Source organism: Equus przewalskii, chromosome 20, assembly GCF_037783145.1.
Source record: "Equus przewalskii isolate Varuska chromosome 20, EquPr2, whole genome shotgun sequence".
Classification (NCBI taxonomy): Eukaryota; Metazoa; Chordata; class Mammalia; order Perissodactyla; family Equidae; genus Equus; species Equus przewalskii.
Genome location: NC_091850.1, coordinates 53,749,827 through 53,821,915, shown reverse-complemented (window position 1 = coordinate 53,821,915; position 72,089 = coordinate 53,749,827).

Here is a 72,089-nt window from a genome sequence, read left to right as displayed (position 1 = left end):
ATCAGCCACATTGTCAATAAATTTCAATTACACTAATTGCCAAGAGTTCAATGAGTGCACTTTGAAAAGGGGGAGAAAGGAATATAAAAAAGGGAGCTTAGGCCTCGTAGGGCTAAAGAAAAGGAAGTAATAAATAGTCTGTGTTTTCTAATGGGGGCATTCAAGTATTTTTCAACATGGCTTAACCAGATTTTACAAGCTGTTCCAGCTTCAGGAATCCTGTTTTACATTTCTTTGTTCCGGTCTCCAAACAGCATATACAGAAACTCAATTATGTGGCTTTATATTTGGGGAGAGATTTCATTTCTAAGTTTTTTTTCTTTTTTTTTTTAACACGGCAGTCTTCTCTGCTGGGATGGATAACGCGCTGAATGAATTCGGGGAGGCCATTTTATGAAGGAATGGGACTGCTTTAAAAACTAACTCACAGGTGGCACACAGCAAGGATGGAGCGTCCCTGTTATGTACCCTCAAAGAATGTAAGAGATTGGAAAAGAAAGCCTTCAGGGCTCCAACAGTCACACGTTGATGCAGTTGGGACTGTGACCCGTCTTTGTAAGGTGGTGGGATCTCGACCAGTTTTTCACGTTTGGATAAATCGTCATTGTTATGCACTCGTTTTGGTCTTCACAAGAAAGGACAGAGCAAAAAACTGGTTTCACGGCATTTAGGAAGTTTGGAAGGCTCCCCAAAGCCTGCTCAGTACCACGGCAACAACTGGTCCAGCACGTCTGGTGTGGAAGGGTGTTCAGTCACCATGAGGTTGTCAGCCAAGGATGCAAATGCTGCATGTGTGTATGTGGTCAGTCCCGCTTGCTGAAACCTTTGCTGTCCAGGGCATAATGAGGCCAAGGAAGTTAACGAGACAACACAGCTGCTGGTTTTTCCTGTAACCAAGTTTAAAGGACTAACTTTAGGCTTCCTTCCACTGGAGAGGTCGTTTATCACAGCTTGTTACAGCAGAAAGAGTGTGACTGCTGAGTCATCTTCAGTGTGAACCACAACCGCTCACCTGCACCGGCCATCTCTTCATTTGTGACATGGCGACAATAGCAAACACTTTGCTTGGTGGACACTGCACCAGGCACTCTACTAAGGCCTTTATACGTATTAACTCATTTCATCCTCAAATTGGATCCTCAGGATCATTTTTTCTCATCTTCAGACACAAAACCTGCACACCAGAGAAATGCGGTGTTAGTAGATTATGCCTCCCTAATACTTTTAAGTCATTGTGTTGTCTCTTCCAAGGATATTTTCATTTTAAACAGTATCTCTGCTTATTGAATGAAAAGCTTTGTGCTGTGTAAATGGGCTTTAGGCATCAAGGAGCAGATGGAGGAAACTGTTATAGCTTGATCTTTGGAAACATGGTGCTAATTACACCCTGGGAGGATTAACAAAAACGAGTGAGGATCATGACAGCACTTCTGAACACAGCCGAGGGAGGCAGCCGCTGGGTTGCACTCAATGGACGATTGTGTCCTGGTGAACACAATATTCGGTAGTGTGGTACGTGATGTTGCGAATGCCTCATGTGAATGAGCTATCTCTACCAAGGAGGAAGGCGGGGTCCTTTTTAATATGGCTCACTGACTTGTCAGGCTCCGATGTGCCTTTAGTTAGCTGTTTGTTTGGGTACATGACCCATCTTCCCGATCGTCCCAGTTCCTTTCTGATAGAAAGTTCACCACTGAGGTTAAACAATTTAAAAAAAGAAAAAAAAGAATGGAATGGAAAAAGTGAGAAAGGGATGTTTAGGGCCACTGAACTCTTTGTTCCTCAGAGTGTATGGAACAAAGCTCAGAGGACATTCGTGTGTGTGTGCGCGTGCACTCTCATGAATCTCAGAGGTCTGAAATTCTCTTATCTTGTACATACTTACAAAAAATTGAGATAAATACAATTTGAAAAAAAATGAGGCAATTTGAAAAAAATTCAAATGAGATGTGCATTATCCCTCAAAAACTTGCTTATCTTAACCCTGGAGCTTCTGCCGCCATTGGGGTGGGGTGAGGAGAGGATGTCTTTGGCCTCAGCAGCAAGTTTCTTGGGGGAGGGGTCTGGTCCCTGAAATGCCATGGCTGCTGCTGTTATTGATGACCTCAGGAGGCCATACTTCTGGGGATCTGGTGTTAGCTGTCTAGAGAAGGAGTCTTAGGTACTATGAATAAAACATCTTGTCATTTATCTATAGATTTGAGATTAGCTCAAACTCATCTATCCATACAGTCTATCTTAAGAAAGAACACAGACAAGTGCTTTTGAAGGAACAGGGTGAAAATAATTAATGTTTGTATTTTAGCAACGGATAAAAGGACACAGAGATTGATTAATAGGAATCTGGCTTTGAGTGTATACTTCCAGGAGACTCCCAGTTATCTTTAAGGAAGTGATCAATGAGATAGGAGAGAAAATAACTTTTGCGTCCAGGGCACAAAAGCTCGAAGTTAGGTACTATAGAGAAGGATGTGTGTGCTGTCACCTTCAAGAGAGATTTTATACAGTTTAGGACTTAAGTGGGACCAATCCTGCTGGGCCCAAAGCAAATTAACCTACCAAGCTGACAAAAACAATAAAAATACGAACTAACATGAAAAAAGGAAGGTCAAGGGGAGAATTAGGACAAAGCAGAAAAGGTTTATTTTGATTTGAAATGTAACACATTTATATTTAAAGAGGTTAAAATTATTTTGTCTTTGGCATTTAGGATAATTATTTTTACAAGTTGAATTTTCTTAAATATTTTCTGCTACCATCGGTCTTGTTTGTTTAATTATTTATTTAGTGTAGCGTACATTAATGTCTTCAGCCATCAAGTATTATGGCATTCTGATCAATATTCTTAGAGAAATCCATGAGAGAGAATAAAAATGTATCGTCACAGCCCTTGAAGAGTTTACAATATTAATTCTACTCAAAAGGCCCCACGCTTTACTCAGGAAGTGGGATCAACCCTCAGGGAGCCTTTACCTGCTGGCATTAAGCGATGGCAGTTAATATTGCTGTCCTGGCCTTCAGGAAGGTTAAACGCAGCATGAGAACTGTTGTCTTGTGCCATTTCAAGGCAAAGAGCCGGGATGCGCTGTTACTTCCCAATCTTGACCTTGTCTCCTTTTTCAGAGAAAACCATCTCTCTGCTTCTCCCTGAGTCGCCAATGATAATATCACTAGCGTCATCATTTTACTATAACAATGTTGACAGTAATGATGACAGTCTTACTAGGCGATGCTTACTGAGACCTTCCTGTGCGCCAGGCTTTGGGCTAAGTATTTTTGCCCAAACCATCACATTCACTGCACTAGAATATCCTGTAAGATAGGTATTACTACTAATCCCATTTTACAGAAAGGAAGTGGAAACTCAGAGCAGATAGGTAACCTCCTCATAATAACACAGCTAGTAAATGGTGAAGCCGAGTTTGAACCCAGGTCACTGTCTGCCCACATCTGGGTCGTTAACCACTCAGTATTGAGCTTCTCCCATTTCTTATGATCACATTACCCACAGAGCCAGGCAAAGCAATCCTGTTGCTGGTGCAGGTTGAAGAAATACAAGCCTTGAGCAAGAGTCTGTCTGTATGTACAGGCTCATAATTAATTCCTGGAAGGTTGGTGGACTGATACCACCATGGCTTTTTAATGTAATAGCCCAGGTGGGATGAGGGAACCAGATCATGTCAGCTGAGTCCGGGCACACCTGTGCATGGCCAAGGAATGTGCCTTACCTGGCACACGGGCGCCCGGGCTCCTCTGAAAACCTTGGGAAAGTCCCTGCGGTTGAACTGGACTCCAGGCTCTGTGGACAACTTGAGGGTGACCTGAGTCACCCAATTAGCTTTGTCAACTTGTTAACTTTGTTTTGTTTTTCTATTGGAAAATCCCAAACGTGGCGACTAGAGGCAGGCACTGAGACATCATTGCTGATGGAGGCAGAATAGAAAGCTGGAATGACAGCAGTGGGTGACTCAACTAGAAGCTCATATGACACAGTTCACCTTCGGAATTCCAACACGCCTCTTTGACGTCCCCTTACCCTACCTCCAACCCCAAACAGCCACAGCTGTGGCTTCGAATGCTGGGATTAATGACTTTCTACAGTGCAAATTCTATTACTTCCATTTTCGAGGAAAAATTACCTGAAGTGTCAGCCTTATCCTGTGATCTAATCTCTTGTCCCATTCTAGCAATTTTCTCATTATAGCTCTTAAGATGCCTGTTAATCAAGCCGAATGTAACAGAAGATTCTCTGCTGGTTTCAGTCTCTCAGCCTGCGCAGGAGCTTGTCAGCAGTGGCTTCTATGCGATTCCTCAACAATTTTGTGCTTTTTTTCTCTTAAATGGGAAACAATAATCCTTTATATTTACCGCTTTTAAAACGAGGAACTGTTTAAAAACTTAAACCCTGCTGAATTGTGTTTTATTCCCTTTTCAGCTTGAGATTTTTTTTCTGAAACTTCCAGGAAATGCTCAAGGTGTTTTTAAACTCTGTGGAACAATGACTACAGCACACAGGCTAAGTAAACTCCAGAAATGTGATGTATGGCACCTGGCAGGAGCCGCTCATCCGTCTTGGAGGTAGAGCTGGAGCATCAGGAATTCCAAAAGGCATTGCGTGAAAATGAAAAGCCCCTGATGGCAATTGAAGGTGGTTTTTTGTTTCCTGTCATCATCCATTTGTATCTGCCAATAGCCTCTAGTTAAATCAATGCTTCTGATAAATATTACTTGACTGAAGAAATAGAGCAAATCGTCATTTCTTAGTAATGGATATTTATCTCTTTTGTGATAACATTTATTTTTCAGATGCGCAATGCACAACCTCTCCCAAGTTTATAAGCAGTTAACACAGTTTAAGAGGCTACTGAAAATTAAAACAAGTGAAGGTGCAATTCTTTGCTATCTTGTCTGTTCATTTTTTCTTGGATTACAATGAATTATAACTGATCAATATCGGATGCGTAGGAAAGAGCAGGGACAGAAGCCACTCTTACCCAGCCCCTTAACTCTGGGCGCCCCGATTTCTTTACTTTCACCACTCACTCCACACGTGTCCACTGGGCACCCAGGTCTACTCTGTGCCACGTACTGGTGCAGCTTGGGGAACGCAAACAACCTCAATACCAGCGTTCCTGGGGGAGAAAGAAGTAACCTAAAAATCACGGCAATAAATGGAAACTGTGGGTGTAATTAGTGCTGCAGAGGAAGGTCAGCATTTGAGATGTTACAGTGGGGAGCTGTGAGCATTTGAGGAACACTTTCCTGAGCACGCAGCTCTGCAGCTGAGGTTTGAACAATCTACATGGGTCACTCAGACAGGCCTTGGGAGCAAACACATTTGAGGTCCCTGAAAAATCGCAACCATGTAGAGTGCAAAGAAGTGCAATGGTGATGAAATGCAATGAACAAGAGGACTGTGGAGAGATGAGGAGGCAGGAGAGAGCCAGACCGTGGAGGCATCTGTAGGCTGCATCATCTTTTTCTCAGAGCAGTGGGAAGCTTCCGAAGGGCTAAAACGTGGGTAAGGGGGAAAAGATGTTTATGTCTATATTTATATGGGAAATGATAGCTCCAGCTGGATGGTGGAGACTGGACGGAGGAGGGATGGAGAAGGGTCGGAGAGGAGCGGTAGCCCACCTCTGAGGGGACTGCAGCACGCGGGGTAAGGAGTGGTGGTTGAGGTGGGGGGGTGGTTATGATGGTGGAGCAAAGTAGAGGACTGGAGAGATGCATAGAAGATAAAACCAACAGGATTTGATGTCAGGTTGGATACAAAATGAGAGCAGGGTACGAGTTAATGTTTTTCAAGATTCTAGTAAGCTAGTTAAGGTGGATACCGGGCCATTACTAAATGTGGTGATACTGAGAAAGGACCCTGTTTGAGAGAAGAACATGTCTGATTTCAACCAATACAAGGAAACTCTTTTTTTTTTTTTTTTGGTGAGGAAGATTGGCCCTGAGCTAATATCTGTTGCCCATCTTCCTACTTCTTTTTTCTCCCCAAAGCCCCAGTACATACTTGTATATACTCGTTGTAGCTCATTCTAGTTCTTCTATGTGGGACACCACCACAGCATGGCTTGATGAGCAAAGCTAGGGCTGCACCCAGGATCTGAACCAGAAAACCCTGGGATGCCGAAGCAGAGCACACAAACTTAATCGCTAGGCCACGGGACTGGCCCCTAGGAAACTCATTTTTAAGAGATTTTTTCTGTGCATAATACATTCATTTGTGTACCTACACAGCACTCACTCTATATTGAAATAATCATTTCTCATCACAAATCTATGAGGTGGCTGCTATTATTGTCCCTGTGGAGGTCAAGACAGTTTACCCCACTTGGATGAGAACTCACAAGTAGTAAGCTGTGGGCCTGGGCATCCAATGGGGCCAGAGCCTATGGCTTTCAGCTCTAGGCAGAGCTGCCTCCCTCTGTATTAAGATGGCCCAACTTGTTCAGGGTTCTAACAGAGGTGGTTATGGTTCTGCCATCTCTGGGTTTTTATGGAACCAGTACTCCTCTGTCCTGCAAGACAATACTTTCCTTGGCCAGATGCCATAATCTCCCAACACGGTGTGTAAATAGTACAGTCTCATTCAGCTGTTCAAGACTGTAGTCACATTCAATGTAAGACTCTTCTCAGGTCCTCCAATTTGAAGCTCTTCTCGCCTCGCCTTTGTGCAGACTAGAACCCTGACCTGAAATGTGTGTCTGATGTGGCCTGATTCTCAGATTCATCCTTCTCGCCCTCTCTTCTGGCATAATTACCCTGGGATTGATGTGGGAGGCAAGGAGAGGGAAAAAACAGCAGGTTCTGTATTTAAATGAGCAAAATAGTCATCTTCCGTTGGCCTTGGCGTCCCTCTTTTAAAGGGTCTTCCACATGAGAAACAGAAAAGAGTAGATAGTTAAGAGCATAGAGGACCTCTGTGCCTGGGATCCTGTGCTAAGCTCTGGCACAGCAGATCCATGTCCTTAAACGTCTGCTCTCCTGACTAACACCGCTCAGGCCCCAGGGAACACTCCTGTGTCTCTCTCACTCTATGCCATTGAAACAAACATCACGGTATCTGAAGGCTGTGAAGGTGGTACGTTGAATGCTGCCAATGTCAGAGATAGACACTCTTTTGGACTACAAGCAGGTTTTAAGTGGTATAACCAAATAAGTGAAAGAAAAGACAAATTAATGAACTTATCAATTCCTTTCAGAGAGGGCACGAATTCAAGAAATTATTATAGAACGCAGTATTGTCTCCCAGAGCGCTGAACATCCACTGCTTCCTCTTCTTGTGTTTCAATTCCTGGTTCTAGAAGGATTCCCAAGTTAGCACGGTTGTGTATGGTAACTGAAGACAAGCTTGCAAAATCAGCAAATTTGCATTACTCTTAAATTTGTACATAAACAGATTTATACCAAACATTTGTGTGATACGAGTTCTTCACATTGGCGGACATGCTCTCTTCATCTCCTCTCTCTCCTCTTCTCTCTCCTTTTATTTCAATTAAAATAAACTCAAATTTAGAAAAAGAAAGAAGGGAAGAAAATGATGTAAGAACCCCTGTCTTCTACCTGCAATCATATTAGCATCAAAGTGAATTTATTCTTATCCTAAAATCTTGTTAGAGATTAAAAGCATTAAATAATTTCTGGAATCAAACTAACTAGACAGAAATAATCTAAAATACTCAGCCCTCACCACTAGAAGCTTCTTTGAAAACAATACCCTCTTTTCAGGCTTTTGTGCTGATGCTAACAGAAAATATAAAAAGTATACATTTTATAATATTCATAGTTCCTTATAATTTCAAAGACAAATGAGCTGTTTAATTCATGAACAGAGATAACTTTTCCAACAGACAAAATCCACTTTTACCCACAAAGGAGAAAAAGAAAGTAATAAAAGAAAGTATTTTGACTTCTAAATAGAAATTGAAATTCTAACATGTGTCTAGTTTTCCCATGGAGTCCACAGTTTTCAGAAGCAGTGCTCTTCTAGGTGAGCCTGTCCTTGTGTGGACACACATTTACCCTCTGACTAATACACATAATGAGGAAGCAGCTATCTCATCCATGTACCTAGTTCTATGCCAAGGACAGAGTCATCAGTAAATAAGCAGGGACTACAAGTCCTAAAGTGGTTGCAGGTGGATGAACTAGACCATAGCTGTGCAAAACTCACAATACAGAAGACTGGCTCTAATCCTGGGATCTTGATGGGCCTCACTGAAACAAATTGCCCTGCTGACTCTGATATGTGTCATTTTTTAGAAGTGATTATGAAACTTCCTTTCCGTAGGCCATTCTCAACTAGTTCTCAGCATGCATTGACAGTGGCCAAAATGGATTCTTGCCAGCTTCTGTAGGCACTCCAGCCTCCTCCTTTGAGCTCATTCCTGTGATCCCCAGGGACCATCTCCCTTGTGCTGTAGATGAGGTAGTCATAGAGGGAGTGACATCCCATCACCTTTGCCAAGTCATATTGATGAAAAGAAAGTCACAGGCTCTTATCACTCTCAAGGGGAGAGGATTATAAAGTCCTGATTCATCAGGGTCGCTTTAGGGTGTGTCCATCACAGGAAGTGCCCCCTGAACAACATCCCAGGTCTGCTTGTCCTCCTTAGCATGAGTTGTTTTCCAGATAGTTATACCACATCTCATTTATGCAGAATCCTTAGGCCATGCCCCGTCCCCTGAGGAGCCCTCTAGTCATGCCAAGGTGCTCCCTGACAGCATCATGGACATGACCCAGGATCCAAGTGGGATTCCACTGCACTGAACAAAATATGTATAATAATGATACTATTGCATGCAACAAAGCAGTTCAGTTTTTCTATAAAGTTTACTAAGATGATAGATAAGTGCCGCTTTAAATCTATCATTTCTTTTAAAGCTTTTGCATAAGGATTTATAGAAAGGACTATAGCTCTTTATGTTAAAACTGTTAATCCTTATACATTTTAAGGTGATTTCAGTACATTGTAGTAAGGCACCCTGCATTTCCTTCCTTAGACTACATGCATCCTGAGCAGGGACTCCCTTCTTTACATGGAGAGCTTTGTTCAATCTATATATGTTTTATGACTTTGATGTGTGTTTGCTATAATTTAATCTCAGAAATAAATTTATTTTGCCTTCTGATTTTACTGTGGCGATCTCACTGAAGTTCATTCACACATCATTTTCATCTTGTTCTTTCTACTTGTCAGGATGGATGAGGAGGCTCCAAAAATGACAGATATGGTCCTTGCCCTTGCAGAGTTTTATTGGACCCAAGTACCAAGTTTCTCATTGAACACTGGGCTTCTCAGCCTGTGATATGACCCTGTACTGCAGAAAGTCCATGAGGAGCTCTCTGGCTGGGCAGACAACATGGTGTTGAGCTCAGACTCTCCAAAGGCAGTGCCCTTTATGACTGGTTCACACTGGGCAAATGGGTACCTGGACTTTCACTTCTTCTGAGTTTTCTGACCCCAACTCTCTGCCCTTTGGTCTTGGATATTTCTTCATGGTTCCTAACTCTCCACTTAGCCCTCCCTGCTGAGTTCTCAAGAGTATGTCTCTTATGCATTCACAGACGCCCAGGGATTCTCCAGCTTCTTGTCTGCCTTGTATAAGCTGCAGCATTTACTGGAATGTCCTCTGGCTCTGTCTTCACCTTCAGTTTCTCAAGCATCCTTGGGTCTCTCTTCCGCATTCATGCCTCTGATTCTTCATGCCCAGCCTTGCCTTGGCTCCCAGCCCCATATCCATGCCTCCTCGTGTACAACTTCTGCCAGGCAGTCTGGTGTTAGACATCTAAAGAGCCGTTTGTCATCACTTAGGTCCAAGGAAGCTCTTAAAGTCTTCCTCTCAACATATGACTCAGTAATTGCTGGTTCATAATCACTAATTGCTGTCAAAAAACTCTTTAAGGATTGTGAAATATCACTTCCAAGTGCAAATGACAATGAGAAATAAAATGAAAGGGATATTTTACCTTATTTTAAATTTATCCTTTAAATAATCCATATAGACATTGGTAAATATCAAGTATTCATCAGTGGTAAAGAATGCTACTTTATGAGACCAAGGCAAAGCCACATTGGTCACAATGTGAAAGTCCATAGAATTTGGGTGACACTGGAAACTGGGATAATTAATCTCACCATGCCTCGGTTTTCAGATCTGCATAAAATTTTTACATAGTTTACGTAAGTGGTTCTCAATTGGGGTGATTTTGACACCAGGGGACATTTGGCAAAGTCTAATGACAGTTTTGGGTGTCACAGTTGTGGAGGGGTGATGCTACTGGCATCTAGTGAGCAGAAACCAGGAATGTTCCTCAACATCCAACAATGCAAAAGATAGCATACCCACAACAAAGAATTACCTGGTCCAAAATCTCAGTAGCACTGAACTTGAAAAACGCTGTCTTACACAAAACAGAAATAGTAGCTCTATTAAAAAGATAGCTGAGAGTCACCTTGAAATATTTGGAAGAATAATAATCTTGTAAATAAAGTATCTAGTTCAAAGCAATGTGCAAAATTTGTGTTCAGTGCCAGATATAGAAGACAAATATGCAAAGACACATAAGACTAGACCTGTCTTCGAGATCTCTAGCAGGTGTCATACACAGTAGATATGAGTGCCAGCTCATATAACAAGTGGGGGCAGGCAGAGGAGAGACAAGGCGCATGGTGCAGCCATTGTCCTCACTTCCCTAACTGCCTATGGACGCCGGCAACCAACCAAGGGATGAAGACAACCACCCTTAAAGTCCAATAGCTTAGGAAATGTAGTTTTCATGATCCACTCCTCATGTTGATGATTGCTATGACTTACAATAAACAGTAATCCTAAAATCTGCACTTTATCAGTGCATTTATTAAATATTTATGAAAAGAAAAAAACCATAGATTATCTAAAAGTAATTGAAGGAACTCAACAAGAGTCTAAGAATGATGTCACTCTCTTTCTGGGGTGTAAAAGAAGTATTTGACACTTAGAGAAGAAGAAAAACTGGTTGTGACACTTGTCAACAGCAGCAGCGCGCAAATACAGGCACTTAAACTGCCTACATGCTAAATGCACAGCTACCACATAAATACTACCCTTGCTGCCACCAAGAGTGACCTTCTCTTGGTCAGATGCCAAAACACTATTGACGGTTCCTGTAAAGAGCCCTCTGAACTCCATTCTTCATTCCCTTGTTCCAGACTGATTTTTCACTTGGGCCATCGGAGGCGCTGCCCACCCGTCTGGCCCTCAACATTTGCAGATGCCTTAGGAGTGTGACTCAATCCGTCTGGTCGAAATCTTAAGGCAAGAGTACAGAAGACCTGGAAGAAAGCTTCGTGCACACATCAAAGCCAGCGCTGCAGCCTCACCCTGTCCTCCTTTCTCTCTTCTCTAAGACTAAGACAATGGTCTTTAAATCAATTTAACCAGAGTTTCAACAAAAGTGCACCTTTCCTGGTGGCAACATGTCCCAGGACATGATCCTGGCCACTGACGTGGCCTGGGTTGCCAAGCAAACACCAGGACAATGAGGGAACGTGTGCATCAGCGGAATGTCGCTGGCCTGGAATGCAGCCGCCTTATAGAAACTCGACTCGTGTATTAACATGATTTAGTCCAACTATCTGATTAGTGCAGCTGGATAAAGGGCATGTGAAAAGAACAGGAGCTTTTTTCTTCTTACCGTTTCTTTTTGTTGTTGTTATTATATCAGTTTTTCTGGTTTATACTAAAAAGTGTTAATTAATAAGGAAAAAAGTTTAATTGATTTTAGTAATTCTAGAATTAATTTAGCATATCAGAAGAAGATAGTGAAAGAATACACAGAAATAGCTGCAGAAAGTTAGAATGAAGTCAAAAAGCACTGAGGTTGCAATCACTCAGGTGTAGGAGACAAAATTGTCAGTTACTGGCCTTCCTCTTTATGAAAATGCTCTGCTTTAACTTGTTAGTATCTGCACAGAGTTGGTCAAGGAGGAGGAATAAAAGGGGAATTAAGTAAACATATAATACTTAATGATGTAGTGAAATATAATACTTGATATAAATAATCAGATTCGTAAACTTGCTAGGCTCTGTGCTCTTGGAAAGGTAATGGGCCAGTTTAGGTAAAAATCAGTTTTCCTCATTCACAAAATTCTGGAGTTAAAGAATCAGAGCTCAAACTTATTGATTTGTCCATTTACATATTTATTCAACTAGTGTGCAATTAGTGTCTACTATCCATAAAAAGGAGGGCTGGAGAAGAAATGAGGGCCCTAGCCATAGAAAGCTCACTGTCCACCAGGATGGGCTCTAAATTCAAGGTTAACAACAAAATAATCACAGTAGTGATGCTTTCTGGCATGCGTTACAAGAGAACCCGTGCTGACCACAGAGCTGAGGCCTCCTCTGCCTCTGAGAGAAGAGGAGACTTATGAAACGCACCCATTCAAGAGGCTGCTCCCTTCATGGAGTGATGGGCCAGGCCTATTAGAAGCAGTGGTGCTACAGAAGGGAGCTAAGGAGGGTGGGAGCTACCAGCTCCTCTCGGGACCAACATCAGAAGGAGCTTCCAGAAGAGTGGGAAGTTTGCCTGAGTCTCCAGGGAACTCTGTCAGGGGGGTGTAGAGTGAGGAGCAGCCATTCTGGCTTATAGAAGAGCATGTGCAGATGCATGGAGGCAAAGAGGGCACCTGGCACCTAGGGACCCGCTGGAAGTCTGGTTTGGCCACACATGGGGGTGCAGGCGAGAAAAATGGGCAGTGTCTTTGGGTCCCACATACTGTCAACCCCTGCGTTGCATCCTGACACTGCTGTGGGTGTGCTGCTACAGCCCTCAGCCTCAACCTCTCTGGACCCAGGTTTCTTCATCTATAGTTTGGGAAGGTTGAATCTGAGGGTTCCTTAGGGATTCCCAAGAGGTATGGAATATCTTCTATGACCTTCTTTAAGTCCCACAGCAAATCGACTCCATAATCAGAAAAAGAACAAGTTTCAGCACAAACCCAGAATTACCTAACTTGTTATTATTGTTTAATACTCTGCTTATTGGCTCTTAAAGCTTAATCATACATTGAATTAAACCTGAATTAAACCCGATGTCCCAGCTGGTACTGGCAGTATCACTTTGGCTCTAGTGGTGATTAGATGACTGGGACGAGCCTATCTTTACCAAAAATCACTTCCTCTCATGTTCATTAATGAAATGATGTTAAGCTCTCAGATATAAGGGATTCACCTTTTGATTCATTTATTAAAATTATCTTAAAGTCTTTAGGAGAGGACAGAAAGACACAATTGACAATTTCCATTTTATCACATTGAAAGAGAATTCACATGCTAAATAAATAATTTTATTCCCTCATGTAAATTCCTTTGCAGAATTATAGCTGAAAAGTATGTATTTCTCATAAACCATCGGTCAGTACATGAAACTGCCTTGTGTATAACATCCACCATTTTCACATAATGTGTACAAAATATGTTATCCCTGTGTTATTCTCTATCAACTAGGCAGTGAGAAAATTTTCCTCAGAATTAAGAACTAGAACAGGTTTGTCTTTCTTAGTATCATATTCCTTTATCTAAATGATGAGAGCCAAAATGCTGAAGCTCATCACCCTTTTTTCTATAGTAGGGAAGTTATAATGTTGCCATACATCAATACCAATGAACCATACTTGCCAAAGCACATTTAATCTAAAATGGATCAAACTCTAGACCCAAATTCTAGTTTGCATGATATAGAAGGATAGAAAAAGCAAGAAAAGCAAAACCAGGAAGAAATAATCATACAAATCCAAAATGCTGTATATTCATCAAGACAATTGACTCAGAAGCTTAAAAGTCAGGAAGCGAAAAACAAGAGTTGAGGACTCTTTAGACTGAAAAAGAGCTAAAGAGATACAGCAACCATGCACACCTGACTTAAAACAAAACAGACTCTCCACCACTAGAGCAAGGGGGCAAGTGGGGAAATTTTAACATGATTGGGATATTAGATAGATACTAAGTGCTATTAATGACTTATTCTTAATGATTTTAGGTGGGACAATGCCATTTTGGTTATGCAATATAGTACACTTGTTCTCAGGGAAAGGGAGCTAGAGTCCTTAGAGTAAAGGATCAGTATGTTTTGCACTTATTTGAATTTGTTCCAACTGGTTCAGCAAATATGTGTGTGTGTGTGTGTTTCTGGAGGGAAAGAAAACAAAAACACAAAGATTAACAATCATGGACTCTAGGAAGAGACTGAATTACTGGAATAACAGCTAATGATATGAAAATTACTTTTCCTGACAAGATTCTATCTCTTTGTAACATTAGAATTCCAGCAAGTTGAGCCAAGTTAGAAATAAAGGATAGGGGCACAAATTGTAAGTGATTCTAAATCCTTGAAGGGTACAAAGCAGAGCATGAGTGCTCAGGGCTAGCACTCTGGGAAGTCCCCTGTGCCTCGGAATCTCCTCTTCTTCAGTTACATATGGGACTAGAAATACATATAAAGTGAAGCTCACACTTAGAATATGTAGACCCACATTTAAATGAATGTAATCTCTGTCTCTCAGACACCCTCCCTCACTGCTGACCTTGCCGGGGCTGACCTACAGTGGCGGGACCTAGGAAGGGTGCACCACCAATCAGAAATCAGAAGATATATGGAGTTTGGTAGAGGCCGGAAGACCAAGACTAAAGAAGGACTAGAGAGATGAGCCCTCAGTGTCAGGTCACCTAAGTCTGAGAGCTAACAGTGGGAGAAATATAGGCATGGCACATGAGAACCGAGAGTTGAGATCATGTCAGTTAGGGCAAAGTCAGAAAGAAAAGCCCCTTTCTTATAATATTGTTTAACATTCAGGGTTGACACGTCCATTGGGAGACATGGGAGAGCAAAGTTCAGGAAATCCATCTCAACGCTTAGGGAAGATGATGTTTAGAGGCCAAGCTTGAAGCACCGAAGATGATGGCTCTCAAGAAAATGATGGAAGCTGTTGTAGTTTTAAAGAGTTTCTTGGAAGCTCCCAGTGACTCTATCCATCTGTTGCATTGACACTGATAGTCAACAATGCTCTGGAGAGGCACTGTGAATCGCGTGTCTATTCACACAATGGGCTGACACTGCCAACAGACAATAAGGGCATATCTTTCTCTCTTATCTTCCAAATCCCATTGGAAGGGGATGTTGAGAAATATTGTCCCTGCACTGCACAGGAGCCCTTAGAAGGGAGGCTAATGATGCTCAATAGAAAACAGATGATCAAATATAATCTACCATTTTTTCAAGTCAGAATATATACACCTACTTTGTTCTTATTAATTTCCAAATAAAAACAATAACAGCCTGCAACTAATACATGTGCAGTTGAAGACGTACTCTCTCCCCAAAAGGGAGACACCTGTCCCAAGTGCTAATTTATCCACCTCCAAAAGATGTCCATTCTTGTTTGTTTCAGTCACCACCCCCCTTTGAATTATACAGTGAGCACTTAACTAGCATAAGATAAAATGGGATGGAATGGGGAAAAATTGGTTAATATAAACACTGATACACATATAAACAAAAGAGAATGTGGAGGTATTTTCCCCTTAGGATTATTGACCTGTTTATTCATGTACTTATTTGCTTGTTCACTGATCTGCTTTTTCCTAAGGGGTATCCTCCAATCACCTGCCTGGGAAGGCATACACCTGCATTTTAGGAGCCTGATGGAGATGCACATTGTTGCTTTTTCTCTCCCACACTTCACCCTCAATATCCACTACCTACTATCACTTTCCACAAGCCTGAAGCCCATCTGTTCCATTTCTCTCTGGAATAAACCCTTGACCTAGAAGAGCAGCATGAGCTCAGTTGATGGGTTGAACCGAGTGGGCATCGAATACTATAAAGACTTCCAAGTGCTCTCTCCTTCTTCTGAGCCCCAGTGCCAGGCCCTGGTCGCCGTCGGACGTTCTGAGCACTGCAGTTCACAGACTGTGGCCGTTCACATACAGCCATTCCGATTCCCATTGTTCTTAAGGGGCTCACACATTTTTATTCCTTTCCTGTAGTTTTAACTCAGTTTCATGGAGGAAATTACACAATCAACTCATAGACACCTAAGCACTACCAGATATTTGAAAGAAACTTTCACCATGAGAGAGACCAAAATGAGACAAAATTGGAAATGGAAGGAAACCTGAATAGTATAAAAGAACTGAGAAAACTTAAGAATAAAGTGAACGATAATGACAAAATAATAATAATATTATATTCATGAAACAGAAAGTACCAACATGAGAAAAGGGAACAATTCATAAAAGTTAAAGATACAATCATTAGCCCAATGCATGTTTATATATATTTTTTATGAAAAATAATTTTATTTTTAAAAAAGGCAGTGAGATGATTGGCATTGTTTTTAACATCTTGCAAATTTATTTGATGCTAAGCTATAAGACTCCTAGAAGATAGTTGGGTCCTCACACCTGCTTCATTTCATCTTTTATGATGAGCTGTTTTGGTTCAAGTGTATAAGAAAATCTGTCCTCCCAGACATTTGTGGCTGGAAAAGAAAGAAATATTTTAATAACCTTTTTGTGTGATTATGCATATTCTTCTGTGTTACTGCTAAAATGAGAGAAGAAGTAGTTTCTTGCAATGCGGAATATGAAAAACATAAACTGATTTTTCGTGATCTGTTACATTAAAATCCACTGGTCCTTTCTGCCGTTTGAATGGACGGCTCTTTTACCCATTTGTGATATTGTAACATCCCCCATTGATATTTGGAAAACACTAGTTCACTGAGTTTTTGAGGTCTTCCAAATTTTGATACATTTCATTTTAAAATATCAGAAATTTACGTTTATTAATAACACCATGAGTCTCATCGGAAAAGTTGTTAACGATTGAGAAGCTGTCAAGCCCCTGGTTGAAAATTCAAATTTTTCCTTAGCAACAAATGCTGTCAGTTGTTTTCCTTGCAGTGTCAGTCTCACTTGATTTGTTTTTGAGAAAATGTCTACAAAATGTCTACCAAAGTCTGAATAATTATAGTTTGTCTGTCAATTAAATTTCCGTTTCAAGTAAATATGTTGTTCAAGGAAGAACATGACTAGTTCAGCTCCCAGGCCGATCACAGAAATGCTTTTTTTTTTTTTTGAATCATTTGCCATGCTTCAGTGTGCAGCAAAAATGCTTTAAAGAGACTCACACGGCATCCCACAGGGTCCTGAGAAGCCAGGACCTCCCAGGTAGACTAACCCAGAACAGTGGAGGCGAGGGCCTCCCCGGAAAACTGGCTGCCATGCCTCCAATGGCAGTAGGCTGGAGCCAAAAGGACCACAGTCCCGCAACACTCTGGGATTTCTCTTTAGAGGTTCCTGCTTAAGAGCTTCAGCGTACACTTTTACTGAAAGCATTAAGAGACTTTTAGTATGTTTTTAGATAGTATTAACATATTTATAAGAGCTTGATATATGATCATGAGTTTAATTTTTAAGATTTATAAGATCTTCCTGTTTGGGATTGCTTTTTTCTTGAGGTTGTATGTTTGCCTTGTCAGGAATCTGAAGTGCTCAAAGAGTTAATCTAATATAGTACATTCAAAATAAAATCTGATTGGATTGGTGGTTACCAGAGGAGAAGGGTGGAGGGAGGAGAGTGAAAGGGGTGATTAGGCACATGTGTGTGGTGATGGGTGGTAATTAGTCCTTGGGGTGGTGAACATGATGTAATCTACACAGGAATCGAAATATAATGATGTACACCTGAAATTTAAATAATGTTATAAACCAATGTTACCACAGTAAAAAATAAATAAATAAAATAAAATCTGAATATTTAAGATAATTTATTCTGGGACATAATTCAATGGCCCTGACTGTTTTAAGGTGAATTTTATCTGCCCATTTGGTTAATTAAATATTCATTTAAAAAAACCCAAAAATTTCTAGATTAATAACTCAAGAGTAAAATATATACGTTGAATTTATCTACTTAAATGAAGCTAAGGTTATGGAGTTTTAATATTAACAAATTGTACATCACTGTAAAATCCAAATAACTATTCATTTCTGGCCTTCCATTGGACTTCACACACACACACACACACACACACACAAATGTACACTTCTCCTAGCTTAGAATCACAAGTATTCAAAAGAATAAAATAATCTGGTAGAGCCTTTAAATAATTAAGAATTTAAGAAATCAAATAAAGGAACCAGAAACTACCATGAAAATTTAAAAACATATGAAAGTAATAAAAATAATGTAGGGTTTAGAAGTGAAAATACAATAAGAGAAATGTATAAGCCAATAGATCAGTTAGCAACCAATAGTTTGTTTAAGGAAGAGAGAATTAGTAAAGTGGAATACAGACTTGAGGAAATTACCAGGCTAGAGCAAAGAGATGAAAAGATGGAAAAGATGAATGAGACTATGGAGATCAGGGACGATAATATTAAAGGTGCAACTCAGATCTAAACGGAGAAGACAGAGAAAACAGAGAGAGGCACCTTTCAAAAAACTAATGGTGAAACCCTTTACAGAACTGATGAACAATAAGAAAAATCTGTCAGAAGCAGAATAGATCGAATGAAATCCACATCTAGACATATTTAAGTGAAACAGTTGAATTCTATAAATAAATGAAGCCTAAAAGTATACAAATTAAAAAGTGAGTTTATCTATAAAAGAACTATAGTTAGAATTATCATCTGGAAGCAATTACACCATCCAGAAATAAACGAATAAATTCATTTCATATAGAAGTACATAAATAAAGGAAATATAGGACAAAAATTAAAGTAAAAAGTTAAAGAATTAATCAAACTCAACACTGTTTTTTTAATGTTAAATAAACAGCCTCTGCCAGTGTATCGAAAAATAAGAAAAGCAAAAATAAAAGAATATTGGATCTGAAAATTGTGACATCAAATGATACAAACAACATGGAAAAATTGTGAGACACTCAACTATTTTACGCTGATAAATTTGAAAGCATAGATAAAAACATAATTCCTATAAAAATATAATTTATGAAAAAGTAAAAAAAAACAGAAAACCTGAATAAACCTGAAAATATTAAATAAATCATATCATTAGTAAATTTCTCTTCTTTTCCCTTCTCCAAAACAAAAGAGGTACAGACAGTTTTATAAATGGAATTTACCAAAATATCAAAGAATATACTATCTCTGTGTTATATATTCTTTCAGAGAACAAAATGAGGAGGTCTTCATAAGTCATTCATGAGGTCCGTATAGCCAAGAGTGTTGGGAAAATATTAAAAATAACAATTCTAGAACAATCTCACTTGTCACTATAGATGTGAGAGTAGTAAATGAAATAGTAGCAGGGCAAATTTCTCACTTTACTAAAACCATGCATCATTACTAAATAGTACTAGAGACATGAACAGGAATTAATGTAATTTATTGAATGAAGATTAAGTAAGAAAAAATGTATTATCTCAATCAATTCAGGAAAATTACTTGGTAAATTTCAATGAACTCTCAATCCTCATACAGAATTATGTGATGACTCAAATTTGGAATAGAAAGATTTTCCTTAACATCATAAAATATTTCTTTCATAAAACCACAGTATAAACCCATAATTGGTAATGAAATATCAAAAAAATTCTCCTTTATGTCAGGGAAAAAGCAAGGATGCCAATTATAACTGGTTCTATTCTACTTTCTGTTGGAGGTCCTAGCCAAGCAGAAAGTCAAGAAATAGCTTGTAAGGTTTATAAAGGAGGAAACACAGCTGTCTATGTATAAGACTATATACACATATATGCTCACAGACATAAAAACATATATGCACGGGTATACACAGATACATTATGGTACATATTATGAGATATGTGATATAATATTATATAACATAACATTATATATATATATAAATAGTATTGTTGTGTAACAGAAATAATTATGAAATGTAATAGAAAAAAACAAGGTCTCATTTACAGCAGAAATAAACACTATTGAGCTAGCTAGGTAAAGGGCTAACAAAATATGTCAATGAAAGACGTAAAAGAAGGCTCAAATGAGATAAGAACTCTACCATGCTCATTTACGGGAAGAAGAGTTGTTAATTCTTCTCTAATTGGTCTATAAATGCAGTAAATTGTAAATATATAAATTTTGTGCAATTCAATAACATAACAGGGAAATTGATGAGGTGATCATTATAGTGCTATGGAAAATAAAGCAACAACAAAGTGAGCCAAGAGAATTGAAGAAGCATTTCCACCTATTCAGGAATCAAGAGTAAAACTGTAGTAATTGAAGAGGGCATGTTTGTGTGTGGATACAGAAACAGAGTCTGTGACAAAGCAGAGGCGCTCAAAATCCATGTATATATGAACTTTTTGTATGTGAAAGAAAGGAAATAAAAATGGGTGAGAAGAGTGGAATATTAAAAAAACACAAACTCTTGACAATCAGCTGCATGTGGATAAAAGATCGTCAATCCTTAGATCACATCAAATAATAAATAAGTCCGAGATGGATTGATGACATAATTAAATTGAAAAAGTACAAAACTTTTAGAAGACAACATAGAAAATATCCAACATCAGTGAAGGGTGATATTTCTTAAGTAGATCTTAAAAGATCAACCCTGTCCCCTCAAATCAATTGTGCATTGTGGCTACATTAACATTAAAATGTCTTTGTTACAAAAGATCCCATTAATAATAATGATAATAAACATTTTCTCAAGAAATTAATAAGAAATATTAAAAAATTGAAACACTAGAGAAATGGGCAAAGGTATGGTTTTGTTGTCACACGATTGATGGAAATATCCATCGGAAACAGAGGTGTGATATCTCAATAGACGGAATAGAAACGTTTATTTGGAGTTGAATAAAAGTGGGGAAGGCAGCCTACTTCCAGCCTAGGAATGTGTTCTCAGGTCCACAGAAGCCAAAGGCTCCTCCTGGGACATACAACTACTGATGAGGATAACGTAACTGGGACCCTGTGATGATTCAGCCAGAGCTCAGGAACTGGACACTGCCACTCACGGCAAGTTTCACACTCTCCTGCTCATCAGCCTCTCCCCAGATGCTTTGGAGACTTTGGCTGTGTGTCTGCTGGTTCATAGGTTTAAGCAACTGGGGATAAAAACAACAAAACAACAAGGTATATTCTTAGGTGTTTACTGAAAACTGGGTAAATGATAAATTGTCCCTGTCATAATATCCCAGGACACACCAGCCTTTGGGTTTGCAAGGCCCCTTCCTGCAGACAAGGGCAGTCAGTTCACAAACGAAGAAACTTGAGTCTCCAGCCAACATACAGAAACATGCTCTACTGTATCTTAAATGGGAAATCTAAGTGAAAACTACAATGAGATGACATCAGCAAAAGATAAGGGCTGTGATACTGCCAAATGTAGGAGAAGGTTAGGGGAAATAGCAAATGGGAAATTCACATTGTTGGTGTGAATACCTATTGACCCAACCACTTTGAAAAACTACTGGGCAACACCTAGTAAACGCGAAGATGCTGGTGGTTGCCAGGGGCTGGGGGTGGGGAAAATGGGAAGATGTTGGTCAAAGAGTACAAACTTGTAGTTATAAGAGGAATAAGTTCTGGACATCTAATGCACAGCATCAGGATAGTAGATAACAACACTGTACAACACAGGTGAAAGCTGCTAAGAGAGTAGATCTTCGATGTTCTCACCACAAAAAAGAAATAGTAATTATGTGATATGATGGAGGTGTTAGCTAAAGGTATGGTGGTGACCATATTGTAATATGTAAATATATCAAATCCACACATGTGCATGTTAAACTTACACAATGTTATACGTCAATTATATCTCAATAAAGGTGAAAAAATTATCGCAAGTGTATATACGTTCTAGAATAAATACGCTCACAAGGCCACGTGGACAAGAATGTTTATCATAACATTGTTTGTAATAATAAACAAACTTAAAATCTTGTGACTTTCAGTTAGATAAAGATGTTTTAGATATGACCCCAAAAGTCCAATCCATAAAATTTAAAAATGACAAATTGAACTTCATAAAGATTAAAAACTTCTATTTTTCAAAAGACACTTTTTAAGGCAATGAAAACAAAACTACAGGCCGAATAAAATACTTGTAACTCATAAGTCTAATAAGAATTTTTATCAAGAATATGAACCCCAAACCTCAATAACAAGAAAATAGAAAGCCTACTTTAAAAATGAGCAAAAGATATGAGCAAACTCATTATCCAAGAAAATATACAGGTGGCCGATAAACACATTGAAAGATACTCAGCATCATTTGCCATTAACGAAATGCAAAACAAAACTGCAAGGAAATACCACTACACACCTATTAGAATGATTAAATGTGAAAAAAAGGCAAATCTGATAAACGTGCAGGGTGTTCATGAAGATTTAGAGGCTGCCATTGTATACTGCTGGTGGGAATGCAAAACGTTACAGTAACTTTGGAAAACAGTTTGCGTTTCTTTAAAAGTTAAACATGCTCTTTCCATCTGATCTGACCATCCCATTCCTAGATGTTTACTCTACAGGAGTTAAAGCAAATGTTCACCAAACACAGCCACACACATTAATGTTTACAACAGCTTTATTAGCATTAGCCAACAACTAAAAACAACTCAAATGTCCATTAATAGGCGAATGGCTAATTCAACTGGGGTATAACCCTATAATGGAATACTACTCAGCAATGAAAAAGAGTGAACTACTTATATGTGCTACTACATGGATGGTAATCAAAATAATTATTCTGAGCAAAAGGAGTCAGAGGAAAAAGTGTATGTATGATTCATATTACGAAAATTTCTGTATAATGCAAACTCATCTCTAGTAATAGAAAGGAGATCAGTGGTTGACTGAGAAAGAGGGTCAAGGAGTAGGAGGAGGGATTATGAAGAATCTTGGAGATGACCGATAAGTTCACTATCTTGGCTCTGGTGATGGATTCATGGGTAAGAAGTTATATGTCAAAACATAAAATTGAACACGTTAAATACGTGCAGTCAATTTTATATCACATATACCTCAATAGAGGTAATATTTCTTAACATCCTTTTAACACCATCACATCAATGAACTTGCTATCTATTTCAGCTTCCATATTTAAACTTTTTTTTCAATTCTCTCCAGGACACAATTTTGTAGGAGGCTGCTGAATTAGCGTTGTTTTGTTTAAAAGATTGACACCTGAGCTAACATCTGTTGCCAATCTTCTTTTTTTTCTTTTTCTTCTCCCCAAAGCACCTGCCCTGCCCCGCCACCCTCCCCTCCCCCCGCCACCTGGTATATAGTCAGATATTCTAGTTGTGAGTGCCTCTGGTTGTGCTATGGGGGATGCCGCCTCAGCATGGCCTGATGAGTGGTACCATGTCTGCGCCGAGGATCCCAACTGGTGAACACCTGGGCTGCCGAAACTGAACCCAGTCACTCGGCCACAGGACCAGCCCCTGAATTAGTAGTTTTTACTTGACCATATTCTTTCTTTTCTACTGGTAAAGTGAGGTCCACCACAGAGGAGTGTTTCCACAGGCACAGTGGACACTGTTGACAGCTCACACTTGACGTGAAGATGGAATCAGACTCCAGGGTACCTGCACATCACATGGGCAAATCTTGGAGTAACGTGCCAATTACTATCATCGAGTGTGTGTGTGCAGGTGTGTGTTCATCTGGGTAAGAAAGGGAAAGATGCTGACAATGGTACAGAGGTTTCAATCTCCAAAAGAAATCTAGGACACCCTTTCTCAGCGTGGACATGTGGTTGCAAAGCACACGCACTTTAGAAATAAGCAAAAAACACAGAAAATGCTGCTGTGGAGGGTATTTTTCCAGTCATTTGAGTGTCTTTTAAAAATCAAGTCACCTTTATATTTTTATGAAAGTTTCTGACTTGGGAAGAAACCCGGTGTCCCTTTTCTCAGTACTTGTGAGTCACCTGCTGCAGGATTCGACCTCTACCCCTCTGGAATCCTTCCTCTCTAGCCCAGCAGATCGCACTCAGCAACAGCCTCACACTACCTGGAACCTGCTTGTTTGTAATCGCCAGCTCCTTCTGTGTTCTGGGGACACCTTGTTTCACTACATCATGGTGCAATCTGAGCAATCATATTCTTGTTTAACCGTGCAGGTACTGAGATTAAGTAGGAAGGGAAGCGTTCCTATGTGTGAGTGTGTTTTGACCTCCCCTGCCCCCAGATCAAGACGTGGATCTGAGAGTTAAGACAGACTGCCCACGAGTGAGCTGCTTAAACTTTTCGAGTTCCAGGGTCCTCATGTGTCAGATTGTGGGTATTCATGCACAGTATTGCTGCGATGCTTAGGTGAGGTCTGTGTGTATGTGAAAATCCTCGGGACAGTGCTCAGGGAATTTCTGGCTCTCCAGAAGTGTTAGCTGCCCGCTCCATATCAGCCTTCCCATCTGACTGCTCGATCAGAAGGTATTCACTTAGCAGTAATTAAGAGGAAAAGCTGATTTTTTATCGGTTGCAATTGTTAAGGAAGATTTGATTCACACACAGGCAGCTGCCTCGCACATTACTGGTGCAAATGTTATCTTATACTGCCACCCACTGGCTGATTCTAGGAAGCAGGGTGCCGTGCGGCCACCTGAACACCAGCCACCTCAACCAGATTCACTCCCAGGACTTTCATTCTCCAGCAATGACTGTGAAATTCATGCTGCTCAAAGAGTGGGAGAAAATGATTTCTCTAAAAGACATAATGGTTCTTAAAGTCTTTGGCCAAGAGCCAAGTTAGATTTACAATGGTAAAGCAGACAAGAGAAGAAAATGAAATGTTCTCTGTGTTTATGTAACTATTATCAGATACATTTCACAAGATATGTTTTAATTAAACCCCTGAGCAGTGACCAGCTAACTAGTTTTTTTCTTCTTCTATGCATCAAAAAAAGTAAACGTAAATCAATGTGTTTCAAGGAAATAGTAAATCACAAGAATATTGGAGGGTTGGTTTTCTTCAATTACAACAGGGAAAATAAGCAGTAAAAGACCTGCGTTGGAAATTTTCATTTTATCATGTTAGTTCCACTTTCTCCACTGAAATATGGGAATATCATGCCACTCAAAGGAGAATTAAAAAAAGAAAAGATACACTAGGAAAAACTCTCCAAAATATTCTGAAACACCTAATAAAACCAAAGAAATTGGTCTTTAATAGGCCATGGAAAATGTTGCAATTATTACCCAGTGAACCACATAAATTCTTTCAAGTTACATTTTAACTGTAGAGTTTCATTTCCATTCCGTTGCAATACAGAAGGGAAACAGGCCCAGTCTAATGTTTGGTTTAAATTGAAGGGGAAAAAGGTTTTCTTGATTCAGTTGCCTCATAGAACTGCGCTGGTGAAAGATTCGAACTTAAACAAAACCTGTGTGTGCCTTGTCCTAAAATACGAGTTTGGAAAACCCTAAACTTTGTTTCCATATTTTGCATCTAAGAAAGTGGCAGCTCAGAGGAGGAAATGTGGCATCCAGTCAGATTATACAGTTGGTTGGTGATCGGACTGGAGAGAGAGACGGCTTCTCCTGATTCTCAGTCCAGTGGTCTTTTCCCCTTCACTACCCTCCTCCCAACTAAATATTAATATTTATGTGGCCATATGTATGAGCATATTATAATTTGTACTAAAAATAAAACATACACTTTATAAGGATTGTTGGACAAATTTGATCCTCTTAGACCTCTGCTGAAGTCAAAAGCAAATAAAATATTTTGGGTTGTAAAATTTACTTCTAGAATTATACTGGTCCTTCTATTTTCATCACTATGCAAAGGACATTTTTCTAATATTTTTGAAAATTCCACAGACTTCTTGTCTCTGTCTCGTAGATTTCAAAGTCCTGGCACTAGTGGTTTACACTTTTGTCCACAAAAAGAATTACAGGTAACCGCAGGATAACCAGAAAAATAGAATAATGTACACTAAGCTGAATCATCAGTTGATTCCTGCCCACATGATGATATCGATGTCAGTTTATTATAAGTGTTTTCAGTAGGCAAAAATAGTTAAAAGTCTACAAACTACAATAAAAGCAATCTATAATTCTGTTATTGAGCATATCCAAGCAAGCAGTAATTGCAATTTCAGAGTGCTTCCCTGAGCCTCTTTCTCTCTCTCTCTCCATGTTGTCCACATTATTTCTCTCATAGTAAATGAGTAAGTTCATCGTGGCTGCTCCTGAAAAACTTCTTTATTTCAGAGCTTTTCCTATCTTAATATATAAGCATCAAAAGTGAACAGACACAATTTCCAAACAAAAGGGCTGTGAACAGGAACAGTTCACACATTTCCTGGGCTGGCAGAGCCTGTCGATGCGAAGACCGTCCAATGCTCAGGGTCTCTTCACTTTGGATCAATAATCCCAAGAGCAAGAAAGATCTTCAGCTGGGAACCGGGGGTGTGTGTGTGCGTGTGTGCGGTGTGTGTGTGTCCTGGGGTGGGTCCACGCCCGCGTAGTCAATATTTACTGGAGTCTTCAACAATAGGCTCTTTGTATTTTATTTTTTAGTTTGCATAAATGTTATATAAATACTGAATTTGTTAATCTTTGATGTATTCTTTTCTGTGAATGTTGCAGACAGAAATACTGACTTTCTTTTTTGACTGTGGTGTCCTTTTTGAGGTTCAAAAATTAGAAATTGCAAGGACAAAGCTATCAGAATATTTCCACCCCTTTTTCTTTTGCTTTTAGGATTAGCAATTTCCTTCTGACACTGCTATTTGTGTCTGGCATCTGTGTATATTTATTCATCTGGTCTTTGTAGTTTATTAGTAGTTTCATTAACTATGTATTCTAGCTGAAATTTATTTTGGATTACCATAAAAAATCGTCTAAATTTGTTTTTTTCTAAGTAGTTAATCTGCTTTTTCAATGTAATTTGCTAGAAAACTATGAACAAACACAAAAATCAATTTAAAATGTTAAATTGGTAAGGAAGTATATTTTTTGTTTTGTTCCATTAATTTCTTCTGTTCCATCCTCTGTCATTTCTTATATCAGTTACATACTGTCTGATAACCACTATAATGTCAGGAGCTCTTACCTGTTATTTTTAAAATGTTTCCTCACGGTTTATTTTATAGACATTGTATAATCACATTTGAGTGGACACTAATAAAAAGGGATTTTGACTGAAATTACATTTTATGTTTAAAAATTAAAGAATTTTGTTTTATTTGTGTAACATTTTGAGGTATTTTTCAATATTTTAAACCATATCATGTTCATTTATTTAAGCCATACTTAGCCTTCAGAGAAGATTTGAAATTTTCTTCATTTGGCTCCTATGCATTTTGGGTTAAATGTATTTACAGATATTTTCTACTTTTGTGGCCACTATGAATTTGATTTTGGCTACCATTATATTTCTATAAATGGTAATATCCAGTATTAAAAAATGCTCTTAATTTGGTGTAATTATTTTGCATAGTAGATCATCTGACTGAATTTTACATTATTTTAAGTGATGTGTGGTCATTTTTCTGTGGTTTTTCAGTTGGAATCTCGGAGTCCCTGCAAGCACTGACATGCCATTTTCATCTTGATGGAAAGTTATACTTCATGTATTTTTCCTGTTTGATATACTTATCTAAACAATTAGAAAAATGGTACAAGATAAGGAGGATAGTTGGCATTTTCTTATTTTTTATTTTAATAGATTTATAACTTTGAATTCTTAAGTAAGATGTTGGTTCTTTGCATGGAGGGGATTTATAATGTTAAGGAACTTTCCATTTCCAGTTTCCTAAGCAAATTTCATTTGTCTGTTTGCTTGTTTTAATCATGCAGAAATACTGAATATAACCAAATACTTTTTTGAGCTCTATTGAGATGGTCAAATATGAATACGTGGGTCACATGAGGGGGTTGCGAATAGTCACTGATATTCTGGGCTATGACTGCATCTGCGTGGTCAGAAGACCCTTCCATATATATATATATATATATATATATATGTATATTGTATATATATATATATAAAATATTATATTTTACTTTACTTTTTCTACAGCTGGCGTCATTAAACCCATACTTTGATTTCTTTAGATGTGTCTTACAATTTGATACATTCTTTAGTAGAAATTCTTAGCACATTTTATTTAATTCTATTTCGTTCAATTATGAAACTAATAAAGACGTTAAATTTGCCTCTGAATCCTCTATTAAGCACATTTCACAAAGATATTTTGTAGATATCTTTTTTCTTGTCTTAAATGTAATCAGTAGATATTATATCCATTTCAGAAAATGCATAATTCAGGTAATTCTGACATTTGTTTTACAAAAGAGTCTCATAAATCATATTATTTGCATTTTGGTTCTCTGTTGCTGCATAAAAATTTAGTGGTTTACATACAATCTGATTATTCTGTGGGTTGATGGAACTCGGCTGGAAGGTTTCCTGCTCCATGTGAGGTTGACTGGAGGTGCAGTCATTTAGCACTACTTGGTATGTCTACATTCTCTACCTCACCACGCTATCACTTCTAATTTCTAGGGAAACCTTTCACATGAGGATCAGGAAATATGCACACAAATGTTCATGGCAGAATATATGTAGTAGCCACAAATAGAAACAACTTCAACAGCCAATTAAGGAGAATGGATAATAGTATATTCTCACAATGGGAAAGTAAGTAACAGTGCGGATGAATGAATTACGATCCCATGCAAAATATGCAGGAATCTTAATAATGTAATTGAAGTGGAAAGCAAGCCTCAGAGTATCATAGCTAATATATATTTCTATTAAGTCCAAAAATGAGGCATAGAGATTAGTACCGCTTTCTTACAAAGTAAGGGAATAATGAACACAATCATCAGGATAGAGGTTAAGTTGGTGCGGTGGGAGAGATTAGGAACACCTCAGCAGCTGCATATTATTGGTGATGTTCTAGTTGTTGAGTTGAGCAGTGGGCTCATTATATTATTAAATCAATTGATTGCTTAATCAAATTTAAAGAGAGTCATGAATCAAAGGCCAAGGATGGCACTGTGTCATCATATTGGACACCTGTCAGGTTCCCCTCACATACTCGCCATCAAACTTGTTACTGTGACTCTTCTTGCTGCACTCATCAATGCCGCCCTTTCCACAGGTGGCTCTGCTGCCCCTCCACTGGACTCCTATGCAACTCACTCAGCCATTCTGACCCATGCACAAAACTGCAACTTCAAGGGAGTGGGCACCTTATGGAGCATCCCTGGACCAAAAAGAATGGAAGCCAGAGACAAATACTCCCACATCTTCACTTCACATGGTTCCCGGTCCCCATGTTAGAGATGAGCTCGGCTTGCCACAGTGGTGCCAACTCAGTAACACACCCTTGGTTTAACTACGTTTGCTTCCCTGTTTCTTGCTTTTTGGTCCCCAGCACACAAACTCTTCTTTTAGGCTCTGCTTTTGGGAGAAAAATAGGCTAAGATAGTTAAAATTCAAAATCATTATTAACTCAATCATGTACACTTAAGGGACATTTTTCTACACCTTCTCAACTTACAGTATATTTTTCCAGTATATTTGACACACAATAAGCTGCACATAAAGTCCATAATTTGATAGGCTTTGGTGTATGAATACAATGCCAAAGCCATAATCACAACAAAGAATATCAGCCCTCCAATTTTCCTGCGCCCCTGTTTCAATCTACACCTTCCTTCCCCCCCCCTCCAGGAACCACTAATCTACTTTATCTCATTGTGCATAAATTAGTTTGCATTTTCTAAAAATTTCATACAAGTGGATTCATATAATATATACGTTTTAGGCAGGAGGGCTGGCTTCTTTCACTCAGCATAATTATTTGGAGATTCATCCACACTGTTCCGTGGATCAACAGTTGATTCTCTTGACTGCAGAGTAGTCTTCCATTGTGTATAACACAATTTGTCTGTTCACCTGATGATGAGCGTTCGAATTGTTTGCAGTTGGGCTAGAGCAAGCAAAGCTATCATAAATATCCATGCAGAAGCTTTGTGTGGACATATGCACATATTTCTCTTGGGTAAGATATCTAGGAGTTGAATGCCTATGTAATATGGTATGCATATGTTAACTCTTGAAGAAACTGCTACATTTTTTGAAAATAGTTTCAGTATTTTTCATTCCCAAAAGCAGCACGTGTGATCGCTTCAGTTGTTCCACATCCTCGCTAACACTTAGCATAGACAGTCTTTTTAATTTAAGCCATTTTAATAGACACGTAGTCATATCTCATCATGACTTTAAATTAAATTTTCCTGGGGACTAATGACATAGAGCATCCTTTCATGTGTTTGTTTGCCATCCACATGTCTTCTTTGTTCATGTGTCTGCTAAATTATTTTGCCCATTTTTTATTTAATTGGGTTACCTGTGTTTGTATGTTTGAGCTGTAAGAGTTCTTTATATATTCTGGTTGTAAGACTTTTGTCAGGTACATGTTATTCAAATATTTTCACTAAATCTGTGGCTTGCCTTTTGATTTTTATAACAATAACTTTTGAAAAGCAAAGATTTTTACTTTAGAAGGAATGCAATTTATAATATTTTAATGGGTTGAACTTTGAATACCATATCTAACAACTCTTTGCTTAACCCAAAGTCACAAACATTTTTTCTGTGCTTTCTTCTATAATTTTTATAGTTTTAAGTTTTGCATTTAAGTCTATGATCCATTTTGAGTAAATTTCTCTAAGATTTGGGTCAAGATTCACTTTCTGTCCACATAAATGCTCAATAATTCTAACACCATTTCTTCAAAAAATTTTTTCATTGAATTGCCTTTGCATCTTTGTTGAAAATTAATGGACTTTATTCATGTCCATTTATATATAGACTTTATATTCTTTTAAGTTGATCTTTTATTTTTATCTTTTTGTCAATACTGTACCATCTTCGTTACCATACCTTTACAATCCAGCTTGAAATCAAGTAATCAGTCATCCAACTTTGTTTTTCTTTTTCAAAATTATTTGGCTTTTCTAATCCTTCACATTTTTATATAAATTTTAGGATCAGCCTGTTGATTTCTACAAAGAGAAGCCTCCTGAGAGTTTCATTGGGATTTTATTGAACCTATAAATCAATTTGATAATAATTGAAATCTTAATGATAAGTTTTTCAATCTATGAATATAAAATGTCTCTCCATTTATTTATGTCTTTTTAATTTATTTCATCAATGTATTTTCATTTCCAACATAAAGATCTAGCACATATTTTGTTAGGTTTGCATTGAAATATTTTAGATTTTTGTAAATGCCACATTTTAATTTCACTTTCAAATTGATTTTTTTATGTTGACCTTGTGTTCTTTGATCATACTAAACCTGATCATTAATTCCATTAGCTTTTTGATATTCTTTGAGATTGTCTACATAGATGATCCTGCACCTGTTGATAGATTAGTGTTAATTACTTTCTTTAAAATACCTGTGCTTTTTTTTCTTACCTTCTTGCCCTGGTTTGGAGCTTTATGAGGACACTGAATAAGACCGGTGAGAATAGACACTCTTGTTTTTTCTCAGTCTTAGGGGAAACACATTTGATCTTTCACCATTAAGTAAGATTTCAATTGTAGGTTTTTTATAAATGCTTTTCATCACCTCGAGGAAATTCCTTTATATTCTCAGTTTTCTAAGAGATTTTACCATGAATGGATGTTTAATTTTGTCAAAAATTTTGTTTGCATTTATTGAGATGAGTATATGGTTTGAATTCTTTAGTTTGATGATATGGTGAACTACAGTGTCTGATTTTCAGTGTTGAGCAGTCCTTGCATTCTTAGGGTCAAGCAACATATTTGTGATGTATTATCCTTTTTATATATTGCTGGATTTGATTTGTCAACATTTTATTGAAGATTTTTGCATGTAAGTTCATGAGAGATATTGGTTTATAGTTTTCTTTTTTTCAATGTCTGGTTTGCATATTAAGATGATATTCTCCTCATAAATCACTTAGGAAATGTTCCTTCCTCTTCTATTTTTGTGGGAGAGCTTGTGTAGCATTGATTTTTTTTCTTTTTACTTGATGAAGATTGTCCCTGAGCTAACACCTGTTCCAATATTCCTCTATTTTGTATGTGGGATGCTGCCTCAGCATGGCTTGTTGAGTAGTTTGTAGGTCCATGCCCGGGATCCCAACCCATGAACCTGGGCTGCTGAAGTGGAGCATGCAAACTAAACACTACATCACTGGACCAGCCTCAATATTATTTCTTTATTAAATTATACAATGTTCCAATGAACCCATCTGGCCCAGGAGTTCTCTTGTTGGCAAATTTTAAATTGCAACTTCAATTTCACTAAAAGATTTGTAACTACAGTTTACTTATTCCTTCTTGAAGGAGCTTGGTAATTTATTTCTTAAAATAATTGTCCATTTACTCTAAGTTGGCAAAATCTTAGGCATAAAGTTGTTTGTAATATTTCTTAATTATCATCTTAATCTCTAAAGAGTCTGTAAGGCTTTTCTCTCCTCTATTTCCAGTATTGGTAATTTGTGGCTTTTCTCCTTCTTCCCTGATTAGTCTAGCTAGAGGGTTATCAAGGAACCAGGTTTTCATTTCATTGATTGTCTCTATTGCTTTTCTGTTTTCAATTTAATTGAGTTGAGCTCTCATCTTTATTATTTCCTTTCTTTTACTTGTTTTGGCCTTAATTTGCTCTTGTTGCTCTGGTTTCTTAGGATGGAGTAAGTGAGTGTGTTTGGTAAGACTAGAAAAGAGAGTATGTCACATGTCCATGAGGGGCTGACAAACAATTCTCCTGCCATCCATTTAAGTGAGGTTGAGGATTTAATGAGTTTAAGTTTTTGGAAGAGTGCTTAAGTAAAAGAGAGGACTACATTACTATTCCTCTTACTTTTTATTACTTTGTATTTAAATTCTCTTTTTATAAGTGAAATATTACAAATCATTTTACGCTGTTGCTTTTTTTCCCATCTCTCTGACTCCACAATATCAGATGAGCTTCCTCATTTCTCATGAATTTAACAATTTAATGGATGTCTTTCCTTTCCCATTCAGTAATAGATTTTCTGCCTGGTCTGTAATGTCAACTCAAAATATACTTCCAAGATAATTTCTTTATCCTTGAAATTAAATATAATAACATAAACTACCACTGCTCACATTACAAAAAGATATCCATGTACATCTGACTTTTTAAAATTCTTCCTTTTTTCCTGAGAATTCGATGAGAGCTTTTCATCTACAGTTCACATCTGTCTTAAAATGGAGAAACTATTGTGTATAACTTTGTGTTTTTAACTTTATTTGAATGTATTCCGTACAGAAACCAACTTCTCATGCATGAATCTGCATTCTCCATCTTCCAACTCCGAAACTCTCTTCTGTCATTATTTTCAATACTTTAGTATCTAAAGTGTGCATCATTGTTTCAGTGATCTGCAACACAGATTCGACTCTTCACTACACCTATTAAGTTATTGCAATTTCATTGGTGAATTTTAATCTGTTTTCAGGCTCTTCTCTCTTGTCCAGGTCTTCTGTGATCCTTACGTTCTTCTCAGCTTTACTCTTGGTTTGCTATTTTGTTATTCATTGAACCAATGTTGCCATGCATTTTCCAGTCCTTGCTGTTTCCAGTTGTGTCTTTTCTTCTTAAAAACAATCCTTCTTTTGAAATAATTAAATTGAAAAAGTAATGCACGTTTGTTGTACAGATAACAGATGTAAGTATAAAGGCAAAACTAATTTTATTTTCATCACCATTTAAGGTAAATCTGGTTAACAACCTGGTATGTTTGTTTGTAGCGGATTGTATTTCTCCCCAGTGACCACAGCAATGTAGCTGGTCCTAGATGCTCTTCCAGAATCTTGCTCACCTCCATAAGAGATGGCTTCTAATTTACCTGCTCCTTAAACTTAGTAGGTGTTTGTGATTGCTTCAACTAACAGAATGTGGCAGAAGTAATGCCACGTGCTCACTGAGGTTAGGGCATGGGGCAATGCAGTTTCCACATAGTTCTCTCTCCCTCTCTCTCTCTCTGCCTTTGGAACCCAGCCACATAGAGAAAAAGTAAAAAGTACGTCCCCAAACAAATAGCCAGAAGCCACCATGGATCTCCAGACATATGAACAAATGAGACTTCAGATTGTTCTAGACCCCAGCCTTCAAGTCTCCAGCAAGGAGTCTGATCGTCATGGACCAGGGATAAGCAGCTCAGCCCTGCCTTGTCTGAATTCCTCAGTCTGGGAATTTGTAAGTGTAATAAATGGTTATTTTATGTCACTATTTTGGGAATGAATTGAGAGAGAGATTTGTTTCTTTAGTTTACTCTTTTATTTGCTTTTAACTAAAGTCATACTGATCACATCACTCTGCAGTTTAACTTTTTTCCTGAACGAAATATCAAAGGGCAATAATCTAGATGCAATTCCATCTTCAAAGGCTCCCAGGGGATCCATTTTCATAACTCTTTACATAGCCATCAGGTGACTGGTGACCCCCAGGGCATAACCTGATATGTGACAATTAATCACTGAGGGCATTTCTTTCTTCCTTACTTTTTCCGTGTTCATATAATGCATGCAAATGTGCACATATTTATACTTATATAGATACGAAGAAAGGTGTTTTGTGCCACTGTCCATTTTAGAAACACAGGTTCAAGTTCATATTTTACATGTGGCTGTTTTCTTTTTCTTCTTTCTTTTCTTCTTTTTTTTTTTTTTTGTTTGCTGAGGAAGATTCACCCTGGCCTAACATCTGTGCCAATCTTCCTCTATTTTGTATGTGGGTCACTGCCACAGCATGGTCACTGACAAGTGGTGTAGGTCCACACCTGAGAACCAAACCTGGACCACCAAAACAGAATGGGCTGAACTTAACCACTAGGCCATGGGCCAATCCCTGTTTTATTTTTCATTGTACTTTCATTGGCTGGTACAGTGCTGGAACATGTTATATCTTTAATACATAATTTCATATTGAACTTAAAAGGTGCAAAAAGAAAAGGCATTACTGAAATACTGAAGGCATTATTAGAACAAATTTATTTGGAGAGAGAAATACAACTCTCATATTTGCAATCAAAGATATTTCTGAAATATCAAAGATAAACCCATAACAAGAACAGTAGAAATGTGGTTGATAGAATTCATGCCAGCGGGGTGAAAGATATTACGCAACCCCCAAAATGAACTCTGTATGACACAGATTGACCAAACCAAGGAGCAAGTGCCAGCCACATGCATAAGTCCATCTGATACAAGTTCATAGTTCCAGTGAGTGAAGGTGACCACCAGCTCCTACATCGGACAGAGAGCAGAAAAGCAGAATTGGTATAAGGAACCAGAATGAGAGCCACCAATTATTCCAGCCTCAGTCAGCACTGAATAAGTCATGATCATCATGTGCTTTTATTGGCGTGCTATTTGTCACCATGACTACAATTACATGATGTTAGACTGTGTCCAAGGAGTCAAGGAAAATATAATCATGGTTAAGAATCTTTTCACGTTATTTTCATTCTCCTTTATGATGGGGTGCAGAATTGGTGTCTCTATTGTGGCAATGTTCTTGCCCACAGAAGCATCAAACCAAGTTAGCTAACAAAGTAACCCATACCTATGCATCCTGCACAGCTACTGGATGGTTTGCATCGTTTCATGAGGAATAAAATCAGGTTGAAATTATTAACAGGTTACCAAAACCTAAATTTACTCTGTTCCCAAATCATTTTATGAAGTATCCTAAAAACCTGCTTTTTCTATAGCTAAACAACACAAACCGTACATATTAGAGAATTGTTTGTGTAGCCATGTGTTAGAGAAAAGTTAAACTTTTGTGTCTGAGAGCAAAGAAGGGAAATGTAGATATCGCAACGGTAGACCCTGCTCTGCTCCTGTCCCTTCCTATCCCTTCACTCAACTAAATTCTTCATTGCACTGTTCAGCATCACATCATATTAAGCTTGGTTTTCCATTCTTTCTTCCATCGTCAGAATTTATGTTCCATGAGGCTACTCAAAATGGGCATTTTTTTTCATCATTATATTCCCAGGATCTAGAACCTGTTAGACACTCACTCACCAAATATTTCTTAAACAAATAAATGAGTGGAGGAAGAAAACAGTTCCTCTCTCTAAAGATGAAATGAGCTCTGGTGTCACTGACATCTGAACCAATTCCCGGGGCAGGTCACGGAACAAATGACAGACATCTCATTTCCCTCCAGGTTATGACTGCGAGAAAAGACTGGTGCATTTAGTGGACCAACTCCCACTTTTCATTTGTTAAAGAAACTCGAGTGGCATCAAAGATAATTCTTATATTTTGAAAATGTCAAATGTCTTAATATCTTACAAAATAAGAAAAGTTCTTTTGCCAGGCAAAATATCCAGCTAATGAAAAGGCACACTGCTCAGAGCCTGGATGGAGAACAGAGGGTGTCCCATAACACGCACCTAGTTTTGTTGCTTTGACAAGGAACGATGCCTGGTATCTCACGGAAACTCTGTCGTCTGCATCCTCACGTGTTGTTGACAAGGACTCAGCCCCAAATCCCCAAAGCAGTGCTTTTAATGTTGTACAGACAGTTAGCTTCATCAAAGCGAGGACGTTAAATCACCACCTTTTGAAGACGTTTTACTGAAAAAATGAAACATCTCAGAGGACGTCTTCAAGGTTTGATTGAAATCTAAGCAATAAGAAAAACAGGAAAAACTGATTTTATGAACTATTGAACAGGCAAGAGGCTTCATGAGCTGATATACTTGCAGTATTTCTGGATGCGGAGGTAAGACAAGCTCTTTGATTCAGAGGCCCTGCAGGCTTATTATGTGCACACGTTGGGCCTAGGTGATGGTTTGGAAGAAGTTTGGAGGAAGATAACTGTGCAAACAGTTCAGGGCTCAGAGAAATCTTGCTGAAGGCTCTGCTTAAAAAAGAAACTGCTCATTTTTCTGGTGATGGAAATCTTAGCCTCTGAAACTTTGAAGAACTGTTTTCTAAATTTGTTTCCTTATAGAAGACTTTTTTTTCCATTGAAATGTTAATCTGCATTAAAGGCACAAACACCACCAAACGTAAACTCACTGAGTTGAGGACAAAGGAAATAATACAACTTCAACTCCAGGGTCTTGGAAAATTCAGATATTTCTTGAGTTAGCCTCCCCTTTTCCAGCCAAAAAACTTACAATGTTTATAATTTGTTAAAATATGACTTTAAGAATTGACCTGTTTTTTGCCATCAAAAAGAAAAATGGAAATTCTTTAGGTGACAAAGAGAATGCCCATAGCTCTTTTTCAAGCGTGTTCACAATTTCAATTTCTTATCTAATCCAAACATCAGTGTTAGTTCTATTTATTTAGATTTAACTTTATGCAGAAGTAAGTGTTATTTATTATTTTTGGTGAGAAATTTATATAAAGTTCTTTTATTTTATTCAGGAAGACTGCATCACCTTTTCTCATGAAAAGGTGAGACCTAATTTATATAGTTAAGTATTTTTTTTTCATGTAAGGACTCAAAATAATACAGCTCAAGTGAGTTGAGAATAGAAATATACTTTACGTTCCTATAGTTTACACATATATATAGTTTATATATTTTATATATATATAATAAGTTGAGCATAGCTTATTGCAAAACCTGAGCTCAGTTCTTGGTTAGGTCTTTGTTTTATTATTTCTACAAATATCTAAGTGCAAAGCTGCTTTTTAGATATTGGTAAGGAAAGGTACCTGATCCAGATGAACTCACTATTCAATTTAGTGATAATCCTGATGCCAAACGTTGCATGTGTTAGATACAGTGAAGAGAGATTCAGTGACAAACGTTATTCTGATTTCTATGTCCCATTCCACACACAGCAAAGCCTGGCACCACTGTGTAATGAGTCAGATGCACTTACTAAGTACTTGCTGTCTGGGGCATTCCTTTAAACCAAGTATTTAAGAACCCAGCTCTGAAGTTCCCATCTTGAGCTGAGCTGTCTCTCTGCATTCGGAACAGACAACGGACAGGCTATCATCATCCAGTCCCATGTTGAAAAAGGGCATACGAGTAACAGACAACACGCTATTGTGATTGTCTTCTTCCTCTCAGGCATTTTCACATTTCTTCATTCTTTTCCATTTAAAATCCATGCTGAGGACTGAAGGCACAGACAATCACTTTTCTTTGCACCATCAAAGATCAGTACAACTTCTGAGAGACACGAAGAAACAGTACTTAATGCATCTATGTTGAAAGTAGGTAAAAACACAGGTGATGAAAACGTGTTATAGAACAGAAGAGAGAGAATATGTGTTTATTTGGCACCTGGCGGGAAGTTCAGATGAGTCAGAAGGCTAGAAAGAAGCAGAAACTGCATCGCATTCATCACAAAAAAAAAAAGATGAGTTGTTTTAAAGGCTGAACTCAGCAGGGAAAACAAAAATTACACATTTAGGTCAGTCTTGAGGAACTTCCGAGATTGTTTCAGGCTTAATATTTCTGCCTCTAAGTCAACATTATACTCAATTAATCTGCCCTTGTCTAGAAGTAGAGAGAGATCTTAAACGCTCTTATTCTTTCTTGCCGTGAGGAACTTTCTCCTTGGAGAATGCGGCGCACAAATTGCAAGATCAAACCTTTTTTTTGGCTCTGAAACCTAAGTTACTATAGCAAGACCTGGCAGTGTCTTTCAGAGGAAAATGGGTGGCGTGAGATCAGGAAACATAAATTATTGTGACTGAAATGAGCATTCAGAGCGGATCCACAGGGCCGGGTGACATTTTTCACGTATAAGAGAACTTACCGAAAAGAGTGATGCCTGGTGAACTCTATGCTAATGTGGACTAGGAAAAGAATAACAAGCTTGAGGTTGGTAAAATATTGACAATTCCAAACAGTACTGGCCTTAGACGTCACTATCAGAACTCCCCAGTGTCCCCGACAACTTAATTTTCTCTGTACTTGGATCACTACGGGTAAGTGCTTCTGTTAAAGGACAGACGTGAGTCCAGGTGTTGACCTCTTAAAGTGGGAAACCGAAAGCAACATTTTTGCTAGGGTTTTGCAGCCATTATCTCCATCTAAGTTTTCCAAAAATTATGACCTTCGATGTCTCACATATATGGTTGCCACACGAAGTCAAATGTTCATGATTTTCAGGTTTTTGTAGGAGCAGGAGACGGAGAAGAATTCTGCAGAGCCTCTTGACTGTTTCATTCAAACTGATAAAAGGAAAATAAGTGAATTCTATCATTCCATGCTTCTACTCGTAAAGGTAGTTTTCCATTTTGCAAATGTACCAGTCCTTTAACAGGTCATTTTCTAAGTTTGTTTGTGGTGGATTTCCTCTAACCGTCAAAACTAGAGGTCTAGGCAATTGAAATGGTCCACTCTCCCTCTGCTTTCTAGGGCTCCGAATCCTCTTTACTTGACACACATTAGAAACTGAATAAATGTTAATTCCCATTCTTATTAGTAGCTGATAGTGAGGTCTCTAAGTGGGGGGAGCTGGAAATTACAGTCAAGTCCCTCCAGGGCAGATTGGAGACTGGGTGGGCTGTGCATTTGCGAAGTGATGTGAAAATCTCCGTGTTGAGGTTTGAACACCCACAGTAAGATCTGTAGCATCAAGACTATGATCTTTTATTCAAAAATTCAAAACCTGAATAAATATCAAATGTTTGCCAAATTGCTAGCATATTTCTGCAAATGTAACAAAAATAGGAATATGGCGAATAATATAATACCCGTGCTTGAAATCCACATTTCTCATGTAAAATACATACATAGAAAACTCATACTTGTGGTTGCCATGGAGAAAAATTTCATAAAGTTAAAATAGATTATTATTTAACAAGTTAGTAGGCTTGAAAACAAGAGAAGTCCGGTTTTTCTTCAATGAAACTGAGTAAAAACCAAGATCACACCATTGTGATTATATTATTAGTGGTAATAGGAGCAAATAAGTTGATCATACTAGTAAGTCACATTTGGAGCAAACAAGAGCAGTTCTCATAGCTGGAAAGTCTACCGAGAACTTCAATCTAAGCCTTTAAACAAAGATCTCATAACAGTACACATTACTATGGCCCCATCAGAAAAAAGTGAGAGTGCCACGAGGTTAGATAGTTGAGCTCTGTTTATAAAAAGGTGAGAAGAAAGTGTCTATGAGATCCTAACGCATGACTGGGCTTCCACAACCATCCTCACAAGACTGATGTGTGGAGATCATGCCCCCTTAACTACTTCCATTGTTTATTCGTATAGTCAAATCTAGGAAGGGACAGACATGGTTATTCTTAAGATGTTTCTAAATATGTATTTTAATTATGGTTAAACTGGGGGGAAAATACTTTATTTCTTTTTACAAGCCTTTTCGCTAACATGATCAAGCTTATTATGTGTGTTTGTTTCTGTTTCTTTATTTTTCTGTTTGATTATCCCAAATCTCATCTCAAACCAGAAGCTTGAAGACTGTTTATCTTTTCCCACAAGTTGTACATTTTCAGTTTGTTCTTACTTATTTTCAACAATCAATTGAAATGGTTTTTAAAAATTCTCTAATTTGCATCACGGAGTCCACTCTCTGAGCTCACAATAATTTACTACTGTGGAGGAACTCAGATATGGCTCTCTTGGGGGTTGAGAGGAAGGGAAAATGTTCTCTTTTGACAGAATACAAACACCTAGCCTATGGCTGTCTGAACGCTGTGAGCTTGATGGGAACAGGGTACCCATTTGACTGTTCCCTTCATGGCTCTCCTCTCTACACAGCAAAGCACATCACACACAATGAGTTTGTTTCTTTTGATTTTTTAATAGTTAGCAAAATATTCCAAGAGATTGTGGAGTACTTGAATTGAGGTACTTGAAAAAAGAGCCAAATATATTAACCTTATAAAATATAAATTAAAACATGCAAACTACACTAAACTGAAAACACCTTTGGCACAAGAGTAATTGTTGAGGCCAGAAGGCCTTCCAATAACATCTTGAAAGAGTTGATGTAAAATATCTCTCAATATAAAAGTGTGTGCTCAGTGAACCAGCAAAATAAAGACATGTTTAAATAAAGAACATATCCACATCATACGATATTTCTGAAGGAGTTACCAAAGGATGAATTTTGAGGAAATCAAACAAAAATAGAAGAATAAGAATATGAAAAAGAAAGGTAAAGAAACTAAGACATTTTTTGTAAATCTAAGTAAGTATTATATGGGGGAAAATACAATGATAAGTTATTTCACAAAATTTTTTAAAAGGTGAAAATAAAATATGGCACAAAAGACATGAAAAATAAGGAGGGTGTTCAGAGTTAGATCTTTCTATGTGCCTTTTATCAATTGTCAGTTAGGAAGAGATTTACTATCTTTATACATCATACTGATTATATTGATTAACATTAGACATAGTCACACACATGTTAAAAATGTAAGATTACCTAAAATATAAGTAATTTATAGTTTCAAACTTGTGGTTGGAAAAAAATAAATGAATAGATATAGACAGATAGACAGACTGATAGATAAGTAAATGGATTAAACAGATATGGAGAAGCAAAAAAATAGTAGAGTATACATAAGATGGTAGAAAGACGTATTAGTGTAACTGAAAATGTGGGTGTTCTGCCCACATCCTCACAGATCTCTTTATTATTTTCACACCTACAGCCTGCAACCTGGTCTCTCCATTTATGCCAATGTCCACTGCTCACTAAAAGGCAGTCCTTAAACTGTAAGGAAAAGGCACATGAATGTGAAATGAGTCGACTCCACGCTCCTGACAAGACAGCTCGGAGCTGTGTCTCCCCTCTCTCCTGATGTCCTCGAAAGGACTGAGCTAAACCCAGCTTCCTTCCAACCTAACGCCGTCTTGCTCCACCTCCTTCCCTTTCAGAGTCTGCTCCTGAGGACCCAATCAAAGACACTTAAGTATAGCAATAAATGGAATGGACTACATTTCCCATTAAAACATGAAGACTTTCCAGTTAAACCAAAAAATTAAAAACAGATCAAACCAAAATCCCTCCCAAAGCCCTGATCTTATATCAGGCAAGTACTAACCAAAAGGAAGTTGGTGAATTTACGCCAAGAGATGACAAAAATAGACTTTAAGCAACAAAGACGCCACGGTAGATAAAGAATATCATTCTATCACGATACAAGATTCATTTTACTTAAAAGATATGGTACTCCTCAATCTGTATGCACATAACAAGAATTATGAGGCAGAACTTTAAAAGAATTACAAGAAAAAATAGATAAATTCACAATCATAGTGTAGATTTTAACATAACTTTCTCAGAAATTGTTAGGCCAAATAGAACAAAAAAATAATATATATAGAAATTCTGAATAGCTCACTTAACATTCATGTCATAATGGAATATAGAGTGCCCTTAACTCAACATTTAGAGAATAAACGTATTATTAAGGCAAACTTTGAGAATTTACGAAAATTAAACACACTACAGCTTGCAAACAATTATCAAGATATCTGTATTCTACCTACCATATTCTCTGACTTTGGCCCTCTGAAAAACCTACAAATTAATACCGAAAAGATAACTAAAACATCCTATATTTTATTAACATAAAAAAGTACTTTTCTGCATTAGTAGTGTATCAAAGACAAACAAATAATGAAATATTGGAAGTTAGAAAAATGCAATTTTCACTGCAACTTAGTTGTTATACAGGTTATTATTCCATTTGGTAGCCAAGGAAGTTGAAAATTAGAGACATATTTCAGAGTTTTGCTCAAGGGTGAAATGCTACGTAAACCAGAAATTAAAGGCAAATCTTCTGATTTGAGAAACTGCTTTTTTAATGCTATTCTAAGTCTGCACATAAAATAATGAGTAAAGTCAATGATGCTAATGAATACTTCATCTTATCTGATGAAGTTATTTCTTGGAAAGTGAGTGTATCTGCGTGGACTATCCTGGGGTTTTCTTGGTTCATCATAGCAAATATATGCAGGCCTAAAATAACCTAACTCATCTTTCAGCTACTAGGAGTTTCTGTTAGTACTTACGGTGGAGAAGGGTGTGTAGCAAAGACTGGATATTGTGTTAATTTATGTTTATACTTGTGAAAAATAGCAATTCTCCATCCCAGATAAACCATATTGTTTGGTAAGATTATTTATTAAGTACAAATATGACTGATTCTGTGTAAATGTGGTTGATTTTAGATTTCAAAGGTATTTTGTAATGCCCACACACTTCTCTTTTACAGGTCCTTCCTCGGTGATCTTGCCCATCCTTTTGGCTTTAATGTACCTCTACACCAGGAATACCCCCTTCTCTCTCCTCAGGTCTCTCTCCTGAAGTCTAAAGATCCTGCAGCCTGCTCCTCACTCCTGCTCGTTTGGATGCCTTACAGATATTTCAAAAGGGGCACGTCCAATTCTGAACTCCCAAGTCTCTGCCCCCAGTCCCCCTGCCCAGGCCTACTTTGTGGTCCGTCTTTCAGCGGATGGCAATTCTGACTTTGAGGCTGCTGAGACCAGAAAGCTTGAGGGCATCCTCCACTCTTCTCTTTTTCTTGGATCCCACAACCAAGTGGTGAGAGTCTCATTGGCTCACCACCCATGATCTGCAGAGTCTGACCCCTTCTCACCACCCCAGAGCTCTCTCCCAAGCGTGAGCCACGATCACCTGCATCTGGGTGTCCGCAGTAGCTCTCCAACTGGCCTCCGAGCCTCTGTGCTTGACACTTAGCAGCCAAGCTCTCCATTTCACTCAGTGAACATCAAAGTCCTTAAAATGGATCTCATTGCACTTCAGAAACACCCTCAGCGCAGTCTACCACTCTGACTTCTCCTGCTTTCTCCTTCAGGCACTCAGTGACCCACAGCGGCCCCTTGATGACCTGGACCTCACTTCACATGCCCCCATCCCTGGTCTTTACCGTGGCCATCTTTTCCTGGAACTCTCTACTCGGTTATCTGCATAGCTGACTCTTTCACCTCCTTGAAGACTCGGCTCAAATCCCTCCCTCCCAAACGTTCCTGCCCCAATGACACTAAGTTCTGTAGCACCCTGCCCACCCCTCCCAGGCCCTCCTGAGCGCCCTGACCCAGCTCTATCTATTCTTCTTCCTGTCACTTATCACGTTCTGATGTGTGAGAAGATCTGTTTAGTCATCTTGCCTAATGTTTACTTTCGGTCTCCCTCTTCTGAAAGATGGAAGCCATTATTCAGTCTTAAAAAAAATACGTATCTGTATAAATACACACTTACAATACTGGCCTAGGCCCTACAGCAGCTTTTAGCCAGAACCAAATGACTCTCCACATATTAACTGCAATCTTTGTCGTCAATGTAATTGATATTGTCTTAGTGTCCCGAGTCTATGACAGAGCCTGCCTTACTCGTGTAAAAAACACATGATGAAACAGCCTTATATGGTTCCTGCTTTGATTCAGTAAAATGATTAATGTATCAGTTACCATTTTAATTTTATTAATGAAATATTTCATAGTAATATCCTTTTTAGACTAAATTAATAGAAACAGCGTTTTTTTAATCTAATTCCACAATGAGACTTTAATAGAACATATCCTACAAATATATTAATTTACACATCCTTTGTTTAAGCAAAGGAATATCTAGACAGGCTTTCTCACACAGCAATTATTAAATGTAGTAACTTAATTACTGAAGACTCTTGGAAAGAATGGCATTAATGGACTAAACGCCGTACCAGTAGATACAATGTGGGATGTGGCATACACAGATTGAATCGCAATAGGAGGTTAGAGAGGAGGAGAAGGAGACAGCTATATATCTTCTGTGCTTCTTTTTAAATATCTATTTTTCATTTCAGAGTTTCTCATTCCCTTAGGTGCAGTATGAACTTAAAAGCAACCTAGATTCTTCATAAGACTTTTAGAGTATATGATAGATCAATAATTTGTTGGTTTGTTTATGAAATATGCCAACTTACTAGGACAGAGTCATTTTTAAGAGGAAGCCAAGATCAATATATATGTGCATAGATTTATGGGTGTTTTTGTTACAATCAGAATAAGTCTGTTTAAAGAACTCGAAACGGCAAGGCTGGCTCTTTTCAGCATGATCTATCGGCTCACGGGTGCCACTTTAATTCCAGAAACTAAAAATATCACGTCTGCGACTTTTATTCTGATAAACTCTCCTTGAATGTAATTAATTTTAACAGCCAGGATTTAAAATTGCAGACAAATAGCGATCCAGCTGTAGCTTAACGGCATAATCTCTAGGCTTCACTCCCTTCTCAGGGATGTCAAATATTTGTTCACGCCAATGAATTTTAGAGTTACAGCCTTCTGAATTTTCATACTGCGTTTTCTCCTTCAGGGAAGTAAAGAAAGGAAATTGAGCATTATGGCCTTAAATATGCGTTATGCCTTAAATATCAAGCCATAAATTTGTTACCATATAACCCAGCATTTATACTTTTCTTTGTGTAGCTGGTAGGATTGTGTCAGCGGTACTCCTCTAAGTGTATGGTTTGGACAAAGACAGAAGACATGAATGGATGTCTTCAATCTGGTTATTAATTTCAGTGATATTTCATTATGTGGAACTGCTTAACTCAACAAGCTGATCTCCCCATCGTTGTAGAATTAGGCCAGCCATGTAGACTGGCATCAGGTAGTCAACTAAGTTGAAGGAATAGCACAAGAAACATTTTGATGCGACAGCTGCATTTTCAATAACCTTCTACTGATATAAGGGGAATTGGAGCACGAGTTGAGGGACAGGTTAATAACCCCAACTTACAGGATAGGAGACGCGGTGGTCATCTCCACATTATTAGCTATTCTCAGGCATTTTCTTTATGGACTCCTAACTCTGAGTCTCACTTAAAAGGTAAATACGATTTAGCTTCTAAAACAGGGTCCCATCCTCGAGTCCATGTAGACCACCCAACAAGAAGGTAAACACAGCTTCATTTCAGTTTTCAAGTGTTAATCACGAATCAAAGAAGACAGATTGTTGTCTTTAATGACTAAAAACTATTACGATTAATTAAAATTGTGAATGCATATGGGGAATATGGAATTGAGGTCATTTTAGCCGTAATTATGCTAAATAAGCAATTAAATTCTTTCTTTTCTTTCTTTCTATTCCTACTGATTTGATAAAAGGCTGATTTTGCCAATTAGACCAGCTCCTTTGGCTGCCCATGAACAGATATGTTCCCTGTTTTGGACATGTGAGGAAAGGTGTTCCGAGCCTCCCCTCCCTGGTTGCTCGCCTAAGCCCCCGGTTCCCTCTGGGTCAGAAAGGGGGGCTCCAAGGTGACAAACCCATATGCCCGCACTTGTTCTTCCAAGAGAAGGCCGAGCAAAACCAGCAAACATTCTTCTAATATCTGTTAATCTAAGGCATAAACATACAACAGTCATTAGTGAGCAAATTCGACTATGTATGTACATTAAAAACAGCGCGTTTCAGGATTCCTCCTAATGTGGTCCCACCTCCACCATCCCTCTGCATCCCTTGATACTTCCAACCCACACTGCAGTGACAAAACCCTCCTCCCGCTACCTCCTCGCATCTCCCCTGCTCCCCATTGCTCACTCGGCTGCCCTAACCAAGAGCACCTTTCCAGGTGCCTGCTACCTGTATGCCTGTGCCCTCGACTCCTCAGTCACCCTGGTCCCAGCTTTACTGGGCACTTGTAACACAGATTTTAGTGCACAGTTTTGTGAGATATATTCTGCCTTGCTTCATCCAGTAAACAGTGCATGAATCCTCTCCTAGATTGAGAGTCCTTTAAAGGAAGAGTTCTATCCTGAGGGTTAAGTTCCAAAGGCAAGAACATAAAGAGAATGGGTGGATTGCTTTTGAGAAACACTAACGGGTGAGTCAGACAAATGTTCCTGGAGAGAAAGGGAAGATTGCAGTAGAATCGTTACACCAGGAAGATTATGGAGACCCATATTTGGGGGAAGAGGAGGGAGGGAGAAGTAACTGAGTGCAAAAGGGAAAAAGGAAAGATAAGAAATATCAGAAAAAAGCGAAAAGTGCTTCCCAAGTGATTCGCAGGTATCTAACCATCATGCTAGTAAATATTTAACAACAAGTGGAATTCTAATGCCCCTGATAGACAAGCCAGGGTGTGGCTGCACACCTGTGCTGTAAGGTTTCCCCCTAGCTCACTCTTTGGAGGGAAATGCTGATTAACCTGAGTGTCTTCTTCAGGCTGACACTCAACTCCATTCTCACTTTGGAGAGAAAACACAACCTGGGTCAGATGTCACAGTGGAGAGTGTTTTCTCTTCTGAATCAAATCTTAAACTGGGGAGTAGGGATCAAGGTGAATTCTGAAGGGAGCAGAACAGGACTTCATCCATGGCTGTTCCATCCCCCTGCTCTCAGCTGCTGCTTTGTGTTAGCATTTCATCCAGCTATGGGGGCTCCATCCAAGCCCCTCGGGTCCTCTCCAGGAAGGAAGTATCCTGGAGGATATCAACTTCCCTGAGTCAGTTTCCTCCTAGGCTGTTGAGGGATGATAATAGTACCCACCTCATGGGGCCACAAGGAGTAATGAATATATGCCGACCTGCACTTTAAGGTATATGTGTTAATGACCAATGACACTTTCTTAAAAAGAATACAGAGGCAGTGCAGTTACAGAAAGATGAGGAATTGGGGCTCTCCTAAGAAATCTGCAGTCATTAAATGGGTTTTCACCAGGACTGCCAGGGAGCAGATTCCAACAGCACAGTGGAGAGAAGCAGCAGCAGGAACAGTAATACTAGCAGTAGCTCCAAATCACAGCTTTCCACTTGCCAGGCTCGTAAAGTAGTCGCTTTCTCTGGTTGATTTCACTTAATCTTCCAAATGAGTAAGTTCTAATATTTATTCTGCTGTTTAACTGATGAAAGTACTTCTCCGGGTGACATAGCATTAGAAGAAATTATGTTTGAGCCAGGCACACTGGTCCTTGAGCCAACTCTCAACTGTTGCTTTTCTCCTATTGCATATTGTTTTAGATGATTGAACCCTATCTACCTAGATGGTGGACAACAGAATGTGATCCTGCAGCACACAGTGAACCTCTGCAATTCAGCACACTCAGCGGGGATTTGCTGAGGGTCTAGAGTTAAGAAAGAATGTAAGACACAGTGCTGCCCCCAAAACATGCACAGCTTCCAAGTCCAGGGGTCCAGGCCCCCGAATACTGAGGAGACAATAAAGAGCTGCTGGGGCACCTGCAATTTGAGACCCAGATTTTGCTTCTCCGGAGTTCTCAGCAGAAGGGCCTGCAGGATCAGGGACATCATTATCACGTCAGCTCCTCAAGTAACAAAATTTTGCACCTCTCATACACCACTGCTAAAAACACTGGTTTTAAAAATAATGCTGAATTCAAATAAACTCACCCATTTTGTTTACATTTGTTTAAAATTCTGTATGGATAACTGATACAACATGCATTGGGAATGTGTGTTGGGTAGATTATGTGTTTAGTAAACTGGTGTGAGTAAAATTCAGTAGACGTTTTCCCTTTAATATATGGTATCTCAGAAAAATAGTAAGTTTCTTAGAACTTCTTTATAAACTGAGGCCTCGCTGTATTACACCTGAACCCTATGTAAGAAACCACTGCTTTTAACATTGTTTCAGCAGGATTTTCTGGAGTTGGGGTTAGAACAGACTAACTGAGCTCCCCATTTTTTGGCTGGTGTGTCCGGATGTGGCTGCCTGGACATGTCAGTTCCGAAGCTGAGCCATGTCTCACCTGCCGCTGGTCATGCTCAGACACAAGCACTGCTTCTCAGCCCATTTTGGGTGCTCCAAATAACTGACTGCCCATTTCTCTGACCACAACAATACTGTGAAAATAATGGAAATGTGTACACACGGATACTGCTGGGAATGGTGGATTGTGACTGTCTACTGAGTGTTAATAAAATCATTCCTTTACAAAACTAACATGCTGCCTGACCCTAAAGCATGTTATCTATACCAACAACATTACAATAATTCTGAGGAAAAGAAAGCAGTTAAAAGTTTATATTTCAAATTTCTGAACCACTTGGCTTTTTAAGAACAAAAACAACCAGCAACAAAATATGTTTATGATTACATAGCATGTATATATGCATATATATGTATATGTGTGTGTGTCTGTGTATGAAAGCAACAGTGAAAATATGTCTTTAAGGTTTTGTAAAAAGTCACTATTTTTGAGAATATTTGACAGAACAAGGAAGAGGCCAGTCAGAATATGTCAGCTCTTGGTGGTGACGGGGGGAAGGTGAAGAGAAGGGACAAAGAGTAACACAATTTTAAGGGGCCAAGTCCAGGCTGAGTGGGACCTTTGTGACACCACAGAGAAGCAGATGTGCAGGACACAGCAATGGAAAAAAGATGCCAAGGTAGGCTGCCTTTCTTTACAGGGACAGTAAAGGAGATCTCACTGGTACCTCATGCTTTTTCATAACTGCCAATCCAGACACGAGGCCATCTGTTAGTTACATCAAAGAATGATCACTTTGGGGAGGTCTGGTCACTCACGTACCTCAGTACCAGGAGAATGCAGCGAGTGTAATGCGTGTGTGCATTACTGTGTGCCTTATGCCAAATGTACACGACTAAACAATTTCTAGAATTCCCAGGGAGTTATGTGCAAGTCATAGTTGTGAAAATCTATTACTTATTTTTATTGCCTTTTTAAAGCATTGTTTAGAAAGGTATTAGAAATTTTCAACAATTCACATAGTACAGAAGTATGAAGAGGAAAAACGAAAGTCCTCTCCTCTTTCAAATGTACCCAAGAACACTGTACTTTATACTTAAGAAAACTTCCTGCTTATACTGAAACAACAACAATAACAAATTGTATGACTCAGTCCGTCATACATTCAGAAAGGATCTCTGAGCTGGTGATTCTTGATGAAGGGCAGAGACGGATCTGAGGATGGAGGCAGGTGACACACTTCCTGAACCCAAGACATGGCATTTCAAGATGGCGCAGGTGGTGTGGGGAAAGAGCATGGCTTTGTGGTTAAGAGCTGGACCTTGAAATAGGCAAGCTTTGTTTTTCTTTTTTAAATAAACTTTCTATCTTAGAACATTCTTACATTTACAGAAAAATTATGATGAGGGTTCCCATAAACCTCACACCCAGTTCCCATATTATTAACGTCTGACTTTAGCATGATGTATTTGTTAAAATTAATGAACCAGTATTCATGGATTATTATTAACTAAATCCCATAATTTAGGTTTCCTTGATTATTACCTAATGTCTTCCTGCTCCGGGATCCCATACAAGGTACTACATTTCATGAATTGTCACGTCTCTGTGAGCTCCTCTCCAGTGTGGCAGTTTCTAAGACTTCTTCTGTTTTTGATGACCTTGGAACTTTTGAGGAGTACTGTTTAGGTGTTTTGTAGAATGTTCTTCAACTGGTATTTGTCTGATGTTTTCCTCATGGTTAGACTTGGGTTGTGCAATTTTAGGGAGAAGACTACAGAAGTAAACCGTGTTTTCATCATATCAATCAAGGATATTATAGTGGTTGAATAGTGATCTCCAGGAAGATATTTTTAAGTCCTACTCCCTGGGACCTATGAATGTGACTTTATGTGGAAATAGGCTCTTTGCAGGTGTAATTGCATTAAGGATCTTAGAATGAGCTCACCCTGGATTTAGGGTGGGCACTAAGCCCAATGACTTGTGTCCTTAGAGAGAGCAGAGGGAAGTGGGAGACACAGACACAAAGGAGACACATAGGGGAGAAAGCCACATGCAGACAGAGGCAGAGATGGGAGTGATGCAGCCCCCAGCCAAGGCACACCGGAGCCACCAGAACTGGAAGAGGCAAGGAAGAATCTCGCCCTAGAGCATTCAGAGAGAGTGTGGCCCTGCTGACACCTTGGTCTTGGACTTCCAGCCTTCACAACTGTGAAAGAATAATTTTCTGTTTTAAACCACCCAGTTTGCAGTAATTTGTTATGTCAGCCCCAGAAATCGATGTAGGTGTGTACTGTCCATACGACTTGTCACCACTGATATTAGCCTTGATCTCCTGGCGAGGTGGTGATTATCAGGCTGCTCCACTGTCACTATGTTACATCGTCACTAAGTTATTAAGCACAGTCATAGCCCACACTTAAGGAGCAGGGAATTATACACCACCTCCAGTGGATGGATGAGATATACAACATTTCTGGAATTCTGTATGGAAGATCTGTCTCTTCTCTCCACTTGTTTACTTATTCAATCATTTTTGTATATCAGCATGGACTCATAGACATTTAATTTATACTTTGCACTAATGAATACTACGTCATCCATTTTCTTGGTAAGTTGTTCCAGGTTTGCTCACTGGGAGCTTTGTCAGTTGGCCCCTGTGTCCCCTTGGTGTACCTCCATCATTGTGGTTCTTGTTTTTGAACACTTTCTTAACTTCTGACACTGTGTGATGCTCCAGGCTCACTTTGGGTATTTACTGCTCCAGTTCTGGAACCAACCATTTCTCCAAGGAAACCTGCTTCCTTCCACTGGAGAATGGGATCAGAAACAAAGATCTGAATACAGCTGGGCTGTGGCTACTGGGCTAGGTTTTGGCTACTTTTTATGTGTTTGTCCTTGAGTATGCTTCTTAGCCTAAGTGCCAATTTTTTCAAAATGAGGGCTATGGTGCAATAAAAAATAGTTCTCTTAACCAACCTTGACTTAAGAAACTAGCAACATTAATCTCTGTTCTCTATTCATCCTTTAGCATATTTGATTGATGACCACACAAAGAAAAAATTCGGTTAAGGCACATCGCTTTTAAAAATTCTATAAAATGAAGTATTCAAGCAACTCATACTAGAAAACAAGGTACAAAAATTGGAAATGTTCCATATTCAAATTACTTCAAAAGGTATCTGCAAGTTTTCACTCTTCCATAAAAACACATAAATTCATAGACCAGGTCTCGTGTACATTTTTCAAGAAGGAGGACTTGGAAATTCAACACCGACCAACGATATTCAAAGAAATGGTTTCTGCCCTTTTCAAAAGATTGGCAAACAAATGGACATTTATAGTTTTAATTTAAAAAATTGTGGTTTCCCAGATGTAGTGTTTAAGATATTTAATGACTGGTGGGTAGTAACTCAGCATAACCGTTCAATGAGTTCTGTCCAGACTTGGTGTGAGAGGCCTCTGGGGAGGGGAGCCAGGATCTTGGGGTGTTATATAAACAACAGTGCTGTGCAGGCGTTAATCCTTTAGGTGCTGGAATTGGGGTGGCTCCAGGGATCCAGAGGTGAGGGCAGTATAGAAGGGATTGAGTGAGCATCAAGGGGCCTCAGCCGTGGCTAGTCACCAGCTGGCACAGAAGTATTTTGGTATTTAATACTCTGAATGCTGTCCTGGTGTGCACTGACTGGCTCTCCATCCAGCCTGTGAGTGTCATTGACAGTTTCATGCCTTAACCAACACTTTGAGTAACTGATGAGTCAACAGGCCTAGAGGGCTTTACTAGTCCTATTTCGTGAAGCTGGTGTGAGGACAATACTTTGTAGGTAGGAAGGGCCTTCCAGCCTCACTGTCACTGTCACCTTGTCATCTTTTTTTTTTTTCCTTTTTCTCCCCAAAGCCCCCCGGTACATAGTTGTATCTTTTGTAGGTCCTTCTAGTTGTGGCACATGGGACGCTGCCTCAGCGTGGCTCGAGGAGCAGTGCCATGTCCGCGCCCAGGATTCGAACTGACGAAACACTGGGCTGCCTGCAGTGGAGCGCAAACTTAACCACTCAGCCACAGGGCCGGCCCCTCACCTCATCATCTTCATTTGCCTTGATTTCAGGATGCCCAACCAGACTTTTCCTTGGCTAAGTTCTTCTCTAAGTGTATGTGTAAATTGAATGTGCACAGATTTTGGTGAGGCGTTACAAATATCACATCACCTGGGTAATTCTTAATCTCTGTAAGTCTAGTTTTCTCATCTATATAAAGGGAAGTATAATGTTGAATTTATATGGCAAGGATTAAAATTTAAGGATTAAATGCCATAAAATGTCTGTAAGGAGCACTCAATAACTAGCTATAGCCAGCTGCACCTTTCTATAGATAAGGATGCAAATAGTGAGCAAGGAAGGCAAGTAAATGAAAGATTGAAACGCAGAGTGGTGAGCATTTTAAATGGAAGGATGCATATGGTGCTTTGAAAGCCAAATAAAAATTTTGTGTAATTAAACACTTGCCATTTGCCAGGAATTGGTCTAAATGCTTTACAGATGGTTCTCAGCACAGCACAGTAAAGTTGTCTCATTGGTGGGTAAAAACGGGAGCGCAAAGAAGATGGTCCCTTGCCCAGGGCCCTCACTCCTTAAACGATACAGCTGAAATCAGAACTTGGACAATGGCTCCAGACCCAGGTTTTGTCCTGCTGGTTTGTCCTGGAGGTCTGAGTGTGGAGACAGGACTCTTCGAAGCACAGGTAGCAATGTCTTTGTGAGGAGAGAGGAGTTGGAGAAAGGATGGGGGAAGGAACCCCAGGGGGAGAGTGGCCCCTGCGAAGGTTGGCGCCCCACGTGCTCTGCATGAGTGGCTGCCTTTGAGGGCTACTTTTGGGAGGGTTGTACTTGGAAGAACCCAGTAGTGGCTGGTTATTAAACATTAATGAATCAATGAACAGTTTACCAACCATCTTCCTTTGTGGTAAAAATAAACTCACCAAATTTCCAGGTGCTGCAAATCATGGTTCTCCTGAAGACTTGAGAGAGTGCAGATGAAAAGGCTAACTGGCATATAATCGAGCAGCTACTTGTTTTATTCTGAAAAAAAGCAAAAAATCCCAAAAGATGAGCAATATGGGTGCTCTAGGAGGAGATGAAAATGGACATCTGTTAGATGATGCTAACCATGAGTACATTAGTTTGCTAGGGCTTCCACAGCCAAATACCACAGATTGGGTGGCTTAACTTAAATATGTTCTCTCACAGTCCTGGGGGCTGGAAGTCCAAGATCAAGGTGTTGGGAGAATTGGTTCCTTCTGAGGCTGTGAGGGAAAAATTAACACACGCCTCTCCCCTAGTTTCTGGGGGTCTGCTGGTAATCCTTGGCGTTCCTTGGCTTATTAGAAACATCATCCCAATCCCTGCCTCCATCTTCACACGACGTTCTCCCTGTGCACGTGTCAGTCTCCATAGTTCCTCTTTTTGTAAGAACACCAGTCATATTGGATTAGGGCCACCCTAATGACCTCATTTTAAGTTGATTACCCCTGTAAAGACCCTATGTCCAAATAAGGTCACATTCTGAGGTACTGGGGGTGAGGACTCCAACATATGAATTTGGGAGGAGCGAGTACAATTTGACCCATAACAGTGAGAGTAGCTAAGATCACATACTAAGTATGAATTAGAAGAGTAAAATAGTTAATTTTTATTAAAAAACATAATTTAAAGTTATCTATTAAAAAACCCAACTTAGGTCAGTATTTCAAATTTTTAATAGTTTTATTCTTGTAAGTGTTGTTTCTCTTGTATAGGCTGTTACAAAGATCATCTAAATAACTTTTTAAATATTAACCAAAGAATAACAGCACTTAAATCTCTCTGTCAATCAGACTGTGCCTAGAGTAATTTAGAATTGTTTTGTAAGATCTTTTCATTCATGGGGTGGTGAATGTATTTTTGGTGTGACAGTATCAATGTTCAGAAGAAATAAAGTCATATCTAAGATGTATTTCCCTTTAGTTGGAAGTTGAAGGAATAAGGTTTATTCTTATGTCAAAGTAATTTGGCACAGCTCTTCACTGTAAGGTTCTGAGTAAAATCATGTTTATTTTGGATAACTTAAAATCATCATTTTTATTTAACACTTTCATGATAGGAAAAGGTCCATTTTATAGGCCAGAAGAACAAAGAGATATTGTAAAAATAAACTTTTAAAAATGGATATATTTTCCCCCAAAGAGAAACTATTCCAAATATACCAATGGGTGTCATTTAGAGCAACTGTTCACAAATTGTTCTGGGATGTGTGCTGGTCCCTGAGGTCCCTCTAGGTGACCCCCAGGCTAAGCTCATGTAGTATTGATGCTTATAATATGAAAATGTCTATATTTTAGTTTCCAGAATGGATGGTTTATGAATAATGTATAATATTTAATAAAACCAGACATTGCCTCATTAATGTCTCATCAAAAGTAAAATGGACCGTTCTCTTAAATCTGGCATTTCTGGGTCGTGTACTCAGTAAGATTGGGTATATAGATATACATTCTTTTACCTTACTAAACACATTTATAATCCAGGGTATCTGAGGATTAATTTCCGGAAGGTTTTAATCACTAATTAGATTAAACTTAAAAGAAAAAATCTCATATGTGTATTAATTCATTCACTTTGCAATGAGTATTTTTTTTTTTTTTTTTGCTTGTTACATAAAATGCTTATGAGGAAAACGAAGTCTGGAGATATGAAAGAACTTTTGAAAAAGGAAAATCGTGAATTAGCATGAAAATCATAGAGCTGCTGCTTAATACACATTTGTTAAACTGCACTATTTGGAGCTCATCACATTTTTTGTTTAGGGACAGCGATCATTTTATATGAGAAAATAATACTAGAAGAAAACCTCCATTGGCCTGTGATACCAAGGTGTCCCCCTACATTCAAATCTCAAATTACCTACGATGTGAATGATTCCCGTTAGCCACCCTGCATATTATCTGATAAACTATTTCTATTCTCAACAATTACAGAAACTATTGTGAACTCATAACTTCTCTAAGTGGTGGTAGTAAATCACAGTCTTTGCTAATCTTGGCATTGTATTTCTGCTGAATTCTCATCCGTCTTAACGTTTTGTGGTTAAAACCCACAATCACTTGGTCTTCTCACAAGCTGGAATACATATCTTTTTAGACCAAAATATGTCTTACAATTCTCATATATGCATTATATGCTTAGTCATTTTTCACTCTCCTCCTCTTTCTGCATTTGTTGTAGGACATGGTGGGATCTGAGTGGGAAGGAAGCAGATTGGATGGAGCAGACTGGGTGAGGAAGTAGGCTCAAAGGGGGAAGAAAAGATGGAGCTTATTGGAAGGGGAAGTGGGCTCAGAGGGGGATGATTGGATGGGGGCTGATGGGAAGGGGAAGTGGGCTCAGAGGGGGAGGATTGGATGGGGGCTGATGGGAAGGGGAAGTGGGCTCAGAGGGGGAAGATTGGATAGAGGCTGATGGGAAGGGGAAGTGGGCTCAGAGGGGGAAGATTGGATGGGGGCTGATGGGAAGAGGAAGTGGGCTCAGAGGGGAAGATTGGATGGGGGCTGATGGGAAGGGGAAGTGGGCTCAGAGGGGAAGATTGGATGGGGGCTGATGGGAAGGGGAAGTGGGCTCAGAGGGGGAAGATTGGATGAAGCTGATGGGAAAGGGAAGTGGGCTCAGAGGGGGAGGATTGGATGGGGGCTGATGGGAAGGGGAAGTGTGCTCAGAGGGGGAAGATTGGATGAAGCTGATGGGAAAGGGAAGTGGGCTCAGAGGGGGAAGATTGGATGGGGGCTGATGGGAAGGGGAAGTGGGCTCAGAGGGGGAAGATTGGATGGGGGCTGATGGGAAGCGGAAGTGGGCTCAGAGGAGGAAGATTGGATGGAGGCTGGGCTGAGTTGCCATGAATAGGGGTGGGTGCAGGGGCTTGCACTTGTTATGTGGACTGGTACCATGGAGGCTGATGAAACACCCCTTAAGTAACATTATTCCTTGAGATGGGGACAACAGGTTGTCCGAGTCAAAGTAGCTGACTCTCTGAATTATAGTAACTGGAGTCTGGGCTTTCTGAAAAGTAGGCTTCCAGAGGCTGCCAGGATCCCCTGATGATCTTCACAATCTCCAACCATCTACAGTCTTGCCTGAGACAATTTGTTGAATTCAGCTGAATCATCCAAGAAATGATTATGCTCCCCTCTCCCCTCCCTTTGGTGGGGATCCTCAATAAGAACTGCAGCTGCCTTTAATGATCTGTCCCTGCCTATCGCTGCAACATCATTCCTCTCATTCCCCAACTCACAACTCCAACTTCCCCTTGAGATTCCCCGATGTGTCCTGGCCCTCAGGTGCTCCCCTGCCTTGCACATGCTCCCTTCTCTGCTCTCTCCCTCTAGGGCCAGTGCATCTTCCTTTAACCCTGGATAGGGAATCCTGCATCGTCTGTGGGGTCTCTTCATGACAGTCCAGGTGAGTCCATCTCTGCCTGGCCCTTATCACACTTCCTCATAATTGTCCTGGGGTGTGTCTCATTCACCGTGGATTTCCTTGAGGTCATAGGATTAATCATCAATGTTACCTGAATTTCTGTCAGGTATTTCTCTATCTAGAAAGGCATACAGTATATGGCAGATGCTCTCAGAAAGATCGATGACTAACTCAAGCTAAAGGGAGGCAGAAAGTAGGGCAGTTAAAGTAGATTAGACACAAGCAGTAAAAGGTTTTGCTGCCCTGCCAGGGGGTTCATTCATTTAGTAAATACTTTCCGGGCATGGTGCTACAAAGGAAAGGAAAGGCACACTACTTTCCTTCAGGGAACGTACCATGCTGTAAAGAACATTATGGACTTTATCCCTAATCACAGATTCTTGTTGATGTTGATACTTAAATTTACTTAGTTTTAAAAGTAGGGACAATAGCATAATTAGATCTTTTTATTACGAAAATTACTCTGATAATGAGTTGGGTAAAGAAATGGACTGGGGGTTGGAGTGGATGATTGTGATGAAGACAGTAGGAAAAGTTATAAATTGGTGTCAATAGTCCTGGCAAGTGATAACTAACAGATAGTAATAGGATGGAGAAGGAAATATACTGGCCAATGAAGGATGGTAACATTTTCATGAAAAAGTTCTAACTAAGCCCCTTACTACATATTATAGAGACCCCATTTTCCCAAATGCATCTTTGGTTTTATAATGAAAATCATGAAGGACTCTAGTATACCTACCTGGAAGACATCGATTCCCTTAATTACAGTGTCTCTAAGCCAGAGTTATTTTTGGCTATCTCCTAGTTTGCTGATTCTCTTATCTCCTACTCCAATTTCCCTCTGGCTCATTCCCTCCCATTGCATTTTTCCACCAAACTCTATTTGTGAATCAATTTGTCCCTAAGAATAGAGCAGCCTTTGCAAAAATGTTTTCAGTGCAGGAAGCACGAAGAGTTCAAGCAAGTAACTCAAAGGTGATCCAATTAGTGATTTTTTTTTCCTAGGACAGAGATATTGAGTCTTCATTTATGTGGGAAAAGATAGCACCAAAATAAACATAAAAAGTTCAGCATCCTTTTTAAATAAAGAAAACTGCAGATGCATATAGAAAGTTATTTTTTAATCAGCTAACAGCGAGGGACTCAGACCCAGGTGTCTGCTGAGGAAGATATTTATAGCAGGTCTAATACTAAGGGTTCTGAAATGTTTTCTCTGTAACCAAATCCACTGAGCAGGACATGGGTGAACATCACCAAAGCAATGAAAACATCATTAATATTCTGGAGGGTATGAAAATAAGAGGGGCTAGTTTGATCCTGCTCTGTGGTCTACCCTCCTCCAAATCCCCATTAGTGAAGGAGATCTCTAGTTACAAAGAGCGAGGAGATTTCTGCCTCCCCCGTCCACCATGTGGCTTTCCTGTCATTGGACATTTATCCTTTAATCAGAGTCCAGACCTTTAGAGAGCTGAAGTGCTGAAGTTTCTTCCTTTTCATTTCCATTGCTCATAACGTCTCACAGAGATAATTCCAAACACCTCCTCTACTGGTAGCCTACCTAGAAATCCACCACACTCCAATCCATCCCCCACAGTCAGCCTGTACAAAGGATATTCAGCATTGGGTTGACGATGTTCAATTTCATTCCTATTTGGCCCTAGACAGTGGCGGATTAAATCATTAGAGAAACATGCCAGTCAATCTCAAAAGACACAAAAAGACATCTGCTCATCGATTGAATTGAGTTGAAGCAGAATAAACTTTGAAACAGTGTTCTTCTAATAACATACCACATGGAATGAGTGAGTGAAGGTTTTGAAATAATTCACAGCCACTGTGCTGTGACTGGAACACCAGGATGGAATGTGACTTCATCCTGCTTGCCACTCAATACAAATTTTTGCAGGCAGATGGACACTTTCTTGGTTTAGTGCAACTGTTTACATATTATATGTGGAAGGTTCTAGGGTACCAGATAGCATCTAGCACAGAAGAAGTCATTATTGATTTATTGTCCTTGTTTTCTCATGAGGATGGTTGAGCCCTTGAAGTCTATGATGATGAAGAAGGCAGGGGTTCAGTATTTCAAGCACAGAATTCAAAGGAAAATTCAACAACAATCAAATGGTCCTGGAGAATATTTTCACAAGGCTGTAAGAGAGTGCACATATCTAGGATCTTTGGTGTATTTATTGCAGTATCCAGATAGAATAAGAGAATAGCATGATCACTCTTTTATCTTAGCTGACTTCGTTTATATTTTTGTTCCAATTAAAAAAAAAACAACTTTCTGTGTGAGCAAATTTTGTTATTCATCATAAATACAATGCAAAGCAAAAACAAAATATCTGTTAAACTCTATAACGTTGCAACATAGAAAGATTAAAGTTATAAAATAGTTGAAATTAAAATTGCAACTTTGGTCGTGGGTTTGGTATTGATTCTATATTTTCCTCTTCTCAGATGCAACAGGGAAATTACCCATGAGTTAAGGAAGACGCATGATAAATATTCACTTCCCTGTTTTATGTGCACCGTCTTTTTGAAATTTTTGTTGTATGTTATTTTTCTGTGTCCTAAGCAGGTTCAGCGCTACAAATAGCTATGAAAATACTAAGTTGCTATCAACTCAAATGGCTGTCTGAAGATAAAAGAACTTGGTACTGAAGTGTGTGTGAAAACATGAAACGATGTCTGATGAGAAATGAAATCAAGTTTGGGATATGAGGTTGATGTCCAGAAAACAGTGAAAAACAACAAAGAAGACATTTGGAGATTTAAGAAACAGCTGGATGACTGTGGAAGATTGAAAAGGGAAGGGTACTTTATGGGGTTGGCCAAGGGAGAAGAATCCACTTACAGAGGCAGAGAAAGCCCAGAGGTTCAGGTAACACACATCAATCAATCCTGCCATCAAAGTATCTGGTTTCCACATTGGTAGAAAAAAACCCTATTTTTAGCATGAAGAATATTGTATTATAGGAATTCTACCACAGTGATTTTAAAGACACAACATCATAATGATATTTTTAGAATGAATGTCAATTAAATACTACTTTAAAAACATAAGCAAAATTGCAATTTTACTGGTCCATGTAAACATGGAGATTAAGACAAAGTGAGTTTGGCCAATTTTATGCAAGTTTATATTCTACTCAGACCGTTTAGCATTTCAATGCCTGCGGTTTTCATCATTTGAAAATCAGAGTCTGAAAGAACCACTTGGGTCATGCCTGAAAACCTTGCTAGAGGACATCTAAATCACTGAGTACCTATAAGGATTGTTGTTTAGATGGAAGTTTAAAGAACGAAGAAAGAGCCTGTGCTGAGAATGAAAACTAGGAATCTGAATGTTCTCTAACTTTATAATTTGTACCCTGAGATTCCTGTTCATGTAGCAAAAGTGATTTTGTGAATGTTAAACTGATTGACTGAGTATGACCCTTAATCAAGTGATTCCATGAAAATGGAATTTAAAAAAGGAAAGATAATGGAGTGACTGGATGCATTAGTTATCACTGCATAAGAAATTATACTAACACATAATAACTTAAAACAAGAGTCATCATTTATTATCTCAGACAGTTTCTGTGTATCAAGACTTTGGGTGATTCTAAATCAAGTCTATCCTGATACCTCAGTCAAGATGTTGGGTTGAGCTGCAGTCATCTGAAGGCTTCTTTGGGCTAAGGATCCACTTACAACATAGCTTCCCCAATGGCTGGTAAATTGCTACTGGCTATGGACAACATGGCCTCAAATCTTCACCACACAGACATCTTGAGTATCATTATGACATAGCAGCTGGTTTCCCCAAAGTTAATTGACTAGAGAGAGCAAAGCCAAAGACGCAATGTTTTATGCAACATCCTCAGAAGCTATACTACATCATATCTTCAATTACCACTGAATACAGAGGTCAGTTCTATTCCTCGTGGACAGACTGCAATGGGCTGGGAATGCCAGGAGGTGAGGATCATTGAGGCCATCTTTTAGATTGGCTACCACGCTAGGTGATATTCCTCTGAAGACATGCACTAAAAATAACCCACTGTGATCCTAGAATGCTGATACAAAAAGTCCCCTGTCTTCAGTAGACATGTTGAAATATTCGCTAGAACTGTTCAAACTGATGACTCAGAAGTCAACTCTGCTGATAGCTGCCCACATTCCTCATATTTTCTTCTTAACCTGTTCTTAAGCTTTCTTCTTAAGCTTAAAGTCCAGTTCCTGCTACCACTATTTTCCTTTTTGATAACATTCTCTTAAAGAATTTTTGTGACTTTGATGCAACATCGAGTTCTTTTGACTTTACGGTGAATTTCCAGTCGAAATGCTGAATCCACAGACACCTGTTCTTCTAGCTTTTATCTTCACCATATTACCCATGCAACCTGGGCCTGCTTCATCTTTCCTGAATACCCTCCTGTATCTTTCTCAGTATATTGGAGGTTTCCATTACTCTGCCTTTCCTTGAGATGCCCTTTAAATTCCCTTCAAGTGCCTTTAAACTCCTTCCCATCTTCAGTGATTTTTCTCTGGCCACAGGCTCTGTCTGAGTGTTCGCATCTATTCTTGTGGAGTCACTAGTAACTTCGCTTCAAATAAAATCAGTACTTTTGCCTCTAACACAGAACTCTGGCACCTAAGCAGAGCTTCAGAACCACATTCTTGACTGCCTATTGCACACCTCCATTTAAACGTCTCCCAGATTCCTCAAATTCAGTGTCCTCAACCGAGCTCAGCTTCTCCCACCTGTCACTCTCCATAAACTTCTATTCTGCCCTCATCCAAGAACCTAAAATCCAGACATCTGTGACTTCTAGATGTCTTTGATTCTGGTACTTCCCACAGAAATCTGGTTGTAGTTCATTTTAATTCAAAACCCAGTTAAAATCTGTCTCCTCCTTCTCATTTCCATTGAACAAAATGTCTTGGCCAGATGATTCCAATGTCCCTCTACTGATAACGTACCTAGAGATTAGCACACTTTAATTTCACCTTCCAAGATGCTACCAGATATGCTTTCTTTGAAAATTCATATTTAATTGACATTATCTTCATAAAACTCATCAATATTTCACATTGCAGATAGGATAACTTTCAAATCTATTGACAGAACTCAAATTTCACCATGATCAGGGCCCCAATTACCAAATTCTTTTAGAAACTTACATCTTTATATCCTTACCTGCCTGCATAGGCATTCGCATCTCCAGAACTTCAAACGCATGCTCATGCACACACATACTTATATTATATATATATACATATATACATATATATGTGTATAGCTACATACATATATACATGTATCTATATATGTATATTGGTAGGCTGTCTCAAGTCACTGGCGAGATGTGGCCCTGTCATGGATGCCTAGAAAGCCCAGCTCAGCTAGAATGGATCACAGAAACAGGGGTCAAGAAAGAAAATAGTTTCCTGTCTCTGATAAAAGGCTTATGTCATGCCTTTCATTGCTAATTCTAAAGCAACATGCCTGAACTTGGGAACTTCTTGCTCTAAAGGCCTGCTACACTTTGTCATAATTTAAAATGTTTGGCCATGATGTCTTCAAATATATTCTCCACTCCATTCTCTCTCTTGTTTTCCTCCAGGATTCCTTTTGCATGTGCATTAGACTACTTGGCATTGCCCTCCAGAGCACTGAGGCTTAATTTATCTTTTCAATTTGTTTATTCTGTGATCTTCAGATTGAATAATTTCTATTTATTTATTTTTAAATTTTAAATAGTCTATTCAGTTTACGTATTGTCATTTGGTTCTATTTAATAGTTTTTATTTTTCTGCTGACATTTTATGATTCTCTATTCATTTTGATTATATTTTCTTTTACATCTTTGAGAATAGTTTTAGTAGCTACTTTAAAATTGTTTGCCTGGAAATTCAACGTCTAAGTCATCTTGGAGTTATTATAGACTGATTAATCTTTTTTCTTTGTGTGGACGTGGGTCATATTTTAATTTTTCTTTGCATGTCTACTAATTTTTTATTTTATCATAGACATTGTAAAATTATGTTTTAGAGACTATGGATTCTGTTATATCCCTCTGAATAGGATTTTTGATATTATTGACAATTCACTTGGCACAAAGCCAATTTCAAACTCTGCCTGACCTACGTCTGTAGTAACTGGTATATCTGTTCAGCTCTTTTCAACTTAGCTGGGCATGTGGATTGTACTTCATACACCCGTAGTTCAGGAGTTTGGTAGATTTGGGGTGAATTTTTTGTGAAGATCTGGACCACACCCTCTGTAGTTCTTTCTATTTAGGGATCTCTCTCTTCATCTTCCTCTGGCTGTGGCAGCCCTGAAATCTGTCATCTGATTTCTCCAATCTGTATTATTTTCAGTTTCTATTCAATGTCTAGCTTTTCCGTAAGGTGCAACTAACTAGGGGTGACTATTGGAAAACTGTAAAAAAAAAAAGAAAAAGTGGCAATCTCATACATTTCCATTTGCTTCTTTCAAGTGTCTACTCCGCACTAGTTTCTTCCTGATTTTGGTCACTCTTCAGTGACACCAGACAGTTGTTTTATGTATTTTCCCCAGAGTTTATCATTATTATGTGTGGACAGGTGGCCCCATGTGAGATAACCTATCTTTTCTGAAATCGGGACTTCCTTTATTTTCTATATCTCTTGAGAATCACTTTGTAAGGAAAACATCAACTGCTATGTTGCACACAACAAATTTTATTCTATAGAGCAAAGAATTCATAAACTTTGGATGCCAAGAATTTATGTCCAATGGAAGTAAAATGTACCACATGGTGAATATTAATGTCTAGGTTTCTACATTTTATCCCCACCCACTTTCCTCCTCAGCTTCATTCTTTCTTGACCACAACCAGAGCCTCACTTGTCTCTTTGTCTTCCTTTTTGTTATGGATAGTTCTTATGAGTTGACATCAAAACTGAAAGAATCCTGTTTCCATTCTCCCTAGTCCACTAGAGAGCTTTAAAAAAATAGTACACTGTTTACCCCAGGCCTTTCTAAAAGGCAAAAAACTATCTCATTATTGAGAGTGGGTCCAAAAAGGAAAGGATAAAATTGTCCCAAACCACTTAGTCCCCTTTTTCTCACCACAACCCCAGGAAAAGACCTTCATAAGAATGGGCACGCACCTACTCAGTATGGGTGACACAGCAGAAGTGACTCATGCACTGTGGTTTGCTCTACCTGGTCCATAATTCCCAAGCAAGAAGAAGCAGGGGGAGGAGGGGAGGTCAAGGATATCACAAGAACCTTAGTGGACTCACTCAGAGACCAATTAGGACTCCTGGCACAGCTCTCCATCAATCTGTAACCAGGAGTGGAGAGCTGTTCTTTTCATTAATTCTGCTTCCTCAGGGTTGTTTATCACCTCAAAGTCTGAGGGAAATGAGACTATGAGTATCTTCCTTCCAGGACTGGGCAAAGGGGACAGGAGCTCATTACTGCTTCATGTTACATAGGGAGAGACATTTAAGATGATTTTGTCTGAATTATGTTAACCAAAACAAAAGCATTTCTATTCATGATACATTTTGTACTAAAAATTTATACACGCTATCTGTAGACAACGTTATTGTGTCAGCCTTGTTTCTATTTTTTCCCTGAAGTCTTAAATCATCAACAGAGGGAATTTCTACCCACTGGTGGAAATCTGCTTCACCTTTTTCATATTAAATCCTCTCTGTATCAATCGCTGCCCTTGGCTAAAACTCAGCCTCTCTCAGTCTCACCATTGCTGAGAGTCCCGCAAATTTCATTGAATTTTTCCCCCTTAGGGGAAAACACTAAATTCACTCAGTTTATTTTCTCTTTCTTTTGGAGCGTGAAGAGTTAAGCACCAGATAGTTTCAAAAAGTCAATTAAAAAGGGATAGTGTAGCTTAATCACAGGGCTTTTGCTATCTGTTTTTTCCAGTAGTTACTTTAAAACTGCTAACTTGAAATCACAGTCCTGGGCTGTCTTCAGAAGTTCACTCAATCAAAAGCCAAGTGCTGAGTAATCAAAGATATTAAATAACTGGAAGTTCTAACCCTAACCACAAGAGGATTAAAAATCCAGTAGCCAGAACTCAGTCCTTCGATCCAGCCAGCGCCAGTGCATAATGAGAAATCCCCAAAGCCCCCCATCACAGCCTTGTCCTTGCTCACCGTAGAACTAAGTGGAAAACCTCTCTAATTCCTTAAGAGATCTTATCTGCCTGATGAAAATAGATATTGGCTTCTGTGTAGCCTGATTAGAAGAATGGGAGAGGATTAGCAAAGATGCAAGGGAGAAGGCTCAGCCTTGCTCATTTACATGGTATTACCACTGACAGGTGATGTTAACAGAGGGAGGAGCCCAGAGGCAAACTGCCCCTGAATTAAAGCAGCATCTATTTACTCACGTTCAAGAGGGATTAAGATCCATTTATTTTGCCATAGCCTATGTTTCAAATCCATTAAGCACTTTGATGCTTACTTATTTTATTTTCTGTAGCAAACAGCCAAGCTGTTTGGCAAGATGTTTATTTTCATTTAAAACAACCTGTCAACTGATTGTAACTGAAATGTAAGTGGTTGTAGCAATATTGTCTTCCTACATGTCGGGATGAATGAAAATTATTCCTCTTTATTTAGAGCATAAATATTTGAAAGCCATAGTTTCTTTAACACTATGTCGTTGTTTACTCATTGCTGTAAAATATGTACACACATTATGCTATAGTACATGCACACATATGCTAAATATGTATACTATGTATAGTGTAGTGAAGCAATATTTGATATTAGGTAATTATTGAAATGATCGCCTATTTTGAAATACCTAATAATATTTTCAAAATATTACTTAATTGCTCAACATTGGTATACAAGGAAAGTTCTTATACATTTGAAATTTCCTTTTCAATTCTATCATTTTTAAAACAAAATTGATTTTCTGCCCAGACTGTTAGCTCTAAATTCAGAGTATTTCAATATACTATAAGAATGTCATCCCTTGATGGGCACCTAGGTTGCTTCCAAGTCTTGGCTATTGTGCATCCTTCTCTTTTTTTATATACTCTTTCACCTATTTATTATTTGAAAGTGTTATTGAGTACTCGAATATTTGGGGATTTTCAAGAGATTTTTCTGTTATTGAATCTTAATTTAATTTCATCATGGATAATATATCTTGTATTACACAAATATCTTTACGTTTATTTCCATTTATTTCGTAGACCAGAATATAATCTGCCATGGTAAATCTTCCCTGCTCACTTGAAAATAATGTGCATTGTATGGTTGCTCAGTGGAGTGTTCTAAAAATGTGAATTTAGTCAAGTTAGTTGATAGTGTATTTCAAGTCAATTATGTGTTTACTGATTTTCTATGCGTTTTATCAACTGCTGAAGAAGGGTATTGAAGCCTCTGAATATAATTATGTGTTTGTCTATTCCTCCTCAGTGTTCTTTAAATTGTTGCTTCATATTTCACTAGGTGGTCAGGCTGTGTGGCAGGATAGGATATAACGTGAGTGCGGCCAAGGTCAAAAGGCAGGTAAGTACCACTCAGAGAAGAGACTATGCATGATTCAAGGTCACTAAGAACAGGTAACACATGCTACAGTGTTTACCTACAGCCATAGAGGAGAGAGTGTGCACAAGGTTCAGACCCTTGCAATACACCGGTCCCCCACCACAAGTGGAATATTCTGCAGCTGATGTTGGCAGTGTGCCTGCACACACCCTACTTTATGCTTCAGTAGAAGGACCCTCACTCTTTGCCCAGTGAGATCTAAGACACAAAATCTAGGTGATGTGCCTAAGAGCTATTGACACCTGCATAGCTAAGCAGTTCCAAGAAATGTTTACATGTGCCCAAAGCAGAGGGAGCAGGCGTGTACTGTCTGTGCTCTGAGCTCTTTTCACGCAAAACAATTTGTGAGCTTGCCTGTGCATCCTGTATGCAGAACAAGGTTCTTAGGAATGCGAGGAGGCTTCAGGCTCTGCTTAGACCCTGCCCTCACACTTCAAATGCTCTGTTATTAGGTGAATGAAAATTTATAACTTCTATGTCTTCTTGATAAATTGACCCTTTGGCACTATGAAATATCCTTATTTTTCCATGGTTATATATATTTTCTCTGAAACGTATATTGATTCAGGTTAATAAAATCAAATCAACCTTTTTTTAAATTAGTGTTAACATGTAATGTATTTTTCATCTTCTTACTTTTAACCTATTTTTTGCCTTTAGATTTGAAGTCTTTGTCTCACAGGTTGAAAATATTTGAGTCTTGCTTTTTTATCTAACATGACAATGTCTGCCTTTTAATATAAGGTTTAGACCATTTATATTTAATGTGATTATTGGCATGGTTAGGTTTAAGTTTACTATCTACTGTTTTCTTTCTATTTGCTCCACATTTTCTTTGTCACACTTTTTTTCTATTTTTCTAATATTTTTTCTTGGATTATTGAGCATGACTTATGATTTCATTTAGCTTTTTGTTCACATGACGACAGTAACATTTTATTTTTTATTTTAGTGATTTCCATAGAGTTCACAGTGTATGACTTACACTTATGATCTATCTTCAACTAATAATATATGACTCCATGTAGAATATAACAATGTTATAGTCGTATGCTTCAATTTTTCCCCTACTGGCCCTCATGTTATTTTTGTCACACACTTAACTTTACATGTGTTATATATCCTACCCAACATTGTTAGTATTTTTTACTTAATTAATCAATTAATTTGAATGAAGAGAAAAAAATCTCATGTATTTACCCATTTAGTTATAATTTCCAGTGCTCTTCATTACTTTTCATGAATTTGTATTTCACCAGATATCATTTTCCTTCTGCCTGAAGGACTTTTTTTTTTAACATATCTTGTAGTGCACATTTACAGGTGATGAATTCTTTCATTCTTGTGTCTTAAAATTTCTACTTTTTGCATAATATGTATAACTACTTTTTCCTTTAATCACTGTAAAGTTGTTGCTCTACTGTCTTCTTGCCAGCATTGTTTCTGATGAGCAATTTGCTTTCATTCTTCTTTGTACCTCTGTGTGTACATTTGTTTCTTTTCCCCTCTGGCTGCTTGTAAGATTTTCTCTTTATCATGGTTTAGAGGAATTTGATCACGATGTGCCTTGGTGTAGTTTTCCTCATGTTTCTTGTACCTAATGTTCACTGAGTTTCCTAAATCTGTTGGTTTACAATTTGCATCAAACTTGAAAAAAAATCAGCCAGTATTGTTTTAATTGTTTGTCCTGTCTTTCATTTCTCTCATGCCTTTTGAGGCTGCAAACTGTACTGGGCCAAACCTATCTGGTGTTGTCCCACACAACACTGGTTCTCTTGTCATTTTTTATTATTCTCTTTTTTTTTCCTGTGCTTAAGTTTGGATACTTTCTACTACCCTTTTTTCAAGTTTATTTATCTTTTACTCTGTAATGTTGAACCTTCTTTTCATTCTACTTGGGGTATTTTTGTCTCACACAATGTAGTTTGGATCTTTAGAAGCTTGATTTACGTTCTTTCTATATCTTCCATGGAATAGGATTATAATAAATTTTTTGAAATTACGTTGTGAAGATAGTACAGTGAATTCCCATATACTCACACACATTCCCCCTCTGATAATGTTATCCTAGTATAGTGCAATTTTTCCAATTAAAGAACAAATATTGATGTATTATAATTAACTAAAGTCCATGCTTTATTCAGATTTCCTTGGTTTTACCTAATACTTTTTTCTGTTTCAGGATCCCACATTACATTTAATCTCAGGTCTTCATAGGTTCCTCTTCATTGTGACAGTTTGTCAGACTTTCCTTGTTTTTTATGTTCTTGACAGTTTTGAGAAGTACAGGTCAAGTATTTTATGTAATGCCCTCAAACAGAATTTATCTGATGTTTTTCACATGATTAGGGTAGGGTTAATGTGTTTTGGAGAGGAAAACCACAAAGACAAAGTGCTATTTTCATCACATCATACCAAGGGTATTCACCATTAATATGACTTGCAACTGTTGACATTAACATTGATCATCAAGTGGAGTTACTGCTTGTCAGGTTTCTCCACTGTAAAGTTACCAACACAGCCCACACATAAGAATAGGGGGAGGGGCCTGCCCGGTAGTGCAGCGGTTAAGTTTGCACGTTCTGCTTTGGTGGCCCGTGTTCACTGGTTTGGATCCCAAGTGCGGACATGGCACCGCTTGGCAAGCCATGCTGCGGTAGGTGTCCCATATATAAAGTAGAGGAAGATGGGCACGGATGTTAGCTCAGGGCCAGTCTTCCTCGGCACAAAGAGGAAGATTGGCAGCAGATGTTAGTTCAGGGCTAATCTTCCTGAAAAAAAAAAAAAAGAAGAAATACATAAATTATTTGAAATTCTCTCCCATTATTCTTTTACTTAATCATTTATTTATGTCAGTATGGCCCCATGGATATTGATTTTGTACTTTGGATATAATCTAATACTACTTTGTTTTTTAAATTGTTCCAGATTTGTCCATTATGAGTTCTGTTAATTGGTTCCTAGCTTTTGTGTCCCTATCTTTTCTCTGCCAGAGTGATGTGAGGATCTTTCTCAGAACTTCACTGTAGGATACTGGTAGAGTCCTTGAAGCCAAAATCCATGAAGATGTGTGACCTCCTCATGACTGTAGCCCAAACTCATTCTTGGCAATTCATTAAAATTACTATATAAATTTCCTACCAATTTATTAAGGCTCCAGTACCTTCTGCTCCAGGTAAGAGGATCTCAGCTGTGACTCTGAAGTCTCTTTTCTCTCCAGATTTGGTGGTGGTGTTTGCCCTGAAACCTTGGCTCTAGGATGGGCCCAAGAAAAGGAGTCAAATTTTACCTTGTTTAGCTATTTGTTGTCATAAGGACTGAAGTGACAAATTTCAAACTATTTGCATTTTGTGGCTGAAACCATGAATCTGTAATAACTTTCTAAAGTCTTGTCTGATAATTCTAATATCTTTGTTAATTCTAGATTGGTTTTAATTGATTGAATCATCTTATTATGGACTGCATTGTCTTGCTTCTTTGCATACTAATATCTTACATGCATATTTTACTTTTTTTATGTGCTGGATATTTTTATATTCTCCTAAATATGTTTTATTTTCTTTTTCCTGAGATGTACCCAAATTTCCTGTAAATAATTTGATTCTTTCAGGTCTTGATTTCAAGATTTACTGGAATGGGCCAGAGCAGTATTGAGCGTAGGGCTAACTTTTCTCCACTACAAAGGCAACACCTCTCTGAGAACTGTACCTGCTGCCCTTTGAATTCTGAGGTTTTACAGTCCATCTGTGGGAACAGGTACTATTCTTCACCCTGTTTGGATGTCTGGCACTTTTCCTTCTAAATCTTCCATGTGGTTCTTCTCTCATCTTCACGTAATTTCTTCACACACAGGCACTGATAACTACCCTTCTGAATACTTGAGAGAATCATCTGCAGGTCACCAACGTTCTCTTCTGGAGGCTCTCTCCTCCAGGACTCTGACATGCAAATTCTATCTTTCTTGGTTTTCCTAGATTTTTAGATCCATCTGCTCAACTCAAGGAGTTTACCAGGTTCCTACTGGATCCCCGTTCCCTTCGCTGTGGTCTGGAAACCTATTAAGGCCGTCACTGGGCCAATGAGAAGACTCACCTTGTTTGTTTTCCAGTTCTCAAGAATCACTGTTCCTTGTTGCCTCTTGTTCAGTATCTTGAAACCATTGTTTTACGTGCTTTGTCAATTTCTTGTTATTTTGAAGGAAGATAAATTCATTTCCTGTAACCCTATTTTAGGTGGAAGCATAAGTCCCTATTTTCGATGAATTTTGATCTAATTTTGGATGTTACATAAAAGTCCCTTTTACTTGCAACTTAAGAATAAACCCTAAGGGAGAAGGAATTTTTGTCTAATCTGTTCCAGATTCTTAGCATTAGAACAGTGGTGTTCAGGGAAGATTTGCTGAATAAATTCAGTATTTGAAGTTGATGATGGCTTAGCAATGCTCCAATATTTCTCTGTAAGGCCATCACATGCAATGATCAATTTCATACATCCTAACTTGGTGGTGAGCAGACTACTTGTTACTACATATGTAGTTAAAGGAAAGCTGAATTTCACGGTTAATTCAACACGTACTGTATGGTTAGCCTGAGAGAGAGAAAGAAACAGTAAGAGAAAGAGAGAACATAGGACAGAGAGATGTCACCCCAAACCTGGATTACTGGGCAAGTGTCACAGTCACATTTCTAAGGGAAGCAGAAGCGCATTGCCATTTTTCTTTAACTTTTCTTTCCGCTATGACCTGGTCTATAAAAACTCCACATAATGAAATGCCCAAGTGATATTTTTTTCATCACAAATCTTATCTTTAAATGTGATCAGCTGTCAGAGATGACTGCCAACACCTAATTTATGTCATGGCCTGAACCATAACTCCCCACAAAATTCATACATTGAAGCCCTAACCCGCAATGTGATGGTATTGGGAGATGGGGCCTTGGAAGGTAATTAAAATTAGATGGCATCATTAGGGTGGGGCTGCATGATGAGATCAGTGCCCTCAGGAGAAGACACACCAGAGATCTTGATGTCTCTCTCTCTGCCATGTGAGGACACAGTGAGAAGATGGCAGTCCACAAGCCGGGAAGAAACCAACCTTCCTGGCCCATGACCTTAGGCTTCTAGCCTCTAGAACTGTGAAAAACTGCATTCCCGTTATTTCAGTCATCCAGCCTACGGTATTTGGTTGTGGCAGCCCAAGCAGACTAATGCACTTTATTTTCACAACCCCTGTACATTGTGACTCCACTATAAAAGAATAAGATCTCTTTCTCAAGAAATCTGTATTCTGTTAGGTTAATGAGAGGAGCACCAGGATTGGTGAATTTTCACACTCCTGGGAG